The 66,936-nt window shown below is 47.1% G+C and overlaps 18 protein-coding genes across 18 annotated transcripts in view, besides 27 other annotated features; 7 read left to right on the forward strand and 11 right to left on the reverse strand.

Moving 5' to 3' along the window:
• Positions 1 to 1,470: 1,470 nt before the first annotated feature.
• Positions 1,471 to 2,679: a mobile genetic element.
• Positions 2,680 to 4,860: 2,181 nt separating this feature from the next.
• Positions 4,861 to 4,897: a microsatellite.
• Positions 4,898 to 5,093: 196 nt separating this feature from the next.
• Positions 5,094 to 6,314: a mobile genetic element.
• A 4,115-nt stretch (positions 6,315 to 10,429) lies between these two features.
• ACLA_057490 (putative Rho-associated protein kinase) lies at positions 10,430 to 11,467 on the forward strand (the record flags this gene model as incomplete). Its single annotated transcript, XM_001276518.1, has 1 exon — positions 10,430 to 11,467. The coding sequence occupies one exon, from the start codon at positions 10,430 to 10,432 to the stop codon at positions 11,465 to 11,467; it is 1,038 nt and encodes a 345-aa protein (XP_001276519.1).
• Positions 11,468 to 12,374: 907 nt separating this feature from the next.
• ACLA_057500 (uncharacterized protein) lies at positions 12,375 to 14,708 on the reverse strand (the record flags this gene model as incomplete). The annotated part of the gene is made up of 1 exon (XM_001276519.1): positions 12,375 to 14,708. The coding sequence occupies one exon, from the start codon at positions 14,706 to 14,708 to the stop codon at positions 12,375 to 12,377; it is 2,334 nt and encodes a 777-aa protein (XP_001276520.1).
• Positions 14,709 to 15,218: 510 nt separating this feature from the next.
• Positions 15,219 to 17,011, reverse strand: ACLA_057510 (MFS transporter; the record flags this gene model as incomplete). The annotated part of the gene is made up of 3 exons (XM_001276520.1): positions 15,219 to 16,438; positions 16,500 to 16,865; positions 16,939 to 17,011. 3 exons carry the CDS (start codon positions 17,009 to 17,011, stop codon positions 15,219 to 15,221), a joined length of 1,659 nt encoding a protein of 552 aa, XP_001276521.1.
• Positions 17,012 to 17,204: 193 nt separating this feature from the next.
• Positions 17,205 to 17,225: a microsatellite.
• A 95-nt stretch (positions 17,226 to 17,320) lies between these two features.
• Positions 17,321 to 17,350: a microsatellite.
• Positions 17,351 to 18,472: 1,122 nt separating this feature from the next.
• On the reverse strand, positions 18,473 to 21,273 carry ACLA_057520 (uncharacterized protein; the record flags this gene model as incomplete). The annotated part of the gene is made up of 4 exons (XM_001276521.1): positions 18,473 to 18,535; positions 18,784 to 18,890; positions 18,967 to 19,236; positions 19,689 to 21,273. The coding sequence occupies 4 exons, from the start codon at positions 21,271 to 21,273 to the stop codon at positions 18,473 to 18,475; spliced, it is 2,025 nt and encodes a 674-aa protein (XP_001276522.1).
• Positions 21,274 to 21,714: 441 nt separating this feature from the next.
• Positions 21,715 to 21,738: a microsatellite.
• Positions 21,715 to 21,739: a microsatellite.
• Positions 21,740 to 22,312: 573 nt separating this feature from the next.
• Positions 22,313 to 22,353: a microsatellite.
• Positions 22,354 to 22,693: 340 nt separating this feature from the next.
• Positions 22,694 to 22,736: a microsatellite.
• Positions 22,697 to 22,735: a microsatellite.
• A 176-nt stretch (positions 22,737 to 22,912) lies between the features above and the next one.
• On the forward strand, positions 22,913 to 25,420 carry sip5 (Sip5p; the record flags this gene model as incomplete). Its single annotated transcript, XM_001276522.1, has 2 exons — positions 22,913 to 23,299; positions 23,360 to 25,420. The coding sequence occupies 2 exons, from the start codon at positions 22,913 to 22,915 to the stop codon at positions 25,418 to 25,420; spliced, it is 2,448 nt and encodes an 815-aa protein (XP_001276523.1).
• Positions 25,421 to 25,461: 41 nt separating this feature from the next.
• Positions 25,462 to 25,502: a microsatellite.
• Positions 25,470 to 25,501: a microsatellite.
• Positions 25,503 to 26,335: 833 nt separating the features above from the next.
• Positions 26,336 to 26,364: a microsatellite.
• Positions 26,336 to 26,369: a microsatellite.
• A 452-nt stretch (positions 26,370 to 26,821) lies between these two features.
• Positions 26,822 to 26,846: a microsatellite.
• Positions 26,847 to 26,913: 67 nt separating this feature from the next.
• Positions 26,914 to 26,936: a microsatellite.
• A 73-nt stretch (positions 26,937 to 27,009) lies between these two features.
• ACLA_057540 (uncharacterized protein) lies at positions 27,010 to 27,816 on the forward strand (the record flags this gene model as incomplete). Its single annotated transcript, XM_001276523.1, has 1 exon — positions 27,010 to 27,816. The coding sequence occupies one exon, from the start codon at positions 27,010 to 27,012 to the stop codon at positions 27,814 to 27,816; it is 807 nt and encodes a 268-aa protein (XP_001276524.1).
• Positions 27,817 to 28,176: 360 nt separating this feature from the next.
• ACLA_057550 (putative G-patch domain protein) lies at positions 28,177 to 29,313 on the reverse strand (the record flags this gene model as incomplete). The annotated part of the gene is made up of 2 exons (XM_001276524.1): positions 28,177 to 29,103; positions 29,194 to 29,313. 2 exons carry the CDS (start codon positions 29,311 to 29,313, stop codon positions 28,177 to 28,179), a joined length of 1,047 nt encoding a protein of 348 aa, XP_001276525.1.
• Positions 29,162 to 29,190: a microsatellite.
• Positions 29,314 to 30,026: 713 nt separating the features above from the next.
• ACLA_057560 (putative triacylglycerol lipase) lies at positions 30,027 to 31,756 on the forward strand (the record flags this gene model as incomplete). The annotated part of the gene is made up of 3 exons (XM_001276525.1): positions 30,027 to 30,251; positions 30,309 to 30,650; positions 30,719 to 31,756. 3 exons carry the CDS (start codon positions 30,027 to 30,029, stop codon positions 31,754 to 31,756), a joined length of 1,605 nt encoding a protein of 534 aa, XP_001276526.1.
• A 273-nt stretch (positions 31,757 to 32,029) lies between these two features.
• Positions 32,030 to 34,830, reverse strand: ACLA_057570 (snoRNA-binding rRNA-processing protein NOP14; the record flags this gene model as incomplete). Its single annotated transcript, XM_001276526.1, has 2 exons — positions 32,030 to 34,483; positions 34,543 to 34,830. 2 exons carry the CDS (start codon positions 34,828 to 34,830, stop codon positions 32,030 to 32,032), a joined length of 2,742 nt encoding a protein of 913 aa, XP_001276527.1.
• Positions 34,831 to 35,027: 197 nt separating this feature from the next.
• Positions 35,028 to 36,244, forward strand: ACLA_057580 (uncharacterized protein; the record flags this gene model as incomplete). The annotated part of the gene is made up of 5 exons (XM_001276527.1): positions 35,028 to 35,070; positions 35,127 to 35,246; positions 35,299 to 35,359; positions 35,421 to 35,557; positions 35,616 to 36,244. 5 exons carry the CDS (start codon positions 35,028 to 35,030, stop codon positions 36,242 to 36,244), a joined length of 990 nt encoding a protein of 329 aa, XP_001276528.1.
• Positions 36,245 to 36,445: 201 nt separating this feature from the next.
• Positions 36,446 to 37,590, reverse strand: ACLA_057590 (putative origin recognition complex subunit 3; the record flags this gene model as incomplete). Its single annotated transcript, XM_001276528.1, has 2 exons — positions 36,446 to 37,424; positions 37,478 to 37,590. 2 exons carry the CDS (start codon positions 37,588 to 37,590, stop codon positions 36,446 to 36,448), a joined length of 1,092 nt encoding a protein of 363 aa, XP_001276529.1.
• Positions 36,967 to 36,995: a microsatellite.
• A 1,575-nt stretch (positions 37,591 to 39,165) lies between the features above and the next one.
• On the forward strand, positions 39,166 to 41,754 carry ACLA_057600 (pentatricopeptide repeat protein; the record flags this gene model as incomplete). The annotated part of the gene is made up of 1 exon (XM_001276529.1): positions 39,166 to 41,754. One exon carries the CDS (start codon positions 39,166 to 39,168, stop codon positions 41,752 to 41,754), a length of 2,589 nt encoding a protein of 862 aa, XP_001276530.1.
• A 488-nt stretch (positions 41,755 to 42,242) lies between these two features.
• Positions 42,243 to 43,224, reverse strand: ACLA_057610 (Sec63 complex subunit SEC66; the record flags this gene model as incomplete). Its single annotated transcript, XM_001276530.1, has 3 exons — positions 42,243 to 42,626; positions 42,740 to 43,053; positions 43,125 to 43,224. 3 exons carry the CDS (start codon positions 43,222 to 43,224, stop codon positions 42,243 to 42,245), a joined length of 798 nt encoding a protein of 265 aa, XP_001276531.1.
• Positions 42,692 to 42,723: a microsatellite.
• An 807-nt stretch (positions 43,225 to 44,031) lies between the features above and the next one.
• On the reverse strand, positions 44,032 to 49,145 carry ACLA_057620 (chromatin segregase YTA7; the record flags this gene model as incomplete). The annotated part of the gene is made up of 2 exons (XM_001276531.1): positions 44,032 to 46,940; positions 47,009 to 49,145. The coding sequence occupies 2 exons, from the start codon at positions 49,143 to 49,145 to the stop codon at positions 44,032 to 44,034; spliced, it is 5,046 nt and encodes a 1,681-aa protein (XP_001276532.1).
• A 1,301-nt stretch (positions 49,146 to 50,446) lies between these two features.
• On the forward strand, positions 50,447 to 50,968 carry ACLA_057630 (uncharacterized protein; the record flags this gene model as incomplete). Its single annotated transcript, XM_001276532.1, has 3 exons — positions 50,447 to 50,578; positions 50,650 to 50,854; positions 50,913 to 50,968. 3 exons carry the CDS (start codon positions 50,447 to 50,449, stop codon positions 50,966 to 50,968), a joined length of 393 nt encoding a protein of 130 aa, XP_001276533.1.
• A 201-nt stretch (positions 50,969 to 51,169) lies between these two features.
• On the reverse strand, positions 51,170 to 53,942 carry ACLA_057640 (putative C2H2 finger domain protein; the record flags this gene model as incomplete). The annotated part of the gene is made up of 4 exons (XM_001276533.1): positions 51,170 to 52,112; positions 52,160 to 52,849; positions 52,911 to 53,174; positions 53,251 to 53,942. 4 exons carry the CDS (start codon positions 53,940 to 53,942, stop codon positions 51,170 to 51,172), a joined length of 2,589 nt encoding a protein of 862 aa, XP_001276534.1.
• A 1,074-nt stretch (positions 53,943 to 55,016) lies between these two features.
• Positions 55,017 to 55,036: a microsatellite.
• A 1,212-nt stretch (positions 55,037 to 56,248) lies between these two features.
• Positions 56,249 to 56,280: a microsatellite.
• Positions 56,249 to 56,281: a microsatellite.
• Positions 56,282 to 56,576: 295 nt separating this feature from the next.
• Positions 56,577 to 56,620: a microsatellite.
• Positions 56,621 to 56,757: 137 nt separating this feature from the next.
• On the reverse strand, positions 56,758 to 60,420 carry ACLA_057650 (putative C2H2 finger domain protein; the record flags this gene model as incomplete). The annotated part of the gene is made up of 1 exon (XM_001276534.1): positions 56,758 to 60,420. The coding sequence occupies one exon, from the start codon at positions 60,418 to 60,420 to the stop codon at positions 56,758 to 56,760; it is 3,663 nt and encodes a 1,220-aa protein (XP_001276535.1).
• A 497-nt stretch (positions 60,421 to 60,917) lies between these two features.
• Positions 60,918 to 60,951: a microsatellite.
• Positions 60,952 to 63,147: 2,196 nt separating this feature from the next.
• Positions 63,148 to 63,188: a microsatellite.
• Positions 63,189 to 63,478: 290 nt separating this feature from the next.
• The window catches only part of ACLA_057660 (uncharacterized protein), a gene marked incomplete at both ends in the record, with an annotated part of 4,096 nt that continues 638 nt past the window's right edge, over positions 63,479 to 66,936 (reverse strand). Inside the window, 2 exons of the mRNA XM_001276535.1 lie at positions 63,479 to 64,418; positions 64,777 to 66,936. The exon at positions 64,777 to 66,936 is cut by the window's right edge and continues 638 nt beyond it. Coding sequence (XP_001276536.1) covers positions 63,479 to 64,418; positions 64,777 to 66,936 — 3,100 coding nt within the window. The remainder of the gene's footprint in view (positions 64,419 to 64,776) is intronic.
• Positions 66,790 to 66,824: a microsatellite.
• Positions 66,831 to 66,880: a microsatellite.

Consider the following 66,936-nt stretch of genomic DNA (forward strand, 5'->3'; position numbering starts at 1 on the left):
CTTTTATATTTTAATTAGATTAAAGATTAATAAGCCTACTTTTTATAGCCTAATATTAAGGCTTACTAATATCTATAGATATTATAGATTATCTTCTATCTCTACTTCTACTAGTCTCTACCTATTAATAAGATTCTTTAGGTTATATCTATCTAATTCCTATAATATATATATTCTAAGAGACCTTAATTATCTTATATAGCTTAAATTACTTACTCTTAAACTTCTAGAGGCTTTTATTTTATATAAGGACCTACTAGCCCTCCTTAAAATAACTTTTTTTTATTTATAAATCTTAGATTATCTCTCTCTTAATTATATATTCTAATAGCTTCTTATTTATTAATACTTATATATATATTACTCTTATAAGCTTATTATAATTATTTTCCTTTATAGGTTCTCTTATATCTCCTAGTAATCTTAGTTTAATCCTATATAGTAGGTAGAAGGGGCTTTTACTAGTATTTATATAGGTATATATCTATACTATAAATATTACTAGATAAAGATATTTATTTTATAGCTATATTAATTTTCTTATTAAATATTTTATAAGTATTTATCCCAGAAGTTTATTAAGGTTTTTATTCTTTCTATTTATATAGGGATAGTTTAGTATTATTATATAATATTTTACTTTTAAGATTTTTATAAAGATCTCTATTATATATAACAGAAGATTTATATTATTATTAGATACTATCTTATTAAAGATACTATACTAAGTAAATATCTCCTTATATAAGAACTTTACTATTATTTTATCTATAATATATAGAATAGCTTTCATAATAACCTATCCTATTATATAGTTAATAATAGTAATAATCTATCTATTACTATTTAGTATTACTAGCAGATATTTAATAAGATTAATATCCTAGTATTTAAAAGGCTAGATACCTTTCTTTACTATATAATATTACTATTCCTATTTAAGATGTTTCTTTAATCCTTATAATATTTAATAATTTAGGCATTCCTTAACTATAGCTTAGATATTATATTATAGAGAAGACTACTAGGCTTAAGTTCTAATAACTCCTAGTAATACTAGATAGCCTATATAATTATATTCTCTATATATTCCTTATAGGAAGTCCCTTTAGAATAGAATCTCTAGGTATAGGGTATCTCTTATATCTATAATATAGATTAATTTCTAGTAATATATAAATCATCCTCCTAGGTATTATCTACCTATAATTTAATTTAGTAAGAGGTATAGTACCTCTTTTTTTAGTTTAAAAAATAGGGCTATTATTAGTATAAGCTCCTACTTTCTTTTATCTTATAGTAAGATCTATAGCTTTAGGTATTTTATTATAGTATTATACTATTTATACTCTATAGGATTATTTAGCTTTTAAAATATCTTATCTCTATTATCTCCTATACTTCTAGTATATTAAGTAAAGTTCTTTTAGTAATATTACCTAGTCCTTCTTCTATAAAGTTAGGGTATTAGCTAATTATATCTAATATTATTACTTTACTATCTTTTTAATAGTAGATCTCTAAGTTATAACTTTAGAATTCTTTTACCTACTAGGCAAGCTACTTTAAATACTTAGTTATATTTATAAGATATTAAAGACTCTTATAATTAGTTACTATTATTATTATCTTTCTATTATTAATATAGTAGTCCTATCTCTAAAGGGCTTCTTTTATTATAAGTAGCTTCTTCTTTTATATTAAATAGTTTCTTTTTATATTACTAAGCTTCCTTCTATTAAATATAATTAGGTAAAGTTTATAGTTCTTATCTTCCTATATTAAAATTATTCCTACTACCTATTCTAAGGTATTAGTCTTAATTTAATAAGATTAATTAGGGTCTATAATTATTAGTACTAGTATAGTAATTATTAGTTCTTTTAAGTTAGTAAAGATATCTTAATATCTTACTATCTAGGTAATTAAGTAGAATTTCCTTTTCTAAAGATCTTTATTTAACTTCTTTAGTAGATTATAGAGGGTAGCTATAACCTATATAAATCTTAGTATAAATTAGTAATAATATATTATAAGTCTAAGAAATTATTATACTTTATAGATATTTTTTAGTTTTAGCTATTAGATAATAACTTCTATCTTAGCTAGTATTAGCTTTATAGTTCCTCCTCTAATAATATACTTATAGAATTTAATTTCTTATTAACTAAATTTATACTTTAAGGCTTTTATAAATAGCTAGTTCCTCTATAATTAGGTAAGAACTTCTTATATATATTATTTATATTTCTCTTTACTTACTAAGAATATTAAGATATTATTAAGATATACTACTATATATAGGAGATCTTATAGTTAACTATTTATATATATCTAGAATATTATAGGTATATTATAAAGTCTAAATAATATTATAAGAAACTTATATTTCCTAAAGAAGGTATTAAATACTATCTTAATAATTAAGTTATCTACTATCTATAATTATTAATACCCTAAGAGAAGATTAATTTTTAATAGGATCTTTATCTAACTAACTTAGTTAATTAACTCCTAAATTCTTAGAAGTAGATAAGTATTCTTAATAATAACTTTATTAAGTACTTAATAATTTATATATATTTATTATTTTCCTCCTAGCTTTAGGATTAATACTACTAGTAAACCCTACTAGCTTACTAAGACCTAGATTACTCTTTTTTATAATAGTTCTTCTACTTAGTAGTAGGTTTTCTTAAACTTCTCTAGTAATTAGAAGTAAGTATTTATATTAATTAATTTAGTATTATTAGTATTAATAATATAATCTACCCCTTAGATAGGTAGTATTCCTAGGTTAAGTTCTTCTTAGAATATATTTTTAAAGTCTTTTATTTATTTATTATAATTTATAATTATTAATTTCTTTTTACTAGTTTAGAGGAGATATAATTATATTATTAACTTCTCTTTTTATAAGATCTACTTTAGTTATTTTATAGTTATCTACTATATTAAGGTGTCTTTATAATATTTAATCTTATATTAAGGATTAATAAGATAGATAAAATATATTCTTCTCTTATTTTAAAGGATTATCTAGCCTAATTATTAGTTAATCTATAGGTTAGTAACTTTTAGCTAGTTATAACCTAAGATTATTTTATATTTATTAATATCTAGAATCTATAACTTAATAAGACTAGTCTATTACCTAATTTATATTAGTATCTTTACTTATTAGTAGGTATTTATTATAGCTCTATTTAGTAATTATATAACTAAGGATATTTTTCTTTTACTATAGGGAGGCTCTATTATATTAAAGTAATTAGTAGTTATTTATAATATAAATAAATAACTAGCTCTATAGTTAATAAGAGCCTTAATCTAAATTATCTATCCCTTACTTTATACTTCTATTATATAATATATAGAGTTAATACTTATTATATTTAGATATATCTTAGTAATTCTTTATAGTAATTAAAGATTTCTTCTCTTAGGTAGTTCTTCCTTCCTATCTTTAAAGAGATTATATTATATATTTTAGTAGTTAGAGACTTTCTTTATTTAATTAATAAGTATCTCTAGATTTATTAATCTTTCTTATTTTTTATTATCTTTAAGGGGCATAATTAGAGATATCTAGTTTTATTATATATAAAATATACTTTATTTTAGCAATATTATAGTTTCTACTTTAATAAATCTTTATTTAGTTATAGGAAGTTTCTTCTTAGCTAGAGAGAGCTAGTAATTATACTTAGATTTATTAGATCTTTATTATATTAATTAAATTATAGTTTTAATTATAGGTTACCTCTAAGTTATTAAGTAGTAGCTAAGTTATTCTTATAAAGGGAGAAGTATTTAACTATTTTATTATATATTTATAATTATATTTAGTCCTCTATCTATCTTTTCCTAAGCTCTAGTTAACTCCTAATAATAAATTTTTAAATAAGAGAAGCTTTATATATTAGAAAAGAGATATATATTATAGCTTTACCTAAGATAGTAATATATAATTATATAAATTATAGACCTTAGATAAGGCTTTTATATTTCTTCTATCTTTTATTATTTATATTATATTCCTTAAAGTTCTTTAGTAGCTATATATAAAAGATTTCTATATTAGTAATTACTAATATAAGATTAATCTATAATTAGGTTTTATCTACTTTATATCTCTTATAAGTATATCCTATAAGTTTCTACTTAATAATAATAAGATATTCTAGATTAGAGGAAACTCTTCTTATTACTAATAAAATATCCCTAAAATATTCTTTAACTCTCTTTTATTATTCTTAGGTAGTATCTCTTATATATATATTTTTATACTTTAAGATAGGAGTAAGATTTAAGACCTTAAAAATAAGTAATAATTTATAATAATAATTTATCTCTTATAATTCTAGAGATAGTACTTATTTACTATATTACTTCTAATAAATACTCTAAAAAAATATATTAATATTAATAAGTAGTGCTCCTTAGACTACTATCTTAAATAGCTTAGTAAAAGCTTATCTTATATCCTCTAATAGATTCTTAGTAGGATTATTTACTATAGGTAGCTAGTTATTACTAGTAGTTCTAGTAGGAAGGTTTAAGGATATTATCTTATAGGGATTATTTTTTATTAAGACCTATTTTAGTAACTAAGTAATACTTCTTTAGCCTAGAGTTACTATATCTTATTTTATTTCTATCTCTTTTAATAAGGCTTAGTAGAGAGTTCTCCTATAGTAAAAACTCTTTATTAAGTATAACCACCCTACTATCTTTTAGCTTAAATTTAGTAGTTACTTATAGGGAAGAGTAGTAGGTATTTACTAAGATAAATATAGGTCTAGTAGAGTAAGAGTATTTAATTTCTTACTATCTATAACTTTTAGATATACTACTAGATAGTTTTACTAAGGGTAAGGTAGTATTACTAGGGGTAAAGAGAGATAGGCTAGGCTAATACCTCTTTATTTATCTAGGGTAAGATCTTCTATTTATATCTAGCTACTAGCTATCTATCTAAAAGATAAGTTATAGATATTATAGAGATTTCTTAGGTCAACCTTAGTAACCCAGGGTTAACCTTAATAATCATTGATCTACTCATGATATTTGTTCACTGATATCATAATATATAGGAATTCTATCTACCTTATATAGTATTTATTAAGGGTTTTTATTATTAAGAAAGTCTATAGATTAGTATAATTAGTAAGAATTTCTACTATATTACTATTACTCTTAATATAGTGATTCTAGTATTTAATATATTCTATTATTATTAGTATTTCTGTATTATATATATTATAGTAGGTTTCTATATCTTATAGTTTCTATAACTAGTATACTACTAGATGCTATTATCTATCTTCTTATTACTATATTAGGATTCTAATAATTATAAATCCTAAAGCATCTAGCTTAATTTAGATTTTTAAGCCTAGATTAAAGTAGTATAGCACTGGGGCTTCTATAAAGTAGTGTTTTATATCTTTAAAAATATATCTTATTTCTAGGGTAAGGAATTCTCTCTTACCTTCTTAGATCTTATAGCTTCTTCCTTTTATATTCTTATACTCTTTTATTATGTTTAATAAGAGTATAGTAATTTTAGAGTAATAAGAGATAAATCTTTAGTAGAAGTTAGTAAAGCTTAGGAACTACTAGATTTTATAGATATTCTTAGGTTCTGGCTACTCTATAATTATAGTAATATAGCCTTACTCTATTTTTATGCCTTCTGTGCTTATTATAAAGCCTAGGAAATTTATTTCTATAGTATAGAATTTATACTTACTTCTCTTAGTATAAAGTCTATATTTTTAGAGTCTAGCTAGTACTTTATAGATATATTATATATATTCTTCTGTATTATTAGAATAAATCATAATATTATCTAGATATACTATATAGCAGGTGTCTAGTAGATTACTTAGGGCTTAATTAATATATAATTAGAATATTACTAATATATTAGCTAGGCTAAATAGTAGTATAGTATATTTAAAATATTTATATCTTATATAAAATATAGTTTTCTATTTATCTCCTTTCTAAATATAGATTCTATAATAAATATTATAGAGATCTAGCTTAGTCTAAATCTATATACTAGCTAGCTAATCTATTAACTTACTTATTAGTAGTAGTAGGTAATAGTTTTTTATAGTAATTTTATTTAATCTATAGTAATTAACATATATTCATAATCTGCTATTCTTCTTAGATATAAATAAAATTAAAGTATCTATAAGGCTTTTAGATAGCCTAATCTATTCTCTCTGTAGATATTCTTTAATATATTTCTAAAGGACTCGGGGTTCTTCCTAGGGTTCTCCTTAAGCTCTATTATATAATTATATATAGTATTTAGTAATAGAATTTCTACTTATTCTATACTAAATATATCTTAATATTCTTTACATTCTAAGAATAATACCTCCTTAGATCCTAAGCCCTCCTAGATTACTAATAACCTTAAGGGGTTTTCTATTCCTTTAGGAATAATAACTAAGGTATATAGGAATATACCTTTTTTAATTTATTTATAGCCTCTACTACTAATATTATCTTGATATCAGGTTTTTCTTCCTTAGATTCTCTATTATAATAGTGCTAGGAGAGGTTTTTCTATTTAATATCTAGATTAGTAGTTTTTAGTTAGTCTATCCCTAAGATTAGGTTATACTTAATTATATTAATAGCTTTTATGACTAGTTCCTAGGGCCTAGTATTTCCTATAGAATTAGTAATTTTAATAGTAATACTTCTTCAACTATAGGAAGTTATAAAGTATCTATTAATTGTCTATACTAATTATAGGGATTCTTTAATCTCTAATAAAAATTTTTTAATCTATTATTAATTTATAAAGGTCCTCTCTACTCTATAATTAATTAGGGTTCTATATATATAGTAATTTTATCTAACTATAATAGAGGTTTAGTAGATAAGTATCTTACTATTATTAGAATTCTTTCTAACTTTTAATACTACTATAATATAAAATATAGGGTACCCTAGTTTTTTAACTAGTTATTTCTTTAGAGTTTAGTGGAATTACCATGGGTAAGGTAGTATCACCAGGGGTGAAGAGAGATAGGCTGGGCTGATACCTCTTCACTTACCTGGGGTAAGATCTTATATTTATATCTAGCTACTGGCTATCTATCCAAAAGATAAGTAATAGATTTCGCAGAGATTTCTTAGGTTGACCTTGGTAACCCAGGGTTGACCTTAATAATTATTGATCTACTCATGATATTCATTCACCAATATCACATTAGTATATTTATATATCTAGTAGCTAAGCTATCTATATTTTTAGTAAGCCTAATTTACTTTATCTCTCTTAGAAGAGTAGGAAAATTTCCTCTTTAAGAAGTTCCTTCTTTAGTAATTCTCTATTAGACTTATTTATTAAAATTCTTACTATCCTAATCTATAGTCTTCTAGTTTAGATAAATATTAATATTCTAGCTTTAGAGCTTACTTCAACTAATTAAATTAATCTTTCTATAATACCTCTTATCTTTCTAGAATATTATTCTTAATTATAGCTAGATAAAAAGTATAGACTTTTAGAGATTCTAATATATTAAAAAATCTTACTGCTTTAGCTTAAATAATTAGGGTGATATAGAAGTATAGGATATCTTTATAATAAAAGTCTGGTATTAGCTTAGCTAGTTAAGAGTAAATATTATCTAGATAGATTATAAATTCTTATATACTTTATTATAGTTTTTAAGTAGTATTATAAAATTAGATTATAGCCTTCTTATATAGGTATCCTAGGGCTATAAATAGATATATATAAAAGTCTATAAAATTAACTTACTAAAGGGGTCTAGATAATTTAGCCTTATATATATATTATTTATTATATTAATTATCTATATATTAGACTAAGGCTATCTATATCTAATTATTTTTAGATTTAAACTAGCTAGGATACTTCTTAAAGTATACTTATATTTAGTTTATAAAGGTAATATACTCTTATATTATTATAGCTAAGAATAGTTTTATATTTATAGATTTCTTTAGTTATTCTATATAGATTATTTTTTTTATTACTTTAGATATATCCTTATCTATTAAAATTATTCTCTCTAGTAATAGGGTTTCCCTAGTACTTTTTAGGGTATAATCTTATAGTTAAGCTTATTTCTTATTTAATTATTACTAGATTTCTATTCTCTAGATTTCTAGCTCTAGGTAATATTCTTCTTCTAGGAGAAGTTAGATATTTTCTTTCTTAATCTAACTACTTAAGTTCTATTTACTACTATCCTACCTTTATTAGGTTTAGGATTTAGGCTATCTCCTTCTATCTAGGATTATTTCTATTATCTTAGTAACCTCCTTAGTAATTTAAGGTATTTCTTTACTATATTAGGTTCTTTAGTCTAGTATTTACTAGAGGGAGGGTCCTAAAGTAGATTAGCTATAGGTATTTAGTATTCTTATAGTATCTTAGTAGGCTAATCAGATTTTAGGAAGTAATTAGAACTATAAAAGTAGTATAATATCTAATAGAAGATAGTAATTAATTATTATAAAGAGATTATAGGATTATATTACTATTACTAGGAGAACTAATTACTAGTTTATAGAATCTTCCTCTGCTAGTGAGGTTTTACACCAGACTATCACATGCTAAACCAGCCCTACTATTTGCTAGGGTGCGGCCTTAGTGCCTTGCCTGGCTTGTTTGGTGGAACTATTCTCCAGCACTGCAGCCCCCACCATGCTTAGGAGACAGTGTTGCATGCATAGCTCCGCTCATTATTGGTTCTTGCTCTTTACCATGTCAGCCTAGACATGCTGAGGTTTGAAAAAGTGGGGCAGTCAGTCAATTTCTTACCTGAACAAAAAGACCATGCAGCCTCACACTACCTTGGTCCACCAATCCCACAGATGGTACAAGTACCCCTCAAATTCATCTTTCAGCCATGTCAGAAAAGATGTGAATGGCGGGAGGAGCCGCAATTGGGTTTGCTCTTCCATTGATGTAGCCTGCTAGTCTAGATTGTGGGCAAGGCGCTAATATAGTGCTGGCTGTGAGCCACTCATTTACTAATGCATGGTAGTCACCTACACGCCGGGAGCCTCTTATTCCTGTCACAGATATGCCTGCCTTTAGTCAATCACAGGCCCCTGGAGCCTTGACAAACACCGGAACCCCCCTTTGGATGTGATTTTGGATGAAGTTGCATAGATCGAGCGGGGAACCCTGTCTACAAGATATGACTATGTGACTCGCATATTGCGGCTTGCCTGGATTCCCATTTAGAAAATATAAGTATTCCCGGATATGTCTCTCGTCCAATAACCATCCTTCTTACCATGAACATTCCTGTCTACAGGTGGCGCCTAGCAAGGCTCATTAACTCATAAAAGTAGCAGTCCTAACCCTTTCATATCGAGCGAGGCTCGTGATTATAAAAGGGACTCTTCTTCCTCAAATTTTCTGATCTGATACACTGCAAGCTTCTGACACGGATCAAACCTCTTCTCCTTACCTGATAGGCACAAAGATTCTAGCACGGACAAAGCCTCTGCCGTAAGGTATTTGTTCTTCCAGGTCTTTTAGAAAGAGAGTAACTAATAAGAACAGATCACATCAACATGTGCAAGAGAACCTACAATATAACTACGCGTGCTTGCCGTCATAAGGTTGAGACACCCGGCAGTCTGATCCCTAGTGATGGATGTAACAACTGTGGGGTAGAGAAAGGCAGGAATGATAACGTTGCCAGTACTACCTCGCATTTTCCTTGCGATGACTGCAAGGATAGAGGTCTTTGGGCCCAGACAGCCGATGGAAAATGGTACGATGTCGCAACAGGTGGGCCTCAGCAATTTACAGCTGATTTCAAGTTTCCGTGTCAGTTCTCCTGGAATACCTTGGAATACTCAAAATTCCTTGTAATCTGACGACCGTTCTAGAATTCCTTGCCAACTTTGCCTGTTCCTGGATATTGCGTGGCGAAAGTGTCAACAATTCATTAGTGGACCAAAGGGCGGTCCCGAAGAGCGACCAGCGAGAATTTTGGGACGCGCTAAATTAGTGCAACTAATTACGGAGTAACCCGCATGGTTGTATATATGATGCTTAATTATTATTTGTCTTTGGTATTGACTTCGTTTGTTGTGCACTTTTACTATAGAGAATTGATTCTCCTTCAATGAGGAATGTCCCTACAGTATTGTGTAATTAATGAGAGAAGGGCTCGCTCTGACGAAAAAGGCATAGCGTGGGTGGCATTAGTCGAGCCCCTATTTGTAAGACAATCAATCTCTTCCAAAATTCTTCCTTTTTCCCTTCTCCTCGCGTTTGTTGCCCTTACCTTCCTCCCCCCACCTCGTTCTCACACCCGTACCGCCACCCCGCCCTAATACTTCTGTATATCGTTGGCAAAACTCTACACGGCTACGACTACAATTACATGTGTTTTGATTCGCCATGAGCTTCCACTACGCTGAGGCTCTCGAGGAACATAACTGGATTGGCGGAGGACTCGACGCTTATATCTACCGCGTCACTCCAACTATTGTGGTGAAAACTGTTCGTCGCGACCGAACCCCTGAAGAAAAGGCAGCGGAGCATCCTTTCCTCAAGGAGATCTCGTTTTTCAAACGTCTTAACGAGTGCCGTGACCGATGTCCGAATATTGTTGAATGTTTTCTCATGCTCCCGGACTACCTTTTCCTATCATATTGCACGCATCAGGCAATCGCCCCTCGCTTCTATGAACGCCAGGAGCGAGAGACAGGAACAAATGGTTTTTATGGGCGTCTTATCAGGGTCAAGGAATACGAAGATCCTGCTCTCATCGCTCGGTGGATACAACAAATCACCTCTGCTCTTGAGTATGTGGAGAAAGTGGGCTTTTGTCACAATGATCTGCATGCGAGCAACTGTCTTCTTGACAGAAACTTCAACTTGAAGCTGACTGATTTTGGTCGTGCCACCACCATTGGACAGCCACTTGAGGGTACCTTACCTCCACGAGCCAGACCAATACTTGCTGGACCATTGAAAGGCACATACGGGCTCTGTTCCGCCAGAACTGAACAGTTTGCGGTTGGGACACTTCTATACTTTATGGTATATGGCCATGAACCCTATGACGACATTATCCTAAGCGCCGCAGAATGGGATCGCCGATTTTGGGAAATGGAGTTTCCAGAACTTAACCGCAATGACGTTTTCGATGGTCTTATTTCTGCTTGTTGGTACAATGTCTATCCTACAATGGCCTTGCTAGCGTACGACTTCAAGCGCAAGACAAAGGATATGATCTGGAATGCAGATTACATCTTCATTGATTCTGCAAAGGAGACAAAGACCTGTGAAGCATTGGTTCGCAAAGGCTTGCTGGGACCTGAGTTGGCTCTCCGCTTTCAGCCGGCCTGGCGAAGATACCTACATGCTATTGTGAAGAGAAGCATGTTTATTTGGCAATGCTTTCTACAGAGAAGATTCTGGATCTGGTCTTGATGATCGGTTGGGGCTTGTACCACTTGACAAACTGAGGTGCTTAGACTCACTGTCTTAACCTGAAAAAAGACATGTTATCATACAGTGGCTGTTCCATTCAACTTCACAATTTTCAAACAAGATGTGCTCTTGGCTTAATTCTATTTCCTACAGAATGGATTGAAATCATTTTCATCACTTGCACACAGAGATGCTTTCTTGAACCCCATTCCAAAACACGCTAAGCTATCCTTGGCTTGGCTCTATTTTGACAGGTCAAAACATATTGAAAGGCAAATCTACATGACAATGAGTTCTATATATCCTGGAAATACCCTGACACATTAATACATTGATAGCGCAAAGCAAGCTTGTTCGCCTAATTTGGACAAAGTCCTTGTATTATGAAATATTCCAGTATCCTATCATATTACATTATGATCATTGCTAGCACTGATTAGTAATTTTGAATTGAGGCTATATCATTGGTCAAAATTAGACAGCTCACAATTCGGCTGGTATTGCACAGTCTCCGGTAATCGTACCCAACGGTGCCTTCCGCGTAACATTATTGGTTGGCCCTTATACCTGTCTAAAGCCAAGTTAGACTAGGTTGACCATACTTCACAGGGGGTGGAGCCGCCAGGCATGATTTTCTTGGCCTTCGTAGTCCTGTTTTCAGTGCTGTAAGTACTAAACCAATAACCCTGCGGATTGTTTCATTCATTCATAATGCAGACAAGACTTCATAAATCCATACAATGCCCTCGAAGTATATATTCGAAGGGGCAGTTCAAACAAACTCATGGACGTGCAGAAAGGTACTCAAACTATACTCTACTCATGGGGAATCAAAGGAAGAGAAAACATCACAGAAAAGCAAAAAAAAAAAGAAAAAAAAAGCACCAAACTGGTACCATCTCAAACCTCAAACGCCTCCACGGCCCATCCGTTCAATCGAGCCGAGGATACCGCCGGTGGGACGGCCTGGGGTAAACACGGCAATGCCGGATTTTCCTCCGCTGTTGCCCCTGGCATGTCGGGTTGCCGGTGCTCCAATCTTGGAAATCTTCTTCTCGCCCCCATTCCCAGACCCGGTGCCGGGTGGGCGGATTCCACTGGAACCACTGCGATTCACGCTTCGTCTAAGTTCTTCATTCGTCTCTGTCGGAGCGGGCTGCGGCTCTGGAGTCTCATACTCCTCAGGTCTGGGAGGAGAATGGGAAGCGCTTGGTGACCGGGGTGGATTCTGCTGTATCGCCAGCCATTCATCTACCGCAGCCACAAGCTCCCCCTTCTCTGCTCTTTCCACCTTCAACTCTGCTCGCAGTTGCTCGCTGTCTTGCTTAAGTGCCGTCATCTCTTGCTGGAGACCTTGAATTTGTGCCTCTAGAACACGCTTCTCCGCCTCATGCTCGTCATTTTGGTGGGCCACCATACTGGTATCAGGGCGGTGGCTCTCCGACAAAGCAGCGTCGCGCTCGTTCTGCAGACGCTCGTTCTCTTCACTGGCAGCCTTCCATTTATTCTCGGCTTCCCGCACGCGCTTCTCCCAACGCGCTTCGTAACTCTTCTTTAGAGCAGCAACCTTGGTCTCGTGTTTGCTTTTGTACAAGGTGTGAAGTTCGCGTGCAACTTTTTCGACCGCATCCTGGACTTCTCGTGCGGTCTCTTCGGCTGTCGGCCCACGTTGACCCCCCGCAGGCTCGCCGGTCTCATTAGACGTCGAAGCCCGCGCGGCTGATAGCTGACTCTCCAGTTCCAAGACGCGCCTTTCCAGCTGTTCTCTGCCTTTCTCCGATTCCTCGACTTTCATGGCTAGTTGCTCTTTCTCTCGCTCACCCTCCACGATGTCGGCTCGGACGCTCCGCAAAACATTCTCCATTTCTTGACCCCGTCGCTCCCATTCGGCTTGCTCAATTTCCAGCGCCTCTTTTCGCGCCGCCTCGTTCCGAACTTCGTCCAGGGCTTCCCCAACCCGTCGCTCAGCATCGGCAACGGCTTGTTTTAGGCTGGCAACCTCTGCCTCTTTTCCACTCAGGGTTGCTTTCAACGAGGAGATCTCGGACAGAAACCCAGATTTCAATGACTCTAATTCCCGGGGTGTAACTGTGGGGATCGACCTGGGTGTGGGAATCGCAGGAATGTCAAAATCGAGTAACGAGGCCTTTGAAGGGCTTCGAATGGTTTCCCGTAGATTCCGCAAGGGTGAGCGTCTCGAGGGGGAGTATCGCTCCTTCTGAATGCTATAACGCTGACGTGGGAAGAAGGGGCCATGATCCGTGAGATCAAGCAGATTTGGTGTGCCACTGGGCTTTTCGCCATCCTGGGCTTCCGACCTCTTAGGAGAACGGGATGCGATTGGTGTACCGATCTCAATGAGCGCGTTCTGTGTTTCCCTGGCTGAATGAGGGGTGCCTGGACCAGGACTTTGGAACTGAAGCTCATCCGACTTTCCAGGGCTGCTGGACAGTGGCCGCATGGCCTTGAACGGGGAATCCCCTCGAAGTTGCGCAAATGATGTCATGTCGGCATTGGGAACAGCGGAGAAAGTGCTGAGGCATGTATCATCCATAAAGTCGTGAGAGTCATCATTCATAACATCATCTCCAGTGTTCGATTCAACGTTCTCCTTGTCTTCCAGAACGTCGTTGTAGTCATCACATTTGTCAAAAACAGTGCTCATGCCCTCGTCGTAATCGTCCTCTATCGTATTATCGACGGCATCCGGTACATGCTCTTCCGTCCGGTTCTCTTCACCAATATGATCTTCGTCGTCAGCGTAGACATGGATGTCACGAGTATCTTTCCTGCTCATTCCTTTCTTGCTTCGATCGTCCGAATAATCTGTAGCATCCAAATCTTCAGGACAATCGTCAAAGGAGCGCTTTTTCGGGGTTAGGGAATGCTCAGTCTGTCCCATCGAGGTCTGCCGATTCCGAAGCATTTGAAAGTCCACTGTATCATCCCTCCCATCATACTGGAAAGGCGAACTGGGCATGTATCGGACAGATTCTACTTCCTCAGTTTCTGGAGCGGGGCCTTGTGAATTTTGCACAGCTTCATAGCGCAGGCTACTCGGGGTATCGGTGTTGGCTGTCTCGATCGATCTCTTCGGACTTTGCACGAGGTTTTCTGGTTCGTATCGGGTTTCCTGGTCCTCGTTCATCTCAACCTTCTCTGTTCCCAGCTCATCAAGCCCCAGAGAAAGGGCTCGTGAATTCTGGCGCGAAGATGTTAACGGGGAGAGGGGTGTGGACATGACAATCGTATCGAATAGAGTACCGCAGAATGAGAGTGAAAGTTAAATTAAGTTGACACAATGACTTGATATTCTTGGGGTACTATTTCGAGCTCCCAAGATAGTTGATTCAATGAAAAGGCGAAGGGATAATGTGCACAGCAGAGACAATGGTTTGTCCTGCGCGATGACTGTGATGTGTTTGATTATTATTTTCGGCGGTTGCTGGGATAAGGCTGTAAACAAAACTATACCCGATAGAGCCTAGTATATTGGAGCCCAAAACGGTGAAGAGTGGCAAATTAGTGGGCTCACTTCCACCGCCTTTAAGAGGCATCCCGACTGCGTACGGAGATAGTAGATACGGGTTCTTATTAGATTTGTCCTGTGAAGAGATATGAATTTTACCTTGATTCTGCTATACGCCTTTATGTCCCAAAAACGCCATGCCCCTTAAATACAAAATATGAAAAAGAACTCGCTGAAGTAGGGCCCCCTGCGTGGTATCATTTGTACACGGTGCTTTGGTTTTCATCTCCAAAACGAATACTGCTGGTGACATAGACCGGCATCTTCTGCATCTGCATCAGTATCGGTCACAATAATGTGGATTGTCTCTTTCTGAGCTGGATATTCATCTGGTGTACAATGACATGGCACAGCAGAGCGAATCGTGGCAGAACGGTGCTTATTATGGTCAATGAAGAACAATTGGGCAGCACCAATTACCGCGACCAAGGCGCTTGCCCACCATGCCACGGCAGTGAAATTGAGCTCGGCACCTGCGCTGTACAGGAACCCGGCAACGGGTGGGGCGATAGTACGAGAAACTGCTCCTGCTGAGGCAGCAAGGCCGTTAATCTTCCCCGTTACTGAGTCTGATGGGCTGGCTTGCTTGATAAGAATGAGCAATACCGGGTAGTCAATGATCGACAGGATATTGCGCACGATGAGGCAAGAATAAATGCCAAAGAGTAAGAACTGCTGAGGCAGAAACATGAGGAACGGGACGATCAAGTACGCCAGTGGATGGAGGACAGTGACGATCACAAATAGTCTCCAGACCCCAAGGGATTGAGCCAGGACCGGAAAGATGCAACTCTGGATGATGAGAGCAATGATACCGTCGGAAGACATGATCAAGCCTACTGTTTGCGTAGATAGGCCTAGGCCACCAGGAAAGCTGAGACCAGAGTTACGGGTACTCAAAACGTTACTGCCATTCGGATCTTGCAGGAAGATGGGCAAAAGATGATCGTACGTCATGGAGTGATAGGTAAAGATGGCCAAGGCAATGACAAGCGAGACGACCCGCCAAGTAAAGACCGGTTGCTTTGGCGACTGGTATTTCGAACCGTCGGCGTTCACAAACCAGTCCTCATCCGCTTGCAATTGCACTTGATTGAAAGTGCCATACGATTCTGCTCGTAGATCAGCTCCTGCGTTGGCGGTGGCCCCTGAGGTGGCTAGAAGAGGGCTTTCGGCGGATGCATTGTTTGAATCTCCAGAAGTGCTCCGATGTTGCAAATCGGGATGAGTTTCTTGCAAGAATAACCAGCTGCCAAGGATGCTGAGGAGAAGCAAGAGAGAACAGACCAGATTGGGTAGCAGATAAGGAAATTTTCCGAAAAGACCACTGTGAGAGAAGAGAGAAGGATAGGTTTCGGCGGGCCTCGCAAGCAACCCTCCAATTGCAGGACCAATGATAGTCCCAATAGACCAGACAAAAGGCATCACAGCGTAAGCTCGAGCTGTATTATTTTAGTCAGACCCACTGTGATGACTGAACGAAACGACAATAATCCCACTTACGTTCATGCTCAGGACGCTTGACCAGTTCTCCAACCATTGTCTGTATGACTCCAATGTTCCCATTCAAGAGACCTCCAAGAGCACGACCTAGAAGGGCCACCCAGAAGTTGGGGGCCAATCCCACAAGCAGGAGCGACAGGATGGTGCCAAAGCAACCGGAGAGAAGCACTGGCTTGCGACCAATACGATCTGAGAGGCCTCCCCAGAACATGCCAGTGAGCGCTTCCGCAAGGGAAAAGGTGGCGACCAAGATTCCGGCATAGAAGGAGGCGTCTGTATCATTGGCGATCCGAAAGTCCTTGACCATAACCCATGAGTATGGGAAGATGGAGGTCAAGGCGATAGGCTCTGCGACACGGCATATTGCTGCAAAAGGTGCAAGTTAGCATGTGGCATCACAACCTAGAGTATGGAATACTAGGTCTAGAGCATCACATACCGAGAAGGAACAGCTGAGCGGTGGGAAATTCATCGTTCGAGGAGGTTTGTCTTCCCTGGAGTGTCAATACCATTTTCTCCAGTGTAATCTTAATTTCTTACGGCAAGCCCCCCAGCCTTCTGGCGAGTCTTCCAGGTGAGATCAAGCCGTTTTAATGGCAGATTCTTCCAAGCTCCCAGCTGCAGCGATCAAGATATTCCCTACCCGTCTCTGCGGCTGTTTTGTAGATATTCCTTGTTTTGCTCTTTCGTATCTATTTGAGGCACAAAAAAAAAAAAAAAAAAAAACAGATGAACCTAGCGCGGAAAGCAGATCCTCAATAGGAGTGGCAATGGGGAAGAACAATTTCTCAGTGGAATGAATGTAGGGGGAAAAGATGGTCGGAAGAGGAAGAGGAAGAGGAAGAGGAAGAGAAAAGATTGAAAGCGGGGAGTTTGACAATTTGACAGCCACCGGTTGATATGAAGGGGGGAACTTGGGAAACTCTTCCGATCGGAAAGCCAAAAAAAAAATGAGAACAAGCCCAGCAGGTTTTCTCTGGTTCCTCTGGCTATTACCTAAAAGGGAGACAGATCTTGTCTCCGAAATCCGAACAATCTCCATGCACCATCTGGAAGCATCATTGGGATCTACATTGTGAACTTTTTCATCCACTGTCTATACAATGAGGTACCACGGATTCTTACGTTGACTACCTCGTCCAATGGAATATGCATATATATCCCTGTAAAATGAATGTAGATATTAGAAGAACATAGCAAATAATTACATCTATAAAATTAGAATGTGTAACTCCGCGATCCAGTGACAATGGATTAGACTCGACTCTCTAGACTCCATAGTATGCTCAATTTCAACGGATCATTCACAAGATGACCTACTCGCAGCATCACTTTCGGGTCAGAGATGATAGAACCCTGACGGCGGCCAGTGTATTCCAGTCGATAATTACTACAAGCCCATGTACAAGGAAGATGTTACTATCTATCTACATGACGCCTACATGACTAGGTAGGCGGAACTAGTCCGTATTAAGGTAGGATAGATATGTCAGATGTCTACGCTAAATCCACTCTGGTTTAGCCCATGGATGGTGCATGACGGCGTTTCATTAGCGGCTGCTTTTCTAGATGTTTCCAGTTTCCCATGCGAGTTTGTCTTGACCATCAAGTTCAGCCATTGATATTGGATTTCAATGGACTGGTTCATTTTTTCCATCGTTCGAGCATAGATTTACTCAACATCCAGATTTCTTGTTGACATCGCACTTTGCAGCATATTAGAATAGCCAGGTATCTCGAAGTGGTCTATCATCTGGCTACCTCGCTAGGTTCAGCTCCATCCTGTCTGTTCACCTTCCTGTACCCTGGTTCATGCCATTGTTCCTGCCCAGTCGTACAATACCAGGAATATCTGCCGGGCTACCCAGAGCCGCATGAACGCAAGACTGGAGGCTTGTGTTGCACCCACACAATGTTTATTTGGCTCTGTGTCTCAGAGGTCAGAAAACGCTCCTGCATGATCGTAATCACTTCTACATTCTGATGTGAGCGGTCCTCATAACCGTCGACTTCCTATGGTTCAGAAGACTGTACACCTGTGCAGAGATATAGGAACCGAATTGCGGCGGGGTCTCGGCGAAAATGCAAGGGCACCACAAAGTAAGGTCTGACGTGCACGAAATTGTCGATGGAGAAAAACCGTTTGATTATCATCACATACACGTATGGAGTATCATCGGTCAACGTGCTCTGACATGGGAATATATGATCGCCTTTCTCTTGCTGCCTAGAACCACAGAGTTAGATGTCACGCCTGGTGGGATCTGTGTTGAGAATGTCGTACCTCTAGCCACTTTTCTACCCACGGCTTGCAAGCAGCCCACGCCAAAAGACCACTGGTCGCAATGATGAAGATGAACACAATGGCCTGGTCTTTCTTAGAATCTCTCTCTGAATATCGCAAAGTTAGCAGACCGTTCTTGTTCCCCCAAAAAACAGATACCTGGCAGGGTAACGGCGTACGTACGAAAACAAGTGGTAAAGACGTCATCCTCCTTTGCGCCTTTACACATGGGTAGATCGTAATCCAAGCAAAACTTGCGATTGCAATCGTTGCATGTCAGCGAGCGATAATTGCTGGCTCTTTTCTCGTTCTGCGAATCATTGTTTTCAAAAAGAATGTTGCGGATGCGGAGTTCGAAGGTGTTGGTCGCCGGAGTCGCTTCAGGGTTTGGGGAGTCCAGAGGTATAATTGTGCTATTGGTAAAGCATGTGCATTTGCAGAATGATGCTGGCGCTATACGAATGGGATAGACATTAGCCAATGGTCTCGAATACCAATAGCAGGATGCAGAGGCACGAGGCCAAACTCACTGGAAGCCAGAGTGAAGGATGCACAAGAAAGAAACAAGAAGAGAAGTAGGACCTGGAGGTTGCTGATCCGGAATAACATGATGGGATTCCGAGTCTGTGAAGTGGTAGAGACTTCGCTTCTTCTATCGAACAGCAATGTGTGTCATTCCTTGTGCTCTTATCTCTGGTGGATCATCATCAACCATTGGAATTAACTACGGAGTACCTTAACTCTCATCGGCCACCCCGGAGTCTTGGCATCATGTGATATGTGCTGCAATCTAGGAGGAATAGACACAATCCTGAGTTCATCTTCTAGAAGATTGTTTCAATTATTATCATTTAAGGTTAAATTGGAACCTATTCTCTTTCGATTTTAAGACTTTCCCTTCATACCTTTCCTCCGATTCTCCCTTTGTCTCTGTTCCTTGGCAGCATCGCGTCGCCTCTTCTTCCAAGCACGGTTGTTGTCTCCACGGTTCTCCCAGAACCATTTGGTAAAATCTGATTCCTCCTTTGAACCGGCTCCCGGCTTGGAGATAGGGCTGCTTTCAGCTACTTCGTCTATATCCATCATGTTGGGATCTGTACTCTTCCAGTTGATGGTTCGACCGACGTGAGCAGTGTCTGGAGTTGGAGCTGCGCTCCTCAACTCTCGATTGAGTAGATCTTTTTTCGTGAAAGGGGTCTGTGGCTCATGAGGCTGCTGTACCTCATCTTCCTCGGACTCGATGTCGTCCTGCCCGAAAAAGCTGAATTGTGCGTTTCCTTCCGGGGCGGGATTGCTCTCAGAGGATTCAGGAGCAGACCGCTTGAAAAGAGCCTCCAGGGGATGGACTTCTTTGGAAATTGCTTCTTGGTTTGTTTGCGCACGTGGGGCACCGCCATCCAATACCGCCGCCGGTAAATCAGGCTTACTGGGAGAAGACGCCTGTTCATCCGTGGATGATGACTGTGATTGCCGCTGTTCCTCTTCGCTGGAAGAAACCTCGGACTGGAAAGATGTGGAAGACGCACTGTCTTCGCTGTCAGAATCTGTGCTGTCGTCAGATGAGCTCGAGCCACTGGATGATGTCCAATCTTCGGATTCATCCGCGGAATCTTCCTGGTCTCCCTTGGACTTTTGAGCCTGCTCTTTCTGCACGGTTGCGGGAACCTTAAAAGGTTTTCGCTTCTCCTTAGCGCCTGCAACCTTTCCCGGCCTATCTGGATTTTTTCTCACACGATCACTGGCCGGTTCCTTCAGATTCCCTGCGGAGTCTACCCAGCCTTTCCCTTCCTCAAAGGTCGAGGTAGTTGCGGCCCCATCCTCTTTTGTCCGTAAGAAGCTAGGGTGTGTCACAGTTTTGGCAAACTCATGAACGACGGATTCCTCCGAAGACTTCTTCTTCTTCTTGGCTTGTTTTTCTTGCTTTTCATCGGGAGAGTCTGATCGGTTTTTCGGTATGTTGGTCCGGAACAAGCATTCTGATTTTTCGGTGTACTTGGACTTTGCTTGTGGCTTTGCCTTCTTTTCATCCTTTCCCTTCCTCTTCTTCTCATCCTTGCGTCGATCTTTCTTGGTAGTCGCCGATTCGGTCCACCCTCGTTTTACTTTGCGGTCCGCGGGAAGCTCGTATCCATCAAGGACATCATCGTTGGCCTTTCGCTTCTTTGACTTTTTCTCAGATGTAGGCTTCGGGGCAGATGCAGCAGTGGTCGCCGGTTCGTCATCCACCTCTACTTTCTTCGGTGACCGCGCAACCTCCACCTTGAACTTCTTGCCTTTCAGAATTGAGCCATTGAGCTTCTTTTTGATCTTGTCGGCCTCCATCGTCGGAAGTGTCACGTAACCGTAGTTGTTCTCGGGGAATGTTGGAATGCAATGAAAAGAGAGATCTACTGCTGACGGCCGGACGGATGCTGGTATGACAGCAGATACAAGATCTGGGGTAAAAGGGGTGATATGGAGGCGCGTGGTTTCCGATGTTGCGGTAGTCATTTGCTATATCTCAAGCCAATGAGCCGTACCTCAAAAAATAACTGCAATTTGGAGAGGTTCTGCGATTTGTACCATGCACGGGGTTGTAATGGGAGATATTAAAAGTGAGATACGCAGAAGCCAGTGTCAATGATACCAATCAGCTAATTATAAAAACCAGCAAACACCCATGCATGCTGCTGCAAGATCGTTTGGCAAACCAAGATATCGATATCTCTTCTCTATCAAACGAAAAATATTTTGGGGCTGGCACTTGGGATTTTCCGACCGCCCGACCCAGAACCAAGGTGTGGCGCAGCAAGCCTCTAATCTTCATCAGTCACGACTCACGAGCCACATGTGATATCCACTGCCAAGACATAGTAGCATGATAGCATCAACCGTCTGGCATCTACAAGGACGCCTATCTATCTGACACTGGTGAACGCAGATAAATGACCTTTGTTGTTGTTGTTGTTGTTGTTGTAGAAGAATGGTGTATAACTACCGGGAGGCTCCTCTGCCTCCATCTAACACAATGTGTAGAGCAATTTGGAATCATGCCGCTGTTTGAGGTACATACTGGTAAATTGATCTATCGAACATGGGCTATGACTTCGCTAGTCATAGAGCTCATTCACTGAGGAGATGTGTCCCTAACTCCTCTTACCTCTTAACTCCCAACTCCCCGGAAGTGAGTATACTACTAACTAGATTCTAAACAGATCGCTTAGGCCCCCCTACTGTGATCAAGCTGGAGGCCTGGCCAGTAGCCACAAGCTAGTCGAAGTAGTCGAAGAAGGACCTGATAGTTCCTGTCATAGTAAGTAAGGTATTGATATTACCGGAGTTACCGCTTTCTTTGGGGAGTTTGGGCCTTGAGCTGCCACACATGTCAGTGCTCGGTGTAAGCTAATGTGTAGGTACTGTATTGTACTGTAAAGCCTGGTCCTTGCCTGCCTGATTATTGAACTCAAATAGTCATCGATCTCACGATTCACACGGACTGGTTCATACAGTATGTACTAGTCTAACAGTAGTCTCATCCTTCTCTCGGACTTCTCTCTCTCTCTCCCTCTTTCTCTCTCTCGCTCGCTCTCTTCCAAGATTCCATCCCAACTCCTATCTTTTTTTTCCTCCCCCCAATCTTACATACTACTACTCTAAAGTAGTTCTTCAGCTGCTGTTAGAGCCTTTTTCTTCATCGTCTTTCTGACCAATTTTCTTGCCATAAGTCCTTGTTGTTTGAATGCTTCCCCCCTGATCCGGCGTAATCCACCCTCCCGCGGCTAATAATCAAGCCCGCATTCTGATCTCATCGCCGCTTCCAGCAGCCACTCTCGACTCTTGGAATCTCTTGGACTCTCTTGTCGCTCCCATGGCCACATCGGGTTTATTATTGTCACCACATCATTTTCATCCCCGCTCTGGCATTTGAAGCTTCTTTTTTTTTTTTTTTTTTTTTTTTTTTTTTTTTTTTTTTTCTCTCCCAATGCACTCCGCTTTACTGAGTGGGGGTTTTTGGTGTTCACACATCTCGCATCTTGTTGTCCTACATCCAGGTCATCCGACTGACACTACAGCTCTTGCCGTCGTCCATCCTCAACCCCGTCCCTGATAAGCTTGTTTCAGAACATTGTCCCCTTCAGCTCGGGCCAGGATGGGTAATTCACAAACAAAAGAATCCCGACCGTCGCTTTCATCTTCCAATCGCCGGGGCCACCAATGGGGCTCTTCCAGCAGTCATGGACGATCCCCATATGGCGACCGGCATCATGCGGAAGGCTCACGGTCGCGAGGTAGTAGACCGGATCTCTCGATGTTCGGAATTGGCGGAAGCTCCGACAGGGATGTGGCTACCTTGGAGCATCGGCGAGAAACAAAACAGGAACGAGAAGCTCGTCGGCTGGAAAAGGAACGGGTGGCTCGGCTTAAGGAAAGAGAGCGTAGCATGAGGGAAGAGCATGTCGATGGGGGGTATTTGGTGACCCAGGGCGTATATGTGGGCACTGAGGATTTCAACAAGGCTGTGACTCGACAATTGATGGTACATCTACCACCCTCCCTGTCTTACATGATCTTCTTATACTGATGGCCTGGCGAATAGATTGAAAGAAGACTAGCACCTTTCTGGAGAGGGTTGAATGACTTCTCCGATTCATGGACGGAACATCAACTCATGGCAGCCGCGCGCGGTCTACCCATTCCGCCCCCCGATGAGATTCCTCCAGAACTGGAATATAAGAATCCCCCAAGATCGACCGAAGAAGCAAAAGAGTCGACAATCCAACACCTGATGGTGCCGATCACGTCAAGGTCGCAATCGTATGGATCGGAAGCCTCACAATCGTCCACACCGACCCATTCCCTACCCTCTCCCACATCTCCGTTCGCTTCCGGTACTTCAAGTTCACCATTATTCCGAACGCGCGCCAAAACTCTGGCCTCTCTTACCTCATCTAGACACGGTTCGCAAGTCGATGCGGGCCCTAAGGAGATACAACTCCCCAAGGACCCCTTTGTCAATGGACAGCCCATCGAGGCTTACCTTTACAAGGATGCCACGGAGTGTCCGATTTGCTTTCTTTATTACCCGCCTTATCTCAACCGCACGAGATGTTGCGATCAACCTATTTGCTCTGAGTGCTTTGTTCAGATCAAACGCCCGGATCCCCATCCGCCAGAGCATGGAGAGACCGACTCAAATGCCGCTAACTCAACGTCGGATAGGGATCGCCAGGAGAGTCAAGACGGCCAACTAGTATCTGGGCCAGCCGCATGCCCGTTTTGTGTGCAGCCTGAATTCGGTGTCACATATGCGCCTCCGCCTTTCCGCCGTGGCCTGGTATACGCGACCGATTCCAGTCTTCGCCCAACCTTCGCTTCCCCCGTGTCGTCCTCGTCATCTCTGTCATCTGCAAACCCACCTGCCATCACTGGCCGTCGACGCGCTACTTCGTTGTCTGCGAACGACCCAACGGTCATTACAACAGATCGAATCCGCCCTGATTGGGCGCAAAAGCTAGCCAATGCCCGAGCCCATGCGGCACGAAGATCGGCTGCAGCGACCGCTCTGCATACCGCGGCATACCTGATGAATACAAACTCGTCTGGAAACGAAAGCCGTAATTTCAGTTTGGGCCGAAGAGGTGTGATGCGAAGGACGGGTACGTCAGAGAACCAGAGCGTCTCGAATCGATCAGGTTCTCCTGCGTTGCAGGCGCTTGCGTTCCTGACTGACCGACGTGCCGTGGGGCCTGAGACGGATTTCGCGGAAGAAGGCGGTGGCAATATGGCGCCCCCACGCAACAGTTCGCGACGCAATCGAATTGATGATTTGGAGGAGATGATGATGATGGAGGCGATCCGGTTGAGCTTGGCTAGTGAAGAGGAGCGGCGCAGGAAAGAGGAAAAAGAAGCCAAAAAAGAAGCGAAGCGGCGAGAAAAGGAGAGCAAGAAGGCTGAAAAGGCTGCGCGCAAGCTGGGGGTCTACAGTAACAATGCGAGTAGCTCCGCCTTGGACGTCCTTTCCGACCCCCGACACGGCAAGGGTAGTAGCAGCTCCTCCTCGATGACTGGCGAGGACACGGCTTGTGGTAAGGGAAAGGAAGTCGAGCGCATGCCTCCTTCTACCACCAATGCTACCGCGTCGCCAAGCAGCCTTGAGATTCCCTCTGACGCGGCCAATTCGTCGCCGGTCGCTCATGTCATCGAACCCGGCTCGAGCGCGCAAGCTGCTACCACCCAGTCCCTCGCCCGAGAGCTACCGAAACCATCTCATCTGCGGCACGTCTCCAGCGCATCATCATCCTTTTCGTCGCTCGTTGACTCAACACCGGACGACCCCACTGGGGCTTATGATGGGAGTGCCACAGCCACGGAGCCGATGTTCAACTTCCGCAGCTTAGCGGCCGTGATTGGCGATGAGGACAAAGGGGTTGAGTCCACCGAGCATGTCGAGGATACATCGTCCCGGGCCACTGTAGCGAGCTCTGCTTCGGGTGTTGCACCCTCGGCGACTGAGACATCCGGCGCACCCGCCACCGGGGTTGAGCCGGTGTCAGTAGAGACCATTACCGAGAATGGAGATTGTCTGATGCCCAAAGAGCTGGAGACGCGGTCGGTGGAAATCACTCACACTGCACCGAATACGGAGGCCACCTCTTGATTGTGTGGTCCGGTACCTGGACCGATCCGCGCGTACTCCGATTTGTTTCTTTTCTTTTTTTTTTTTTTTTTTTTTTTTTTTTCGAGAAGAATGGAAGGAGCCATAGCTTGTTGGCTTCTGATCAAGAAGCGATGATTTTCTAGGTTGGGATGAGGATATTGGGTGCTCACTTCCTTTCTGCTCCTCATGTTCGTCTCTTTAATATTCTATTGGCGGGGTGACCTCTTTTTTATATACATATACGGTGCAGTAGACCTGTCTCTTTTTTTTTTTTTTTTCTGGTCTTTTTCTTCATCCTCTTCTCTCTTCTCTTTGGTTGTGATTGTGTACTAGCGCGGGTGGACAGCGAGATTGCATCTTTGATTTTCTTATGGGTTGCGACGGCCTTTTTTTTTTTTTTTTTTTCTCTCCTTTTCCTTTGGGGGTTGAGCCAAAGAGGATGAATGAATGGGTGGAATAGACTTGATCAGGGGTTGGGAACCAAGCTATTTTATTTCTGACTGGGCGGATCAGCCACTTTCTTCCCTCTCTTGAGTCTTGAGTCTTGAGAGAATTGACCCCGACAGCCAGGGTCTCGTAATGAAATTCTCTAGTGTATATCTATCTCGTGATGGGGTGGGTATCTACATAATTGAGATGGTTCCTGGTTCATGGTTCCTGGATTTTGGTAGATTTACGTAGTTTTACTGACCCAATGCCAATTTGATTGATTGATCGTTCTTGTAGTTGTTTTGTACCTGCATTCGTTTGAGTCCCAGAGATCCACTGCCTGCCCCACTGTCTCTCGATGATACAGAACAGACAGACAGTAAGGAAAAGGGATGCTATTCTCTGCTATTCTGTTATTCTATTGAGACTTGAGAGAGACCAATTAATTACTCGAATATTCCCATGTTTCCTGACCCTGACCCTCAGTAACTAACTAACTAACTAACTAACTAACTACCTAGTCCCTGAGATCCCCTTGACATTTACATCCCCCCCCCTTAATGAGTAATGACTGCATCACTGCAACTCCATCGTATCTACCAACTAACTAACTAACTACATAGCATAGTTAGTCTCGGTCCCTGTGCCTGAATTTGACCCAATCTTTAGCTTCCACCCAAGAATTGGGCCAGCAGTGGAGACCTGAACTGGGATGCAGCCTGCCAGCCACTGCCTCTCTCTACTACGGAGTAATACCAATCTCTCTCGTGCTGATGCGACGAACGAACGATGCCCGGATTTCCTGCGCCCAAATCCTACTGGACGTTCTCGCTAGACAAGACTAGTTGAACTGGGTATCAAGACTATTCTATTATATTATTCGACCTTCCAAATAATACCATTCAAGTCCGAAGTCTAGTCTAGTCTACTCATCATAATCTCATTCATCCCCAAGTGTTGATGATTGGGACCTTTCCTTTTTTTTTTTTTTTTTTTTGCTTCTTCGCTCATCTTTCGTGTTTCATTAAACTCGGATCGCAGCCCAGAGGTCTTTCTTCGTCGTTTCTCTCTCTCTCTCTCTCTCTCTTGAATCTTTTGATCCTCTACTATCAATTCACTACTCTTGATTGAAGGAAGAGCGCAAAAAAAAAAAATAAGAAATGGCCATCCTCGACAAGGATAATCGTCCGCGAGGACTGCGAGTTCCGTCTCTCTCCGCGTTCAAATCAAGAAAAGCCGTCGATTCCGATTCATCTTCTCCTTCTCCTCCAGCTCCTCCAACTCCTGTGGTTCCTCCCCCTGCTGCTACCGCTGCTCCGGCGCCTGCCCCTGTTACCTCTCCTCACTACCCTGTCCGCACTGACTCGGCCCCGAGTCGCCCTCCCAGGCCGCAACATGACAGAGAACTGCCGCCGAGTCCGCTATCTTCTCTCCCCGCCGCGCCGGGCCCTCTAGGACCAGAAGAGATCCATCCGGCATTCCGAAACGAGATCGCAGCCGTGCGAAGCCATCAATACGGACCCATTCCCAACGGAAACACTCATAACAGGCCACTTCCGGCCTCGCTCTCCTCGCAACGGACCCCCTCCAGCGAGGAATCCGTCCAACCCGACGCAGGCGATCCCCTCGAGGACTTCATCCCGGATCCCGAGCCCGAACCGGAGCCGCTCGACTCCGAGTCCTGCGAGGAGAATAATGGCCCCTTCACCCCGCCGGAAATCGAGCCCGTCATCGTGCCGCTGAACAAGCTGCATTTCGCCTGCTACCAGGAGCACCAGAAAATGCTCCCCGCCAACAACGTCTGGTACTCGCTTCCGTGCATGACCTGTCAGAAGTTTGACCGCGAGATGCGCTACCGGTGTGTCTTCTGCTGTCTGCGCATCTGCGCCGCCTGCCACCAGGGTCTGCAGAAGTGTCCGAATCGCTCGCTGGCAGAGTTTATGAGTTCGATGCCGGGGAATCCTTGAGATCTGAGAGAGATGATGGATCGACGAGATCCCGATGGTTTGCGCTTCTGCCTGATTACGGGGGCCCTGTGGCCGTCGGAGTGGAATGCGAATTTACGACAACGAAAGAGTATATGTACCCTTGTTCCCGATGTGGGGACATCACTTGATTGCGATGCGACTGCTTAGATGTGCTATGATGGGAGTTTCTGCGTCTGTTTGTATATACGTCATCTGACATGATATCCGCTCGTTCATATTTATAGTTATATGCCTTGCTCTAGAGCTATTGTACAATTCTATTTGCTTTTCTCAAATGAACACTTTCGCCTCCCCGTTCGTCAACACCCAGCAACATTAAGGGGGAATCTGTCGTAATAATCAATCGTGGTCTTCCTCGGTGATCCCGGGGCATCCCTCCATCGCATCAGTCTCGTAACGATACTTGCACCAAAAACAATATCGGTACTTTTCGCGCAGATATTGCACCAGCCGGGCCAGCCGTTCACTGGGCTCAAGCGCATTGAACTCATCGAGCTCCGGATCTTCCTCCTCGAGCTCCTGCTCCAGGATGGTGGATGTATCGGGCCCGGCCCCGAGCGCTTGCTGGTCGTCCCGCTCCAGCGTAGAATCATCGTACCCCGGTAATTGGGGAGTGGGGAAGAATGACGACGGGAGAGAAGTCTGTAGTGCATGACGCGCCTGCAGCGACCGCTCCTTTTCTTCGCGCTCGCGCACCAGTCCCCGATACAGGATGTTGATCTGGGAGGTCGGTTTGACCTTCACCTTGGGGCGCGCGGGGCCTGGCGTGCCGACGGGGTCGGGGGACTCTGCTGGTGACCCTTCAGCGTTCGGTTGTACTTCCTCTGCTGCCTCCATTTCTGCCTCGGCGTCTAATCGCTCCGCGACCTTCTGCGCCGCGTGGACCTGCGCTTCCGTCCGTCGCGTCTCCCGCTCCTGCCGCACCCGGTCCCTATAGTCGCCTTCTTCCTGCTTGATCTTCTTCACGGCCTCCTCCGCCTCCTCTCGGAACTTGCGCTTCTTCTCGCTATCCAGCCCAATGCCCCCTCGCCCTTCCTTGAACACCAGATTGAGCGGTTCCGAGCGCACCCGCTCCGGCTGCGACTCATCCTCCGGCGCGGCCTGCGGTTTCCCTAGCGTCTGCCCGGGCTTGAAACCCAGTTTGGCCATCATCCGGAACCCCTTGTTGGCCGGGTTTAGTGTGCTGGTGGAGAGCGCGGCCTCCCGACGGGCGGCTTCTTCGGCGGCGCGTTCGGCTTTCGAGGGGACTTTGGCGCGGGCTTCGGCCTGGTCGCGTTCAACGTGAGCTTCGGGAGGGGTCGAGTCAAATTTGGGGGGATTTTGGAAACAAAAACAAAAGCAAAAAAAAAAACAGACCTCGCGTTGTTTGCGCAGTTTCTTCTGCGCGAATGTTTCCTTCTGCTGGGGCTCTTCGATCACCATCGACATATAGTCGTCCTCCTCGTCTTCCTGTGCGGGGGAGCCATGAGGGGGCATGGCGGCTATGGTTGCGGCAATTTGGTGAGAGTTCGATATCCTCTCGGAGGAATGAAAAAAAAAAATGGAAGAGAGATGATCTGCAGATAGAGCCTCCGTTGCAGACTTGCAGTTGAGGTAAAGGTTGGGGCGGGTAATTGCCCCGAAACTGCTGCAGATGATGAAGAGGGAAACATTTTCTCGTCTTGCGGGGAAATTCGACCTCCATCTTCAACCCGTCCCTCACCCAGTCACCCTACTAACTAACTATCTACCGGTGCACACCCTTTTTTAGCAGCAAATGCAGAATTCTTCCGGCCATCAACGTCGAATATTCCGCCTTCGGGGAATTCAAACTCCCTCAGCCCTGGAGCCAACAGGGTGGAAAGCGAAACATGCCGATCCCCCTACTCGGCCCTATCGCGGCCATGCTTCCAACCGTCTTTGCTCCATCCACACCACTGATCTATCCTCGGGCTTACCAGCAACTGCCTTGGCTGGTGGCTTAGGTTCAACTAGTTTGTCCCATCTCCAACTTCACTCGCCTGAACAGGCACTCGATCAGCCCTATGTTGGCTCACGTCAGGGATGAGCCCCAAAATTCAGCCATGGGAGGCCTGAGTTCTCGAGCTGGTTAAATAGGCGTTGGTCGCTCCGAGTTTGGAGCATGAGCCCAATCTTCTTATGCTGTCTATGTCCTTTCTTTACTGCCGATCAAAAATAAAACGAAAAAAATGCGGCTGAACATACTCTATGGATCGGCGCTTTTGCTCGTACCCGTCGCATCTGCATTGGAGACCACTGTAGACCTTGGATATACGCACTATAGAGGTCGTGAGCTCTCAAATGGCATCGTGCAATGGCTAGGGATGCGCTACGCTGCTCCTCCACTCGGTAAGTTGCGCTTCGCTGCACCAGAGGATCCAGTGGCCGCAAAGGGGGTTCAAGAAGCCAACAAGGTACAGTCATTGGCCCCAGTTCCCTGCTCTCTCTCATATTGACCAACTGTGGCTTAGCATGGCTCGATATGTATTCCAACTGGAAAATACTCCGTGACCTCCAAAAAGATATCTGAAGATTGCCTCTTCATTGATGTTTTCGCGCCCAAGGGCGCGTCTCGGCTGCCCGTGTTCTTCTGGATACAGGGGGGTGGTTTCAATGTGAATTCCAATGCCAATTATAATGGCACCGGTCTGATCAAGGCGTCCGACATGGGCATTGTTGTGGTCACTTTCAACTATCGAGTCGGCCCTTACGGCTTTCTTGCTGGCGAAGAGGTCGTGAAAGGCGGCAGCCTGAATAACGGTCTCAAGGATCAGGTTAAGGCATTGAAGTGGGTCCAGAAACATATCAGCAAGGTAGGTGGTATCTCTCCTCACATCTCCGGTGATCTCGTGGTCTCTATAGCTGATACCACTTCCGAAAGTTCGGCGGCGACCCCAAACATGTTGTCATCGGCGGTGACAGTGCGGGAGCAGCCTCGATTACCCTCCTGCTGTCAGCTCATGGTGGAAGGGACGATGGCTTATTCCACGCTGCGGCCGCGGAATCGCAAAGCTTCGGCGGTATGCTCACGGTGAAGGAGAGCCAGTTTGCATACGACAATCTAGTCAAGCGCACAGGCTGTGGCAAAGATGCCGATACCCTCGCATGTCTGCGGAAACTCGACATAGACACCCTGCAAAAGCAAAATTTCAACACTCCATTGCCAGGGGCGCAAAAGCCACCGCTCTACATGTACGGACCAACTATCGATGACGACCTCGTGCCGGATTATACATATCGTTTATTCCACCAGGGCAAATTCATCAAGGTCCCCGTGATCTTCGGCGATGACACGAACGAAGGCACCATCTTCGTCCCCAAACACGTCGCTGACGTCGCCGAAGCAGACACATTTCTCCAATCCCAGTTTCCCAAACTCACACCCGACCACCTCAAAAAGATCAACGAGCTGTATCTGAAAGAAAACCAGACACGGCCATTTCCAAACGCTACTTCCTGGTGGAGACCCGCAAGCAACGCCTACGGCGAATTGCGCTACATCTGCCCCGGCATCGACATGTCTGCCGTCTACGAGAAGGCCGGAGTCAAGAGCTGGAACTACCACTACGCCGTAGACGACAAGGAGGCCCGAACCTCCGGCGTCGGCGTGTTCCATACCGTGGAGTGCAACGCCATCTGGGGACCGCCGTATGTGAACGGGGGCGCGCCCAAGTCCTATAGCACCACGAACGCTCCGATCGTTCCGGTCATGCAGGGCTACTGGACGAGCTTCATCAAGACCTTCGACCCCAACACGCATCGCGCCCGAGACAGTCCGGAATGGAAGACCTGGGGTGATAAGGGCGGCTATAGCCGCATTTTCATCAAGACGCACCAGACGAAAATGGAGCAGGTTCCGGCCGACCAGAGGGAGAGATGTAAATATCTGACTGGTATTGGGGTTGCTCTGGGTCAATAAGCCGGGGAGATTCGATACTCTTAACTTGACTAGAAAGAGCCGCGGATGGTTGGTTGGGGGTGTGTGGTATATAGCCGCTTCCTACAGGAAACAAGTAAACAGGAAAGAAAGAAAAAAATGTTGTTTTGTAATCCTTTTCACAAATGTATATACACACGATTTTGAAGTATTCCACATACGCCGTCCAACTTGACAATGTCAACAGAAAAGCCCAAGACCCCACATTCACAAACAACCCGCGCATTAAGGATATCACACACCGCGGGCGAGCATCTACCACTTGCCCTGACGCTTCCGCTTCTCTTTCTCGTACGCATTGGCCTCGCGGCCCTCCTCGCTCTGAATCTCGGCCACGAGCCGCTTGTACTTCTTCTCGTACTCGGCATCGCGCTCCTTCTTCTCGCGCAGCTTCTCGCGCGCGACGAAGTTGGCATCCTTGCGCAGCTCGCGCATCGCGCCCTTGCGCTCGCGCTTGAACTCCGCCTTGAGCCGGTTGAGCTCCGCGCGCTCGCGGTTGGGGTCGTAGTGCTTGTCCGGGTTGAAGGTCTCCTCGAACTTGGGGATGGCGGTCTTGATCGCCAGCGGGCGGTGGTGGTGGAGCAGCAGCGGGCGCCGGGCGAGGCGCGCGCGCGCCAGGTGCGAGTCCAGCTGGTCGAGCGTGGCTTGCAGGTTATCCTGCACGGCGAGTGGGAGCTTGCCCTTGCAGGTCTTGCTGACGTGGCGGAGCACTCGCTGCGCCGGCGAGAAGATTTCCCAGAAAGCCGATTTGTTTGCCCACAGGTCGGATGCGGAGTAGAGAAGTGTGACGAATGTGTTGACGAGGGAGAGCTTCAGCTCTTCCTGTGCGTGCTGGTCGGAGGGCGCGTCGGCCATGTCCCAGAATTGAAGCTTGCGGAGAGACAGCTGTTTGGATGGGGTTAGCCGCAGGGCTTCTTGCGCGCCTCTTGCTGGGAAGAGTCCAAGGCTGCTCTTGGGCTCTTCCGGAGAAAGGTTGCAGAGCGCGTTGAGCACGTAGTTCATGAACTCGGGCATATATCTCTTCGAAACAGTCTGGTACTGCAGGAAAAGACTGGCAGCGTAGGCACCAGTGGCATACTCGACCAGTGAATCGACTGCGCCTTGACCCAAAAACCGAGCAAGACACAGGTGTGCTGGCGTAACAATGGCATGGAAGTGGTCCGAAGTTGGGAAGGTGGTCGCAATACCTGTCAGGATAACAAGGTCTCCCGAACGCAGACCGAGAGGACGCTCGGTTGACATCTCCCGGAGATGGCTTCTGTACGCCATGCATACATTTTCGGGGTGAGATTTGGCGAGAGAGTGGACGTGACGGAAGATGTTCTCGAGAATGCTGAAAGGAGGGTGCTCGGGCTGCTCAGCCAGATAGGCGACATGCTGTACCAGGATGGCAGCGAACCGCCCCAGCTTCATCTTGTTGTCAGCGTGAAGACGGGGGTGATGCAAGGCACGAATACGCTGAACGACAACCGGGAGATCATTCATCGGAACATCCCTGACAATCTCCAGGAAAGCTTCGTGGTCACTGGGGCATGGGTATGTGTACGCCAATTCTTCATTGGACTGGGGTGTACCCTCGGCTGCGGATGCTCCAGCTTTGTCTTGGGGTAGAGTGAAACCATTGATGAGCTCGTCCTCCTCCTCCTCATCTGATTCATCTGATTCTACTTCAGAAGACCCTTCCTCTCCTTCGCTTTCATCGAATGATAAACTCACATCGGACCTTGTCTCAACAAGGTCGTCATCGATAATGAAGTCGTCCTCATCCTCGACGCCAAGCTCTGGACGTCCGCTGGTCTCAGCAGTGGGCTGCTGCAATCCAAAGGCCATCGCATCATCGGGGATGGATTCGTCTTCGGAACCTTCTTCTGACTCGCTATCCTCCTCCTCGTCTTCCTCCTCATCGCTCAGCTGCTCACCCCGCATTCTCCGAAGGCGCTCTTCCTCGAGGGCCTTGAGTCGCAGCGCCTCCTCTTCGGCTTTCTCTTCCTCTGTCTTGGTACGATCCGTTGGCTGAGAGCGTTTATCGAAAGTCAACTGCTTCAGGCGCTGATCATATTCTCTCTCGGCATCCGGTTTCGACTCTCCTTTCAATAAGGCTGCGCGCTCCGGGTTCATCGCCTCCAGATCGTCCTTGGCTGGCTCGGGTTTCGCTGGAGCCTTCACCCCGCGAAGCATGTCGAAGAGATCGGAAAGTCCTTTGTCGAGTTCTTCGCGAAGATCATCGTCCTCCTCCTTGGCCTTTTGCCGTTCCAATTTGTAGAACTTAGATTTGGCGATGACCTCCTTCATGACCTCATTTTTTGATTTCTTCCTTTCCGGCTGATCCTCTCCCTCCTCGTCGTCATCATAGGTATAGTCTTCCAGTTCTTCGTCCTCGTCCATATCTCTTTTCCTTTTCCGTGGCGATTCCGAGTCGGATTGATCCTCCTCCTCTAGACCGCCCACATCGTCCTGAAAGTCGTCTTGGATAGCACCGTCGCCGAAAGATAACGATTGACCCATATGGGTTAGTTTGAAATCGTCTTCTTCATCCTCTTCCAGGTTGAACATCGATTCCTTGCGCAGCTTCTTCTGGCTTTCTCTGGCAAACCGCTCGGCGGCTCTCTCTTCGGGCGTCATGGTGGGATCGTCCTCACCAAACCGACGATCAACAATACCGCCAACCTTGTTTTTTCTCTCCATCTCTCGGAGGAGCGTTTGGCGTCTCTTTAAGACAGAATGTTCAGTCCATGATTGACCCGCACTAGAGCGTCTGATCAACTCACCTTCTCTTCGCCCATTGACTTGGTCACTCCAGGTCTTGAACGGGCAGCAGTCGTCTTCGAACCCACATCACGAGTGGTCACATCGAACTTGCTGCGCGATGCCACTTTGATCTCGAAAGGGTTGAATCGATCTCGGATCGCCTGCAGGGCAGCATTGCGCTGCAGGCGGTTCTGGGCGCCGGCGCCGGTCTTTGCATTCTGGCGTTTTTGTTTTTTGGATTGCTGCTGGCGAATGACTCCGCTGTCACGGAGAGACGCCTTCAGTTGCTTCAACTGCGAAGGCGGCATGATGATGCGTTGGTGTTAGAACGAAAATGTCCTGTTGCTTCACTGAAATTTTAGGGCGACACAATTTCAATGATTGCCCGCAAAAAAAAAGTATGCTCACCGCCCCCGTCGGAGAAATTCTGCCGCACCGCTACTGAGATCATCAGCTCTCCGCATTGTAGCAAGCTGATATGCCCTCTGAGTATTGCAATCCAAAAATGACTTCGCACTTCAATGACAAGTTTCTTTGGCTATGTCTAGGTATTTACCTTTTGCTCCAACGGCTTATACGTGTTTCTAACCTGCTGTCTTGATAGGCGTCTCTCTCTTCTTCGCCGTCCGCGGCATTGCGGCGGATCTCCGCCGAGTTAGTGAATTGACGGAGATCAAGCGAGTTGAGAAGGAGGACAAGATGATCAGCGAGGGTACAGAAGACGGTCTGTTCAACCTATGGAATCTAACAGTTGCCTGAGCTGACTGTCTTCGCAGCTCTCAAATTAGATACACTCTTGAAGCTGTCCGATAGCACAAGCTATGACCTTCGCGCTGCGTATGCTACCATGCCAGATACTGTTCGCAAAGGCCAGAGACGCAACTGACACCTTATCTAGTGCACTGCGCATCATTGCAGAGCGTTCGACAAAAGGCCAGACACGGGATTTACTTCTGAAAGACCTGGCCAGCAAAAACAAAGAGCGACGAGGGAAAGCCCTAGCAGCGATGTTCTTCCTAGTATCCAATAGAGCACGTATGGACTGCATTCACCTGCACTTTTTTCTGTTTGTAAACTAATCAAAGAACCCCAGTCTCACGAACTGCAGTCTGCTCCCGCCTGAGAGACCTCCCCACTTACGTTGCCTTGGTCGACTGTCTATGCAGCTTTCTTGAAGATCATGTTGAAGAAACCTCTACGACTGACTCGCCTATCCTCCCTAAGACAAGGCCATTGGGCGAAAACAAGGCGCTGAGTATTCTCAACCTGATCCTACAAGAGAACATACCCGCCGCCTTGGAAGCTGGCGTGATCAGCCGTTGGCTCTCCAAATACCCATTTCCATGTGCATTAACGGAGCCGTCCCGGCGTCAGGATGTGGTGATACTCATGAAGGCTTGGTGGTCTGATGACAGAACCATGAGTTCAATTTTCAGCACACTTTCGTCGGATCCTGGCGGAAAGAAACAACTACGAAAATATGGGTTAATGGGTAGCCTCATGGAAGAAAATGACCATGACGACGAAGAAGAAGACAGCGATGTGTGGATGGTCGATGGCGACGACACAGCTAGCTCAAGGCGACTCTCTGGGAGAAGGTTCCGCGGTGGAACCGGTGAAGAACAAGCTATCAGAAGGCGCAGGAGGGAGGCCATGGTCTTGAACGACGGTGGGCACCCATTGAACAATGATGATATCTTTCACAACCCCGTCACCCAATGAACGGAACACTCTGGCATTCAATGCTCTTTTACAACAAAGATTGCTCTATCTCATAGGCTGTGTCGGCGTCCTTTGTGAAACCTATTTCTGCGTGTTCCCTCAACAGTTATTTCGTTCTATATTCATGATACCCATAGAGTCTTACGATGTTATGACTATGTTACAAATTTGCCATATCATTACAATTGCTGCATATATAATTCATAATCCAACCCAAGCTGATTTTGCAACATGATCAATCTTCTTCCGGCTGCTCTTGACCATTCCGAATGCCTTTAGTTCCGATAGAGCCCGGTAGAAAAGTGCCATAACCATCCGTTCATTGCACTTATCGCCTTGCTCACTTTCAAAAATGGTATAGAATGCCTGCCAGATATCGTTGACATTCACCAAGGAACCAGACTCAAGGTACAACTGATAGAGGATTGCCGTAGCGGGTTGCTTCGCGGATAATTTAGTCTCGGCTGTGTCCGATGCTGATAATAGATAGTCGAACGGGGTTGAAAGTGCTCGTTCTATAGCAAAACGAGGCCTGGGTGTGAATGTTTCCTTCAGAGGGTTCTTCATATCGATGAAGAATACCTCATGCAGGAACAAATCCTGTGGCCGCAGTAGATCTCCTGCCAGATATTCCTCCAGGAGCACGTACAAACGATCCATGATCCTCGTATACTCAACGCTTTGCTTGGTAGCCTTGGCTTTCCCCTTATTGAGCTTGACCCGTTGTTGCACAACGGTTGTTGCCACAACGGATTGACGGCCATCATATTCGCTCCGCAGCGGTTCCACGCCTGGGTACTCTTGCAATAACACATCAAAGTCTCTCTTCAGCTCTTGGAAATCCTCCCTCCTAATAACGCCTTCGGGAAGATTGCCCATGAAGTCACTCAATCTTGCAGAATCCAGAGTCTTCAGGATCTTGAACATGTCTTCCACAGATGATGAGTTCTGTAATTCCCCTGATAGCGCGCGGATCGAGAGTTCCGATATATCCGTTCTTTTTGTAAGATCAAGAGCCCTGCGAGATGTCTGGATCCATTTAACTGCCTGAAAGATGTCACGCATCTTCTGCTGCCCATAGTCAAGATTTCGTAAAGATTCTTCGAAGAGAAATTCGTCGTCATTAAGCAACCTGCGCGTTTGATCGTAGAGACCTTCATCGAGGAGATGCTCAGAGTACCTTGGGAGACAAAAATTAGATGTGCAAATCACCATTGAGGACCGGATACTTACTTTCGAAACGACGGAAGGTTCCTAATCGCTTCGCACACTGGAGGAGTTCGAAGTTTGGCAGACCGATCGTCGGCTAGAAGTACAGACAAGGGATTTGCGAAGAAATGGGTCATATAGGAATACTGTCTAGCGGTCAGAGATCTGGGTTACCAAAGATATTAACCCGGAGTAGCGGAAATACCTTGATCAATCGACTGAAAGCCTCTGGGGTTTGGAAGTAGTCATGCGATCTTTCAAATAGAACGCCCGTGATATTGCGGCCAAGCCAGAATCGACCAGAGATATCCGCCTGTAACCGTTCGTATATGCGATCAACACAATTGCTCGCTTCATGAATTTCAAAATATTTGCCTCTCAGCAAGGCGACAGTGGACCGTGGGAGCCTCCCTTCGAACAACTCGACAGAAGTTGAAATGCCAAATAACAATGTAAAAGGTATTCTGTCAAGCCAGGAGCTAGAGTACAAGTTAGATTTGGATCGTGAGTACGGAAGGTGCTGGTTCACCTGAGCAACAAGAGGAGATCAGTTAGAATATTAGGATCGAAAGCCTCGCTGTCGCGAAATGCAAGCACCAGCTGCTTGACTTCCTTTCTTTTCACATAGTCACTCAATAGGTCGAGATCATACGCGAGGAGCCGGGGTCCCTACACCACGCTCAATCGGTTAGCTTGCCTGCAATATTTCGGCACGGGAATCCAGACCGCCGGACCTCTCTATCCGTCAGAAGCTTTTGGTAACCATCGTTTCCCTCGGTGTTCGCCACAGCAGATCGAATTATATTCTTGAGGGTTGTTTTGAGGTTCGGCGCATCACCAGATTCCAGAATGACTACTCCTCCTTCGCTTGCTTCGGTCAATTGGCCATTCAATCTAGCCAGCAGTCGGCCGAGAGAGGAGACGTTGGATCCAACAGTCACCAGGGCTGCTGGGATGCATCCGTTGTAGCTGTTTTAGGTCAGTTCCCGTGCACCTGGTTTACCTCGGGTTGGGTGCCTCCATACGTTTGAGGTGAAGCAGATCTAACAAATGATGAGACTCTTTCAAAGACGCCCGAATCGATATCATCCAGAACTTCCTATTCCAGGTTAGGGGATTCGAAGTGAAAGTAATGAATTGGTGGCCCTTACCTGAACATTTGCCTCTTGTTCGGACCATAGTTGAAGGTATGTCTTGTATCTCAACTCGATGGCGGACTCAGGCTCATCACCATTTAATAATGATACAAAAGGGTGTGTCACTCTTTTCCTTTGCATTCACCGGCTGCACCTTTCGTCGCTTCGAGGGTCTTTCCCCAGTCGTTCTTGTTTGGTGGACAGGTTTATAGATGTAAACTCCCTGGAATAGTAGAAGGAGTTAGTTGAGGTACTTCAACGAGTCTTGTTCGCAAATACCTGGCTGCTCAATCCATCTCTGGATATACCCGGCGCATCTGTCTCCAGCTGATCCTGCTCCATTATGCCTTCTTTTCCCCCGGGTGCCAGACAGCTCGCAAGGGCAATTGATTGATTGATGATGCTCGAAATCCGCGGCGGATCTCGCGCCTGCCGCTAAGCCAAATCAGGTAATAGTGGCTTTTTCGCCGCGGAGCTCCAGATCCTCTTCCATCAATTTTCCCTTCAACTTCATGACTCTGAGTGTTTCCATTCTCGACAGTTTCTTAAGTCCGATGTTATAGATCCATATACTTCATGCTCCGCCAGGTCGTCCGAGGAGCTCGGTGGTATCAGCATGTGGCCCACAGAAGCCCGTCGATTATGTCGCTTTCGCGATCGCGAGCCTTCTCCGTCGTAACGCCACGCTCATTACACTATGGTGGAAAAGATGACAAGATCCGCTTCTACGAACAGGATACCCGAGGGAGCAAGATTAGAAAGGAAATTGATCCGGAGGCCGAAGACAGTGCCGTCAAAAAAGATGTTGAGAATGAGCTCTCCAAGCTCGATAGGGAGTTGGAGATCTTGAAGGAAGGCCCCTTTGGTCCAAACAGCGCTTTTATAAAAGAGTTACCCGAAAAAGAGAGACAAATCGCTCTTGAAGCTCTTCGCAAACATGCAGAGGAGACGGGGGAAACCGAACTCGACATTGACTTGGATAAGGTATTTGATGGTGAGCTAGATGCCATGCTCAAGGAAGAGTTTGAGGGTCTGGCAATGGAGGAAGAGAATTGGCAGTTGGAACCGGAGGATGAGATCTCTCCCAAAGTTCCAGTCTCTCGGCAACCTTACGAAATAATTCTACACGAATCGCAGTCACATCCCTACGTGGACAAGCTCAACATTTGTCTGTCACGGTTTGCAAACGACCCTGCCAATGAACAGTCAGGGCAAGAATTGTGGAGATGGTACCGTCGTTCCAAACAGGTTATACCGAACTTTCTGCAATCTATACCCGAAGAGGCGATGACTATGATCTGGGACTCTCAAGCTAATGGCGAGTCGGGGCGGGCATTTCGAGCGACTCGCCTGCAGACCTTGGCTGAAGATGCCGTTACGGCTGGGCGACTACTTCCTACGCCTCGTATGCTTTCATACATCCAGTCACTCCAGGAAAGTGGCAATATTAATCTTGCGCTGGATCAGTGGGAGGCACATCAGGCAGACCTTTGCCAGAGCAAGGAAGATCTCGAGACTTATTGGAAGCTCGGCGTGCGACTATTCGCTGCTGCAGGCGATCCTCAAAGAGCACAGGATATTGCTTTGGCATTTCTATCCAACGACAAGTCGCGCGAACCTCGTATCCTTCTCCCAGTTATCACAGCCTGGGGCAGACAACCTGGAAAGGAGGCTGAAGTTAAGGCGTGGGCGTTATATTTACAGCTGAAGACGCTTCTGGGCGCCAACATGACCATGAAGGAATACGACTATGTCAGCATCGGGCTTCTTAAAGCGGGCCGGCTCAATCTTGCTATTGCGGTGTTTAAGGATATGATGGTAACTGGCCAGGATCCAACAAACGATTCGACTTCCCTGTACAAGGCAGCTTTGGGACTTGTAGGAAACCTTCAGGCGTCCAGTATTCGAGAACAGGACGTCAACAAAATTTCACTCTCCACCCTGACTGTTCTACCCCGGCGGTTCCAGAATCGCTTCTTCTACGCTAGCTGGATGAAAAAGCTCATAGGAATGGGTGAGGTCGACTCTGCTGCGATGGTAATTGAGTTGATGTATGAACGAGGAGTCAGGCCTGATCCCAAGCACCTCAATGGGGTAATGGCTGCGTGGCTTCGTGAAGGAAATTCTATTTCGAGAGCCAAAGCTGAGAAACTGGGATGGTCCATGGTTCAACAACGAATCGACCTGGTGTGGGCTCGGACTGCATCACCAGAAAAATCTCCTCAACTTCTTGTTAGCCAGAAGTCTGATGGTGTTCCGATACCGAAGTTCATGCAGAGGCAAATGCCTCCAGCAAACATCGAGACTTTCTCGATTCTTCTCCTCCATTACAGCCGAAGGACTGATGACGACATGGTCAAATACTTGGTCAAATGCCTGGGAGATGCACGAATCCAGCCAAATTCGTATTTCATGAATCATCTCCTGTATGCCGAGCTTAGGAAACAAGATGTGCACTCTGTCTGGAGCAAATACCAGACCATGTCTGCTTCTATCAAACCAGACCTGGAAACGTTCGCCTGCCTGTGGGACTGCGGCAAGCTTCAGTACGACCGGGGCCGCACAGCCTTCGACGCTGGGTTTCCATCGGCACGCGAGCTGTACGCAGAGATGATCAAGTGGTATACTCACCTCAGCCCGCGCGGCAAGTCGACGGCCCGGGATGAATTCTCCAAGGAACTTTATGACCAGATCATCCGTTGTTTCTGCCTCTCCAAGGACCTGCCTGGTACTCTTGTCGCACTCTATTCCATGGGGGCGATTTTCGGATCATCTCCCGACGAGGTGACTGCTCGTCTGATCGCCCTGCAGGTCGCGCGCATGGCTGCCGTCCCGACAGACACGCCCAAGCGCCGTCTACGCCGTCTGTCTACGACCCCCAGGAGCAAGGAGAACATTGCCCAAGTCAACCGACTCGTCGAGATTTTGAGTGAGCGCAAGGCAGCCGGTCTGCAGGCGCAAGGGCTGCATCCCGACCATCTCGAGCCGCACGAGAAGCAACAGTACCAGCTCGAGATCATGGCCGACCTGCTCCGCGTTGTAATGCGCCGAACAGCCGCCGACCCGAGCCAGATCGAAGACGAGATAACGACTGTCGCCGCGGAAATGGGCGTCTCGCCAGCTGATATCGGATCGTCGATGGAGGATGACAATCTACCCTTGTAGATTCTGAGTTTTGATCAAGCACTCCTGTGACGGTGGTATCCACCAGGACTGTATTATTTTAATGGCGGGGGAGCTCTCACCGGCATATAGAAAGGCGTTTCCGGGTGACTGGGAAAATCTACTTGGTTTCATTGTACAATTAGTCTTGCTGTATATATGCATTTGTCCACTTCTCTTGAATCCATTCCTCCATTTCTCCATTTCCCTAAATGTCCAGGAACGAAATAAAAGCCCGAATCTCGTCTCAGACAGGTCGTGAAATTCTAATCTCGTCAAATCCTTACAATAACAGGCAAGTACTAATACATCCAGGGAAATGACCAAGTAGTTGAACCGGTACGTGTCAAGTTCATCGGTGGCTCCACGACGATGGAGAATAACTGGCGCAATCCGGGAGGCGCAAATGCTTTTCCTCATTTAAACTGTTTCTTCAAAATGGAGTCTCGTAAGAAAGTGAAAGATGAACATCCCGTCTCTGGATCGGCTCTTCATTTCTTCCCCTTCTTTTTCTTCTTACTGGCACTCCCTGACCCCCCTGCAGTGTCATCAGCGTTCACCAATACAGCTTCATCGTCGCTCTCAGCGACGGTGGAAGGCGCCGCAGATGACTCGGGGGTCATTGTGCCAGAGGTCGAGTTCGTCGTCGTTGTGACAGAGCTTGCCTGTTCAACCTTGGCGGGGCCCGAGCCCTCTGCATCCAGCTCCTTCATAAAACCCTCTTGGATGCTCGCCTTCTTCTTATCCCACCACTCGCGCTCCTCCTTCACCTTGCTCTGATAGGTCTCCATCCGCTCGCGGAAGATGACGTTGTTGAGCATCTCATTTGCTGACTGGAAGATCGTCTGGCCCCAACCGGGAACGTACGCATTGGCCTGTTCCAAAGCACCCAAGTTAGCAATCGCCATCGATTGCAACAGAGGAAGGGAAAAATATAACCAAAAAAAAAAAAGAAAAAAAGAAAAAAGAAAAGCGACGCAAAACGTACCTCCGCAACAACATCCCGTACTTCATCCTCCATTTCCTTCTCAGCTCTTTGGAAGCGCTGCCACAGATCGTCACCGACACTGCCCCGTTGGAGAAGCATGGCCAGCGCCTGCTTCTGGCTCCGGAGCGCCATGACCCGCTTGATATCCTCGGTTGCGCGTCTGAGGAGAGCAGCCTTCAGCACCGACTCTGGTACTGCAGGGGCCTTTTTCTCTTTGCCAGAAGACGATGCTGGAGGGTCAAGGTGGAGGAGGGAAAAGTAGATGTCTCGTTGGAGGTGAGGAGGGAACCATGGTTCTAGCGAGGTGGCCTTTGCTACAAAATCGCGTCGACTGACGTTAGTGATTCACTCGCCATGAGAATAGATGCGTAATCCGTGAACTCACTGGCTTTGCGTTTCCGGTATAGCGAGGAGAAAGTCGCGAGAGAGCCGAGCAGAACGCCGAGGTAGGCGAGCGGCACGGCGAGACTGAGCCAATCTACCATGTTGAGGGGAGTCTGATATGTTTCAGGGAGTTGTGAAGAGAGAGAATAGTTGTATCGAGAGGAGTAATTTGTGCGGATGTGGAAAGCTGTTCAAATCAGACGTGGGTCATAGTATCGTCAACAATTGTTTAGGCCAGCTTCTTGTCGCGATCGCCAGAAAAACGAAAGAGTAAGATAGAAGATCAAAGAAATAAACGCTACAGCCCTTAATAGCCGGCCCTGAGAAGCGTAGCAGAAATGAACATGGAATGTATGTATGGGCATTGGGGAGAGAGAGTGACAGAGAAGCGGAAGCTGATTCGAACAGTATGGGGGAATTGTGATGGACCCTTTAGGAAAGGCCAGCCTGGTGTTTTTAGGCGCGGATCACATGGCCACCGCTCTAGTCTGCACTGCAGTATATATACGTACCATGTCTACCAACACTTCATCGTGCTGGTCAAGATGGAAAGAAAAGAATTTATTTACGGCCATCATATCCACAGTAATTGGGAAGAAGAGAAGCGGGAAAGAAAATATGGCACGAGATCCATGCATGCAATTCCATGTAGAGACCCCTCGTGAGCCCTAAGAAATGACAACAGATAACCAACCAATCCACAAACAAGAACAACCATTCTGAACAATGATATCGACTGGAATAAAACACAGGGGTACTCTTTAGTAATGCTAGGTACTTGACAGACAGAAAAAGGTATAAGAGATGAGAACAGAAGGAGAAGAAGGAGAAGAGTAAGCAGATATGGTGGAAGACGAGAGGCGAAATCTTGCGACGCCTCTTCACATGCGAGTGCAACTCTAAGACGGCTAGATCTCAGCACTCAGCTGTTCCTTTGTACGCTGGCTAATGGGTCCAATTTCCTGCATCCCCTGCATGTCTTCCAACACCTCGTTGAAAGTATCACGGATGCCAGCGGCCACTTTGTTGCGGTTCCACTCGCCACGCATGCGCCAAATGTAGTCCATCAAATTGCTGTTGATCTGCTCGAGCTGCTCGACTGAGCATCCACTAGTCTTCTGGGTGAGTTGCTTGTGCAGATCCTCAATGAACTCATGCTCCAGGATGACTTTCGGGGACAGGTCCTCGTTGTTCAGCAACGACTGGAGGTTTGAGGGGGCATGGGAAGCTTGTTTGGTAGTTGCCTCGAACAGAGGCACAGGGGGTTGGTGCTTAGATTGGGATTGACTGCCTCCAGGCACTGCAATCTCCAGGTGCGTAAGCTCTGTGTGTCCTGGCAACGACTCACGAGGATGCGGAGAGAGCTGGCTGCTCTCAGGCTGCTGGGTGTCTGGGAGATGCTCTTCTTGCGACACACGGTCGGGATACTGGGTCAGGTCTGGAAACTCATGCCGCAATGCGTGCGCCGCCACGGGACTTTGTGTGAAATTCTGCGGCACCGAAGATTGCTCTGATGATTTCTTGTCCGAGGTTGTCTGCGTGGTCGATGCTTCGTTGGTATAGTCGTGTGGTTGCGACCCTGGCGCCATGGGGGTCATGGGTCCCTTCTGTGACAAACTCGAGAAGCCTGACTCCCGTCTCACTTGCTGTGAAGGGGCCGTGTGCGAATACGGCGGCCTGGGCTGAGCGGACGGCCCGAATGAGCTGCCTTGCGTCTCTCTTTCACCCGAGTGATCCTCGGAATTCGTCATGTAAATATCGCCATCGATATCTCCTCGAGACTCGTGGGATCCGTTGCTGATGGTGGCATGGTTGCTAAGATCGTTGAGATCTGAACCTCCGCCCTCGTGGTATCCGTTGGTGAGGAAGCTGACCGCCGAGCGTCGTGTCGGAGTGTGCGGCCGAGCTGGCCCACCCAGGAAAGATTCGCCAAGAACCACGGGTCCGCTGGAAGGGGCAGAATCAGTATTACCGTGGGGGACATTGCCTGTGGGTGCTATATTGGCGAAGCTTTCCTCGTCAGCGGCTTTCCTGGCTTGCTCAGCCGCGAGCTTTTCACGCTGCAGCTCCCGAAGATAGACGTTCTCGCATTCCGTAACAAGGGCCGGCTCTGCCTGCTCAATTGTGGCGACGTCAACCTCCACATTCGAGAGTAGTTCGTTGGCTCGCAACAAGCGTTCCTGGTCGCCAAGTTGCCGTGCATCCTTCGCTAAGCGCTTGATATCCGCTAGGAAGTCCTTTGGTCGCTTATAGTAACCATTGGATAGTCGCTTTTCGATGGTGACGATCTCCATATTGTAGAAGAACTTTCCAGACACAGCCTCACGAAGACCTGGGACGCCATGTTTATCAAAGTCCTTTTCGAAAGGTCGGAACATCGTTCTTTGCTCGATGGGCAGGTCGCTAGTGACGACGTTCGGATCTTCTTCCTCCCAGAGGTAGCGAATCTGCGATTCGTCGATCACACCGGTCCTAAACCTCTTGTACTTCTTGATCTGATCCATAATTGGTTGAATCCTGATCTTCAGTAGATTCAGAGTCTGATGATCCTTTCTCTTCTGTGCCTTGAGCTCCTCCTTAGTAGGAGGCGGCGCAGCCTTCGGTGCAGGTGGCGGCGCGACCTCCAGAGTCTCGAGCGTTCTTCGTTTGCGGTTTTCAGGATCTGGGAAGTCGGATGGCGATGTCTTAACGTAATCAATCACTCTGCTGAAGAATTCATGCCGGGCATTAGAATCGGGGGTTTCGAGGTCGTAGAAATTCTTCTTCGAGAACCCGAACATGTTGTTTAGCAGACCGTGATCCATCTCATCGCCGGTAGACTCCAGGACACCAAATAGTAAGACTGGGTCCGAAGGAGGGATCGACCGTAGAAGACCCAGAAATGTGGATATTACGGTCTGCCCAACTGTATTTAGCCAAGACTGGATATTCGGAATGTAGATCACGCTGGGCTTATGCCTCTTGACCTCTTGAAAGAGCTGTATGACAGCTGCTTCGGGAGATCTGGTTGAATCACTCAGGAGGGTTGGAAGGTCGAGCGCTTGAACGTGAAGCCCTTCAAAATGATGGAGAATTGCACCTGCTAGATACTGTTGACCCATGCCCAGAGGCCCACGAAGTAGCATTCTAGGCCGGAATACACGAGAGGTATCGAATTCGTGCTGCATCTGTTCGCGTCGGAAACCCTTCGGTCCTTCCGGCTCTTCGAATTGAGCCTCTTCGAGAGCCGTAAGCCTCTTTCTTTGTGGAAGAACCTCGGTCAACAGAGTCCTAATTTCAACCAGTGGCTGTCGCAGAAGAGGTTCAATTGTCTTTGGTAGAGGTGTAGCGCCAGAAGAGGCGGACCTCTCCGAAGAAGGAACCATCTTTTTGATCGCTATCATGAAATCCTTCGGAGTGACGTCGATTTTCTTGGGGTCAATCAGAAGCTTCTGGTTGGATTTGTAGATTTGGGGATATTTCCTTTGCACTGCATTGAGAGCAGCCTCGGTACAAAGCGCACGAAGATCGGCTCCGCCATAACCCTTGGTGATCTCAGCCAGCTCGTCTTTGATGGGGTCTGGGAGAGGCGGGTCCCAGCCCCGAGTATGGATGTCGAGAATGGCCCGCCGACCTTCCGTGTTGGGCAGCGGGAAGTAGAACTCGCGATCAAAGCGACCGGGACGCCGCAGAGCAGGATCGATGGAGTCGGGTCGATTTGTAGCTCCAATAACAATGACTTGTCCACGGCCGTCCATACCGTCCATTAGCGCCAGTAGAGTCGACACAATAGAGGCATGGATCTGCTCTTGTTTGCTTGACCTCACGGGAGCCAGACCTGTCAAGTACATAACAGTCAGTCAAATCACGGGAATCCCATTTGGACACCCAAAGAAAAATACATACCATCGATTTCATCAAAGAAGATAATACTGGGTTGGGTCTTCCGGGCCTCCTCAAAAAGCAGACGCAGCTGCCTTTCGGCCTCACCAACCCACTTGCTCAATGCATCCGCACCCTTTCTCATATAAAATGTGACCTTGCGACCCTCGGAGCTGACACTGTTGGCCAGAGCTCTCGCCAATAGCGTTTTACCTGTACCAGGAGGTCCATGGAAGAGAACACCTCTCGGTGGCACAATGTGGAAACGCTGGAAGATCTCCGGGTATAGCAACGGAAGGGACACCATCTCCTTCAATTGATCGATGTGTCCTTGCAAGCCGCCAACACTGTCGAAATTGACATTCATGTCCACACCTAACGGATCGGCATCCGCAAGCGTTTGCTTATCCTTGATCTTCCCCAGGTTGGCAGGCGTTCCTGACGGACCTTGCAGTCCATCGGCCCCATGAGTCTGCGTTGAAGCAAGGAGGCCTGGGGGACCGGAGATAGAACCCCCAGCTGCAGCGCCCTTGGGATGCTGCATTACTTCGTCATCACTGCTGTCACTGTCGACACCCCCTGTTGCAGCAGGTGCGCCGGGCGGTGCGAGAATCGCTGGCGGCCCGCCACCCCCGAATGGACCATACGTCGGGAACAAGGTACGCTGCCAGCTGCCACCGCCGCCACCCCCACCACGACCTCGGCGGGAAGGGGACTCGTTGACCTCCTGTTCCGCCTCATCGATGGGTAATATGAGATCGGGCCGAATGATCCGGTAATCAACGTCCTTGCGACTGCGCCTTGGCTTTTCGTACACGATATCTGTCTGCAGTCGCCGGCGTGGGCGATCTCCCCTCAGATCCTGCAGTTCTTCGGCAAGCTCCTCAGCGATGTCGCCTCGAATTTCCGATTGTCCACGGGACCGGGACGCTCTTTTACGCAGACCAGGACGCCGACCAGCGGTGCTGTCCTGCTCTTCGTCATCGCGCGCCCGACTTCCTTTCCGTGGCGAGCCCTGTGACTTGCCAGACTGAGACAGGTCGTCATCTTCATCGTTGGACTCCTCCTCCTCCGGCTCAAAGTCGCTTTCGTCTTCTTGTCGCTTGCGTTGAGAGCCTCTCGGTTTCTTTCGGCTTGAGCGGCGCGGTTGCGTTGCCTCTTCTTCATCTGGCTGGGGATCTTCGATTGTCTGATTCCGAGTGGGCCGAGACCTTCTCCGTGTTATTGGACCCTCATCTTCGTCATCCTCCTCGTCATCATGCTTCGCGTCGCCATTCTCAGATTCGGGGACAAATCGGTGTTCATCGGCTTCAGCCGTGACTTCGGCACTGTTCTGACCCGAAGGAACCCCTTCCTCGAAATCACCCTGATGATCGCTCTCCATGATCTCAGGTTGCGAGGCATTGACTTCCAGGGTGGTCTCTTCTATGACCTCGAAGCTTTCCTGCTTCTCCTCTGTCTCCTCCACCTCCTCTTCCTCTTCCTCCTCTCTTGCGACAGTGAGACGCTTCGAGGCGCGAGATTCCCGGCGGCCATTATTCGCCTTTGTCTCCGGACTCATTGTACCCCTTTCGACAAGTTGAGCGTGGCGACCCGAATTCGTCAGCGCGTAAATCTCCTCGGACGGGTCACGAGTATGGCGCGTCACCCGTCGGTTGCCCTCCGGGAACGGTTGGCGTTTCAAAGAATTCAATTTCAACCTGACAACGGTGCTCCTGGGTTTCTTTGGCGACGGGGCGACCTCGGGTTCCCCATCGTCGTTGGAATCATCTTCATTACTACTAGAGTCGCCCGCGTTGTATGTTGGCCGATTGGCCGCAGCTCTGCGAGCCGTCAGCCCTCGCGCATTCTTCGGAGCGTCGGGATCCTCCTCCTCTTCCTCCGACTCTTGGGCGGAAAAATCGTCGATCTCATCGAATAATCCATCGTCATCAGAAAGGTCATCGTCGTCAGAATCTCGACGCGCCTTTTTCTTCGCAGGCTTGGACTTCTTTTGCGATTTCGATCGGGCGGCCGGTCGCGAGGAGCGCACCGGATGGTCGCTGTAGTTCTCGTCGTCCGAGTCCGACTTATTCGCCAGCTCCTCAATTGAGCGCTTTGGACGGGGCATGATGAAGTGCGATAGATGAAGTAAAGGACGGGTTCTTTCCACGGCCGCCATGTCAGCGTCAGCACATCCAGTCTGAGAATACATGATAGAAAAAATAAAAGTAACAACAAAAAAAAAAGCAAAAAGTGATCGGGAACACGTTCCTGCCAGTGACATATTTATAAGGATCGTGGACGGAACTTACCGATAACAGTGTACTTAGAAGAGCAGTGTAAAGAGATACAGAGACAACGGGTTTCAAACAGCCACCGTCCGCTGAACCAGGATCAAGGAGATAATTTCATGAAAATCAATAGCTGTCTAAATCTCCATCATACACACTGGGCCATCAATGCCGTCGTTGGGGCGGGAGAACACAAGGTCTGAACAACAGAGGTGGTTCTGTTCTCGCACGGGGGAGGTGGGAGGAGGATGGACGGCGAAGCGCCGATGCGCAAAGGTGAGACCGTCGAGGTGAGGTTTGAGGTAAATCTCCCAGCCGACTCGGGGGGGACGCGTCACGGCAAGCACTCCGAGCACGAAGCACAGCAATAAAACAATGGTTTTTCTAAACACACAATGAGAAACGGGCACAAGAGCGATGAAGAACAGCAAGGACGCTGTGAGAAACCATGTCCGCTCGAACGAAACGACGGGACCTGTGGGAACAGCAACAGCAACAGGGCGGAAAGACTTCGCGACGCCTTTTCTTTTTGCGTTGCCGGCACCAGCCACAGCAGGCTTAGCTCCCCCGACAGCCGCGCTGCTGCGCCCCCACTAGCCCCGATTGGGCAGAGCACGTGCAGTTCCGCATCCTGACTGGCTCCACGCACCACCTCACTTTGCGGTGGGAAAAGAGTCGCTGTTTGACGGCTTTTGGGGACTCGCCAGCACCTGGCTTTCCCACGCCCAAAACCCATAGTAAACGGCCGTAAAAAGTAGGGATTGTGTGATTTTCAACCGAATCACGTATCTTCGCCCTTTTTGGCACCCGTTTTCCCCCCGGTTTAGGGTCGCGGACTGCTCACACAAACCGGTCCAAGAGGCGCACCAGAGCAATGCCAGGAACATGGATCTTTCTCCCCAGAACATCGAAGCTTATCGTCCCCTTGATCGTCCTCCCCGCCCGTTCGTCATCGCTTAACACCCATCATGATTCGACCCAGAGCCGCTCGGGACGGACCAGCGCTTGATATCACGTGAGTGGCTGAGTCAGCACCATCCTCCTCATTGGCAGTTTGGCATGTCCACGATCAACTCGCACTGGATGAAGCTGAGAACGTGTTGAACGTCAAATATCCTCTCCTCTTTCGTATCTCAAGAAAAAAGAAAGAAAAAAAAAACACTGGGGTCATCCCTGGTTTTCACTCAACATGTTCGCTCGAGCAACCATCCAGCGTCTTCTGGGAGCGCCCATGCTCCGTCCGCGAGCTGTCCCTTCCAGCCGGAGAACCTTGACATCCACTCGCCCCAGGCTCAGTGCTTCTACTGCCTACAAGGACGGGGTGAGTTTACGTGCTGATTCCTAGCTCCTTGCCAGATGGGATGTACCAGTTTAGTTGGCCTGTGTATATAGTGGCTGCCGCGGGCAGTCCATGCAAATGAGCTACACAGCATGTTTTTGCATCCGAAATTGCTAATTGGAATCCCGCAGCTCGCTCAATACAAGACCTTTGCAGGTCCCTTCGCCAAGGTCTTTTTAGGAGCCATCTTCACTTACCAGGTGATCTACTGGACTTGGTTGAAGCTCGAAATGGACGAGACGAAAGCCGAGAAGAACCGTAAGTGTGACTCGGGTCATTGTGTCTATGCAGGAATGTTCTGATCATGGCCGTATAGAAGAGGTCGCCGCTTTAGAAAAGAAGGCGAAGGAATTAACGAATGCCCAAAAGTGATGGTCTCTTTTACTCTTTTTTTCTTCTTTTTTCCTCTGCACTTACTGCTCACTGTAACTGTACTATATACCTTACATGCCTCTGATGGATATACTTGCAATGCCTCCTTTGATTCGTTCTTGGGGTAAACACCATCTTGATGCCTTGCTTCTCTCATGCAGCACAAGTTGAACATAATCTGAGACCTTGTGTACGTTGCCATCAATGCATGCGACGAATATGATAAGGAGACTCGCGATAGGGGGGCAGTGCATGAGAGTCCACTAAAGCGCGATCGCTTGGTTGCGTATCTTCTACGGGGCAGCCATACGTGACAAGATGGGCCATGCGTGGATCTCGCGCTTGTAAAATAGAGTCATCAACGCTGAATCTTCTTTTTGCAAGGGGCACATCCGCCGAATAGGGCCAGCAGTGGGCTACTGTCGGATCTGGTGTGTCAACTTTTCGTTTCCGCGAACCTTGCAGCTCGGGCGATTGTGGGAGGAGCGAGGCCTCGTTTAGACTTTGGTCTAATGTCTGTCGGATGTCCTCGTCCTGATTAAGGACCATACTCTCATCACGGTAATCGATGTCGGAGGAACTGTCACTACAGTCATCATTGTCATTCTCAGTGTTGTCACAGGCGAATGACGGGCTCTGGTCTCCGCGACTGCAAGCTGTACTTCCTTTCCTCGCCTCTTCCCACTCTCGCTCTTTGGTCAAATGCCCCGATGGTAATAGCCAGTCTCCGATACGCTCTCCGCGGCGGAAATGCTGGACATCGATATGATTGAAGCGTTCATTCCAGGCGGCCAGACCCTGGCTGCGAAGAGGGATAATCTCCTTGCAGAACCCGCACCAGAACCGAGACTGGCCGTTCAGGTCGATCCGATTCTTATACATGGCATTCTGCACCTCTTCGTCGTCCACGTGGTGATACTTTTGCAGGTGCTGCATGTAGATCTCCGAGCGATAGAACAGCCGGGCGCACGGTAAGTCTCCTTGCATAGGGTCTTGTAGGGTACAGCGCCAGCTCTGAAGGTGATAGTGCTGTGAATTCTCGTGTCTCTTCCAGTCTGCTTTGCTGCCGAAGGTCTTGTCGCAACGTTTGAATGTACAGCCGTACGGCCGCTCATGACGTTTCTGATGTTTCCTAGCAGGCCATCTGGTCAGATACAGCTACATAACGGAGAATATCATTCAAATACATACTTCATCTCGCATCGCAAACGCGTCCTTTTTGAGCAAAATTCGCATTTGATCCAGCCTCTCTTGTCGGGTTCCGGTTCAGGCACTTTCAAGCCGCTGTCCGCAGGAGACTCTGTGTTCCCCGATAGTCGGTCTAACGCTGCTCTTAGAATCCTTTGGAGAATTTCCTTCTTTGGCCCACACAGCTCGGCTGTCGGATTTGACAGGTTGTTTCCGTCATACGGGGGCTGGATATTCCGTCGTTGGTTGGAGTTCATCATCCTCGTCAATGCACTGAGCATGTTCGTCGCCGCCTCTGTTATGAATTCTTCAACATGATCCTTCCTGAGACTGTCTAGTTGGGAAGTTGGCGGTGTTTGATCGAGCGTTGGGGTCAGGTTGAGCGCGTTCAGAGTGGGGAATTTAACTGAATGCGAAGCGACGACTGCAGGGCCTGTAGGTTCGTTGCCTGTGCTCTGCTCTTCGACAATTCCCTCGAAGTTCGAATCAATGCTCTCATTCGCTGGTAATCGAAATACCGATCCATTCGATAAGGCCAAGCTGCAAGGATTTTGCTCGAGATCTCCCAACATACAATCGGATTCGGATGACAGCTGCGTCTGTGGGGTCGAGACTTCTTGGGGAATTTGGTCGTCGACAGGAACTGGCAGGTCATGCAGTTTCAAAGCAGTAGCCTCGTACCACTCCTGCGATCTAATAGACTCTCAATGTCACGACGCTCGAACAACCAGCCGAAGAAGTGGTCTCGACTTACCTCCGCAGCAATCCATCCGCATCTTCATCCTTGTGCATCCGGGAGAGATGTTGACGGAAATTATCCAATCGAGGCCACCGCTTTTGTCTGCGGGGACAATTGTGCCCAAAACACATGTAGAGAATCTTCGGCCCGCGCTCGGGTTCTTGTTTGTGGACGCATTTCTTGTGCCGAGCGAGATCATTGATGGTTCCGAAGCCCTCCTTGCGACTGCAATTCGGCTCGTCGCATCTGAACATCTTCCTATGTCTTGCCTCATGTTTTCTATGTCCGTCAGTCCTTGTAGCATTCGACAGGGGCGACAGATGCCCCAGAAAGATTGAAACAAGTGATGACAAACCTTTTGTCGGAGGGACATTTCCCCTTCCAGTTGCAATTAGGATAATGGCACTTCATGTCGTCGGGGCCAGGCAAAGAGAGGTATTCTGTCTTCGGCGCAAGTGTGCCATAGCCGGAGGGGCCCAGCTCAAAGATCGATCCCTTCTCATCTGGTTCCCGTTCATGCGACGTCAGATGGGGACTGCACGCCGAGTCTACAGCGAAGGATGATGCTGCTATGGAGCGCGTGGTACAGCTTCGGCTACCATAGCCTGAATCTCCTGATGGGAGACCATTGTATTGACTGTCACTTTCTGAAGGGTCGCTGTATTGGCCGGTGGAACATCTGCGGTCGATGTATTCATTGATCGGATAAGGTTTCTCCCCGGGCTGAAGATTCAAAGACGCCCGGCTCATAGGTACTCCAGTGACCTGCAGCGGATTCCAAGCATCCTGGTCATTCGATACCCGCGGTGGGTGATACTGATAATACTCCAGCGGTTGGGGAGCCGGAGACGACGAGGCATGGTTGCTGCTGTATGGTAACCAAGGGTTTAGGATGGATGAGGGTTCGTGGGGGAGGACCGCCGGATCAGAGCCGAACTGGACCCCCAGGAAAGAGGCCGGGTCGCCTAATGCGAAATGAGAAGGAGCTGTCAAGTGGTCTGCGGGATGATCGCCGTGCGAAGGATTCGGCATCATCCGAGATCCCATGATGCCTTGGAGGACATCACTTGTCGGATTCGAAGCCTATATTGAGTTTTGACACGCCGTCAGTCAGCCTGTATTGTCCCCAAATCCTTCACACTCCTCACTCATCGAGAGAAGGATACTAGTTAACTGAGCATGGGTATCCAGTTAAGTCTACATACACTCATGGCTTCGATTTGCGGACCGGATCACTCGATCGGGATGATGCACCGAGAGATCACTGATTCCGGCAAGTCAAAGTGACAGGTAAGAGACCGTGCAACGTTGGGTTCATATATAACCTGAGGCGTGACGGTGGATTGAAAGATGCAGGGATGCAGCGCACCAGAACGCGCTAATTTTCCTCTTTTCTGAAAGACAGAAGATTTGAGTTCGACGGCAGGGTAGGGGGGGAAAAAAATTAGAGAAAAAGGAAAGAAAGAAAGGAAAGGTTATAAAAACAAGGTAGGGGGGGGGGGGGGAAATGAAGCAAAGACTGCGAGGACAGTCGTATAGGTGGAATTCACAATGGGTATATAGTTTGGAACACACACGCCAAAAGAGTCTCGATCGCAACAGACGGAAGAAAGAAAAGAGAAAGTAGAGACACCCAAAAAAGAAAAAAGGAAAAGAAACGAAAAAGAAATCCCAGCAGGAACACTAATCTAAGTCCAGAGAGGCGATTTCGGTCAACGATCGCAATTAACCACGCTCAGATAGATGCGTTGGGCTGGACGACAGGAAAAAGCAACGTGACGGACAAGAGAGTGCCGTCGAAATGTCACTGCGCAACACGGATTGGAAGACACAGGCAGAGGCAGAAGCAAACCCCACGCGATATGAGCACAGGAGAGGAGAAGGACGAAGGATTCAGACTGGGGAGTGAAACGTCGGCATCCTTTTATGTCAATAGATTGGCCGTCGAGAGTACGTATACTTACTGTCCAGTGCACAGTGCTATGTGCAAAGTACTCCGTTACTGACTGAGGATTGACTGACCAGGCTGCTGGTGTCCCACTCTCCTGCACGGCATCGGCCAGTGTCTCGTCAAGCCAGCGCAGATTCCGCGGCGAAAACCCCAATCGCTTGTAGAAGTGATGCTGCTGCTGCTGCTGCTGATGATGATGATATTACAGAGAGCTTATTGCCTGCAGGTCAGGGTCAGGGTCAGCAGCAGGATAGATGACGATTCTCGCTCATCAAGGACAAGAAGCAAGTACAATGGGATAGGTGAACAATGAACTGTGGATTGTGAACTGTGAATATGAAGGAGTATAGAGAAGCCCCCCCGTCTGCGTACGGGATGAATATAGCTTCTTTCAAGACGAATAGGAAATTGATATATCAAGAAATGATAGAAAACGGATCGTCCCTTTGTATGAAAAATGATTTTGATCAATAGCAGATGGAGGACTGTCATTCCCACATGGTCGACTTGAATGCAGCGACAAAGACAAAAGACAGGAGAAGCGACTCGACAAGAACGCGTTCTCTGCAATCTGCTGTGTCGGGGAGGGGAGGATGGATCTGCACTAAAAAAAGCGATACATACATACATACCACAGTCTAGATAGATAGACTAGACCGATAATCCAGACTTCCCTCCTTGGCTGCCGTCAATAAATTGCAGTAATGAATAATCATCACCAATTTCCCCATCTAAGCGAGTTGCAACCGACCGTGCAGATTACAGACGAAGGATCGCATACAAGCTTCGTCATCTGCATTCTCCTCCTCTCTGTCTGTGTCATGTCTGAGAGTCAGCGTAAGCAAGGTGAGACAAAGGATGATCAACGAGAAAGACGAAGCCACCTGCAATTGGAAGAATCTCCAGCGGAGTCAGTAGACGAAACGAATTGAAATGAATTTGAACGATGCAGGCTGCAAAAAGAAACTCAGAAAAAAAAAATAAAAAAATAAAAAGGCAGAGCTGGAGGAGGAATAAGATCACCACAGGGGACAGAAAAAGGAAAAAAGAACGAGTTCAGTCCAGTTGATTCGAGGGATTGCATGGTGGCTGTGCCTGTAAGGAATGAACCGATCCATCAGTCGAAACAGAGCAGAATGCATTCATCTCACGCGGATCATGAGAATCCCTCCTTGACTATCTATCTATGTACCTGTACATCTATCTATTGTTTCACTGCTTCATCAAAGCTTTTCAGGTTCGTAAGTCCTCATCTCCACGGATTCATTCATACAGTTCAAGTCCAAGTCCAAGTCCAGTCTCTCACGCCAGCTGAATCCCCCCTCCCATGTTGTGCTTAGTTCGACTCATCATATCACGTCACTTAACCCTGGCTGATGTTCGACCCACAGTCAGGCTGTCTAGAGAGAGAGAGAGAGAGAGAGAGAGAGAGAGATCCTCAGAGGATCGATCTTTCGACCAGACAATGAGGAAGAGACATTGTTCTTGGGGATGGATAATGCTAGCGAGACTCACTTCGGCTGAAAAGTGAACCCCATGACTTCGAATTCATTTCATGTTACACAGCCCATATTTTCCACATATCGTCCACAACACAAGCAAAGCAAATAAGACAGTCAGTCAGAGCAGGAACAAGAACATACATTTATAGTGGAAACAAGAGACGGAACTCCAAGGCAGTACAAAGTACGAACTCCATAAATCAGATAAACAGGAATGACAGAGGGGAGAAAAGAAAGAGACAGAAAAAAAAAAAAAAAAAAACAAAAAAAAATAGCAGGTGATGGACCGACATGGTGCGGTCGGGTATCATGCAAATGGGACCATCAATCATGTCCACAGAATAAAAACCAATCTCGAGCGGATGATCATCGCCGGCGGCTGAAAAGTGACAACTCGAATCACTCGACCTTAGAACTGGTGGGAGTAGCGCACGGAAGGATCGTACGAATACGATGTGGCTTGGCCAATACGCCCCTGATAGGTATGGTCAGGCTCCACAGAGGAGGGTGACATGTGAACGATGCCCTGAGGATCATATGTCGCGTGCATCTCCGTGGGTGATGCGGAAAAGTGATACGGATTCTGTAACACGCTTAGATCCTGGGCGGACAGCCTAGATCGGGGTCCAGCGTTGAAAGGGGGCGGGTAGGTTACTGAGTTCTGATGCACAGGCATGAATTGCGGTGGGTTCACCCCTAACTGCCCCGGGATATCGCCCCGGGATCCATATGGGGAGCTCATAGTGCTGTCAATCATCGACTCGGGTTCCGCCGACAGGTACTCTCCCTGTAAGGTGGTGGATGTGGATGCGGGTGGGTATGTTGGGTGCAACGGCGCTCCAAAGCTTTCGGGCCTTTCGACCTCGCTGCTGGTGTATGGTGCCTGCGTGAAGCCTATTGACATGTCCGATTCAGTCCTGACCCCTTCCAGCGCAGGTGCAAAAGCAGCGACTCCTTTGGCGACTGAGCCACCAGGGTATGAGACGGCTTTGGGAGCGAGCCCGGCATCGGTGCTGGAAGAAAGCTCTCTCTCCTGTACAAGCGCTAGGATAGGCATGGCAATCTGCTCCATGTGCTTGGCCAAGTGGACTGTCAGTTTCTTCCAGCTGCTGCAGACGTTGCCACAGAACCGGCAGGGTTCCTCCATGGGCCCTTTGGTAGTGTCGTGATGGCACTTGTCCACGAGATCCCACAAACTTTCCTCCCCTGTGCCAGATACGAGCGCATTTTGTTGACTCCTGGCCCCTCCAGATTTGGATTTGGCCTTCTTGGTCTTGGGCTCAGGCATCTTATGCTCTCGGACAAGATGCTGCACAAAATTATCCTTACGGTAACACGTATGGTGGCAATCAGGAACATTGCAGGTCCACCATTCCAGCTTCCTATGCCGTTCGTTCTCATGTCTGACCCAATCTGCCTTTCTCTTGAAGGACTTGGGTTCGTTGCAGTGGGGAAACGTGCAAGTGAACGGCTGCACATCTTCATGGACGTGCTTGGTCCAATCGGATGGCTTCTGGAATTTCTTGACTTTGAAACAGATTGAGCACTCGAATTCGGCTGGAAGCCGCTTGACTGGCGGTAATGGGACCCCTTGGGGGAATTGAGCCGCGGTCACGGCATTTTCCCCCAGCGCAGGGGGTTCTTCATCTTCTCCGTCGTGACCCGTAATCTGGAATTGGGTGTACGCGCCATCGGGGTCATTGGCAACAGTACGCGGAGGCAACATGGCAGCCTCGCCGCCTTGTGAGAAGCAAAATTTACCAGCGGAGCATTTGTTTTTGCCCACGGCACGAGCATGGTTGGCCTTGCTCTCGACCAACTTCTTATAGCGTCGAACCTGCTCATTGGCGAGACGATCGATCAATGCCGGCTGCAGACGAGGATTCAATTGCGAGATTTGAGTCTTGAACCCTTCCATTGTAGGCACGGGCAGACGGGTGAGGACCGGAAAGTCCATCATCAATCCTTTTTCATCGGCCATGTCATCATCGTCATCTTCATCATCCCTTGTGTCGTTCTGCGGTCGGGATGCCACCGGCTGGATCCCACGGTTGTTAGAGGTAATGGCTCGGGAGTATGCAATATTTGGAACAGGCGGACCCCCGTGACTCGTCATCAAGTCTATCAGACCGGGCGCAGGGGCCCGTGTGATTTCGCTACGGCTTCGCCCTCGATTGAGTCTGGTCCACGGACTGGATGTCGAGCGCGGTGATACTGCATTCAATGGATCACGACCTCCAATGGCAGCCATCTGGCCGGCAATTGCAATGACAGCCCCGCCTGTGCTGAGACTGGGGGACTTGGGGCTTCTTCCCAGGCTGAGTTTTCGGGGGGGAAAGCTGTCCTTTCTCTGGGGTGGGTTCTTAATGCCTTCCTCGTGTGTGGGGCTTTGATTGTTTGGTTGACTGATGGTCAGTTCTGACAACGGCCTCTTGAGACCACTGATCGATGGTTTTCGCTCGAAAAACTTTCTGAGGCTACTTCGCCTTGTGTGCCGTTGGCTCGAGTCTTTGCTGATAGACATCTTGGCAAAAGATCCGCCTGCCCCGATGATACTGTTCACATCCACCTCACTGATAGGTCTTGTGCCCCAGGTGGCATACCGCGACAACTCATCCAGTTCTCGAGCGCGTCGTTGATATTCTGCGATGGCCGCATTCGAGCTCGGAGGCTGCGTTTGAGCGGAGCTTGGAGTGGGATCATGCACTGGATCCTGCCATGGGCGAGTAGCGAGGAATTGATGAGCTGCAGGCTCTTTATCCTCAAGCTTGTGCTGGCCATTTGACGGTAAACTTGCGAGATCCCCATCAGCCCATTTGGCTTCGTTTACACTCGCTGCGGGTGACTCCGATCGGCTGGCATCGGTGTCGGATTCGTTATCGCTGAGCCCGTCGTCGCTGCTTACGTGAAGCAATGCGCCAGGTCCCGGGAGCTCAGGCTGCTGGGTTGCGAACTGCAAGTTGAAGAAATCCTGCTGCGGGGCAGGGTCTCCGGCGCTCCTCGCCCGGCGACGGTTACCTACCGGGATCTTGCGACCTCGAGGGTGAGGGGCATCATCACCAGCTTCGCTATTAGCCACACTGACCGAAGCAGACCAGGCACGAATATCTGCCTTCTTCTCTTCCAGCCGTCGCTGTGACTCCACCTCATTTGGACTGAGGATGTACGTATCATCTCGGGCAGCAGGGTCAACACCGGCGTGACCTGTAGTTCCGTTGCGAAGCCAAGAACCATCATCTGCCCGTGGAACCGAATAGGTAGATGTGTGCCACGTGCCCTCGACGTCTCCATCTTCCGAGCCGCCGCCCGGCGAAAGATGTGTAGAGGACTGGCTTGGCCGTCGCGCTGTTGCGAATGTTTCTCTCACGGGAGAATCGCCGCGTGAGTAGCTCTCCACCATGACAATTGGACTCCTAATCCTCGTCATTCCGGACACGGGAGATACACCCAGGGTGTCTTTCAGAGAAGTCGTCACCACAGTAAGCATCTGTGCAGGATGTCGCGTCGCGTTTGGGCCGCTCTGCTCTCCACCATTGTCTTGAACCGAATCCGGGCTCGGATTGTTCGATCGATCCGGAGTCAGGAGATGAGGCTGTGCAAGATTTGGGACATCCATTGCCACGGACTGCTCGTCAAGGGGAGCGTGCAACAGATGTGATGCGACGATATCTTGCCGCCATCCACTGAACTCGGGATGCAGCTCCATGCTCACACCTCCTGTGGTGGTGGTGATTTCGCCTTTGGGCGATGCATGAGCACTCAGATCGCTCGACAGATCGTCCACCGGGCTCAGGAAATCCGAATAGGAAGTGGTGTAACCTGTCGTATGGAAGGAGGCGGTATCCGCGCCCCGTGCGGAATCGTTGTTCCCGCCGTGGTTGAGAGGAGACGTTGACAGCTCGCGCAGGTCCTGTTGGGTCGGCTCCGGGGTCAATCTGATACCCGACGACTTGAAGGCAGCCTGCTCAGGGTCTATCGGTGCGGATAGATAAGGATCGGAAAAATTGGAGTGAGGGAAAGCCATGTTGGTCGGGGAATCACTGCCAACCAGCTGGGGAGATAATGTCGACATGGTTGCAGAGAAGATATCACAAGCGTCCACTCCTGGATCGTGGTCGAAGAGCCACAGGAATAAAACTTGAGATGGGAGAGGAGGGGGGGGACTCTGGAAGTAGCAACTTGTCTTAGCTTATTATGAGGAGTGCATGGCGGAAGCTATTGGGACGGATGTCGATTGAAACCAGCGTAGGTGAATCGTATCGGGATACTTTAGAATGATGATAGCCAGCGGAGTGGTTATCCTTCTGTAATCCGGCTGTTCTGTGTGAGTTAAGCCATCGGTAAATTGGATCAACTTCAGTGAGAAGAACGAAGAGGAGGAGTTACACCAGAGAGGGAAGAGAAATACGATTGTAAGTGGAATGGCTTGCTGCGACAGGCGGGGAAATGGAAGGCGTGCTCTGTGAGACTGTGCCTGGCAGGGGAAAAGACGGAGGATGAAGAAGAGGAAGAAGAGGGAGGAAGGGAAAAGGAGAAAGAAAGCAGAAGAGTGGTTGACAGACGATATTGTAATAATAATAATAAGAAGAAGAAGAATAATAATGTCTCTAGTCCATCTAGTTTCTAGTGTCTTGTCCAGTTATCACAAGACAGACGACAATGAATAGTTAGATAGACAGCTTGGAGTATTAATAAAAGTAAGAGTTGGTCAAGACTCGAGAAAGCCTTGCGGCTGAGGGAGAAGCGTATTTAGTCGATAGAGAGATACCTATCTACCTAGTTACTCCGTAGTAGTAGGCGTGTTGTTTGATTGTTAGGTTGGTATTATTATTAGCAGCAGCAGCACAAGGACATTATGATGAGAGTCAATGAAGTCCGGATGGCATGGATGGTTCTTCTTCCTTGGAAATAACAGAGTAGCAGTGGTTATTATCCTCCTGTAACTATCAAGGATGGGTGATTCTTTCTACTGTAGTCTGATTCCTGGACTCACCCTAAATTCTTTAGACGACTGCAAAAAGGACGCCGGCGTCAGACTTTGGGCGCATCGTCGGCCAGTGAGCGTAGAGCGGGGTTGAGATGGTGGTGACTCTGTATGTACTATGTACTCCGTATGTACTCGGTACAGAGTAGAGACGAGAGAGACGGCAGAAATAATTATTGATAACTACCAAGGGAGAAACAGTTTCATTTCAGTATCTATCATAGCCAGTTCACAACATCCGCATCATCACGATATCTATGTACTCTTGTTCTCTCTCAATACTCTCTCAATAACCACACATGGAGGGGTGGTGGGCTGAAGATTGTTGAAGATGTTAACTTGGATGATCTTCATCAATCTCGGCTGAGTAATCCGGTTCGGCTGTTCTTGGCAGCCCGGTGATTTGTAGCCTGGATTCTCAGGCTGTCTGCAGTTAACCGACTTGCGATCTATTATTCCCAGACTCGAAGGAAGATACCTTAGGATTCCTTTGATGCTCTAGATACTGATCATATACCCAATGGATCAGGAACGGTAAAAGTGTAATCTGTAACTAATGTGGACATCGCCATGTTCCCATCCATGGATCAGCGACTGTTGTTTATTTATTCTTAAATCCTCTCTCCACTACGAGCTCCACTGATTTTACCTGTGCACAACACAGAGAGTCAGAGATGTTTAGACACTTTAGAGAGATTGGAGGTTCATACCCGTAGAATCAAATCATAAGAAACAACATTCCTTCTTTACAAGAGCTACTGCATAAGAGCTATAGAGAGATGATAGAACATCTTCGGCTCTCATACCAGGCATATCCACCAATCACCTCCCCATAGTAAACCCAACAATCCCTACCACCATGGATGCCTCAGGTGTCCACTCATCACATCAAGCCCAGTCCGCCCTGTCTGCGGCTGTGCATCGTCACCATCACCCCATTCTACGGAGTACAACATTCTCTCTGCAGTCGGTACAGTGTACTGCCTCACCTCCCTCCAAGTCTGGACCCTCCTTTCTAAGCCACGTTTCACTAAGCTCAAAGCAAGCCTGTTACCACGGCATATCCGAACCCCCCCCCCCCCCCCCAAAACCAACAACCAACAACCACACTCCCAACCTTTTCCCTCGAATCTGAATATCCACCATGAGAAACTGTCGCTGGCGACACTGAACTTCGTAGCCAGATCCCAACCACACAACGAGTTCAATGCAGACCTAGAAGCCATCAGATTGCACCGGCTGCAGGTCAGCATCGCTGGTTGAAGTCAAAACAAGCTTTTTTTTTTTGTTCTTGCGCACCAGAGACGAACATGGGAAAAATCAGGTCCCGGAGGCCGCCAGTGTCCACTCGGCCGCCAGCTTCTTGACATCACAGAAAAGGTGGCGGTGCTGGCTGCTGACTGCTGAGCCCTACATATGTCTCAGTTTGTCGCCTCCAACGGTACTTTGGTTGAGACTGCGCAGCTCACGGCAGGGAGTAAGTACTCTGTGTAGTTCCCTTCCCTCCCCCGATCTATGATCCTGTGCTGTGGAGAAAGGGACGGCCCTCTTAATGGCTAAGTTCTCTATCTATCGCTGGCGAAGGGAGCACATGGTATGCTTGGATTGATCTGGGTAAAAAAGTTCTCATTTTCACTTGAGTATACATGTCTGATCCGCGCTAACCATGGAAATAATATATCCTGAACTGGCCTTGAAAACAATAGATGTCCGCTGCTTCCGTATAAACCATGCATCAAAAACCCATCAAAACAGAATATTCGAGTAATTACAATATGAGATAAGACGGGAGGTTGCCTCTACCCGAAAAGATTTAAAAAAAAAATAAAAAAAAAAAAAACCAGAAAGAAGAAAAACAGTAGGAGAAGATACAAATCGAAGCGGACACATAAGATATATTATATAAATGCACAGCAACCTCCATGAACACAAAGTAAATGGGAGTCAGAATCGAAGAATCAACGGGTTTCGTTCGAAGACAAAGGGAAGGAATTCAATAAAGAGTGAATCGGCTTTATCAAGCTCGAGAATGTGTAATGCAAAGACAGATTAACGCCAAGGAAAATGAGAATACTCAACCCGATAAACACCTCTATGTCAGTATGCGGACAGATACCTTAAAAAACCAAGTACACCTTAGCGCTCATTAGACATGCACAAAGTCGTCAGCATCGACAGCCTTGTCCGGAGATCCATTCCCCTCAAAGGAAGACTTATCCTTGCGAGAACGGAGTGAACCTCTCGAGCCAGTCTGGGGCGACTCCTCGCCGCCGGAGAGTGTCTCAGTGGACTTCTTAGCGAGTTCTTGGAGGCGTGCCATCACAATCGGTGAGTCGGAGTACAGCACCATCCCTCGGGAGTATGTGCAAGGGCTGGCCTTTTCTGCATCCTCAGCGAAGTCCTCGTGCGCGGCCTCCCGAGTGATCTGGGGAAACGTTCGCAGGATGACATGGCGACTGGGACCAGCCCGAGGACTACTTCCGCCTTCTTTGGCGGTGCCGTACTCGCCCCAACCGTCGTTGGAGACTTCTTCAGCGTCCGGGGCCGGGAGGGTGGCCAGAATCAATTCTCTTTCCACACGGGCAAGTCTCCAGGTCTCGGCCGCCAATTTGACGATCTTGCGCACGCTGACGAGCAGAGAGTCCAAATGGCGAGGGTCGGCGAAATGCTTGATTTGATTGATGATCTCGTCCACAATCACGCCTGCCACAACGTTGATTGACTGCTTGGCGTCAGATGTGGTGTATGCTGCCTTGAGGGTCTGCTGTCGCCAGAAAGCTTCGCGCCTCACGGATTTACGCCGGATATCCATAGAGAGCATCTGGAAGAAGGTATCCGCTTTGTCGTATCGTCTGCCCAAGGTGAACAGGAACGGCTGGAAAATCCGGTAGGTCAAGGTCTTCGAAACGACATGTTGTACATATGCTGACCGCAGTTCGCGCGACGCTGGCGTATTATCAAGGAACGATGGCAGCTCCGGGGGAATCTTAGACAAGATGTCTTTCGGAGGATCAATTGGAAGGTACGTAAAGTGTTCCTTGGACAAGGAGACAATAAGACGAGAAAGCTGGTCGAAACAGTCCAAACTAGATTGGAGATAATTATCAGAACAGGTACATTTATAACGTTATCGACATATCATCGTGATCATTCTATAGGCGAAGCAACAAAAACAGAGAAAAGCAGAAAGAAGAACAGAAATTATAGAAGCCGAAGAATATGTATATCAGTTGAAAAGAAAAAAACAAAGGAGAAGTGCAAAAGAGCGTATTTGGTTCAGTCTGGTCATAAGAAAAAGGAAAAGAAAATGAATGTATGAAGGGTAAAACAAGAAGAAAAAAGCCGAGAAAAGAATATGAAATGTGAATGATCATAGAATTCAATCAATGAAAGAAAATGTGGCGCCCGAGATGAGATACTCTCTCAACACAATAGGTCACTTACAAGAATGTGTCTCCTTTCGTGCTCTTCAGGTCAGTTGCTTCTCCCAGGCTGTGGAGGGTTTTCCTCAGTCTATCACAGTCCTGGCCCAGGTTGTCAATGGTGGTGCGCATTCCACCCACTGCATGCTGAAGCTGCTGTTCCTTGAGCACGTTATCCTCCTCCAGTTTCTTGTTCTCACGTAAGCTGTCGTCCAGTTCAGCGCACTTCTCAGATATCCGAGTTTCCAATTCGGTGCGTTCTTCACCCCAAATCTGTTCCTTCTGGTTGAATTGATTCTCCATCTCAGTAACTTTCTCCTCATGGCTGTTCTTGAGCTGTTCGATCTCCTGAGCACTCTGTTCCAGGGTCTCCTCCAGCTCTTTCTGCTTGTCCTCGAGGGCAGTCTTCGTGGAGTTCAGTTCATTGTGCGTTGCCTCCAACTCCGTAACCTTCGCATCAAGCTCGACTACCTTGGCGTCAAACTCGGATTGGAGTGCATTGCGTGATTCCTGCATCTGTTGTTTTTCGTTTTCATATTCTGTCTTCATTGCGTCTTGCTGATCAAGTAGTTCTTTTTCGCGAGCTTCCAGAGCTTCTGCTGCAGCCCTCTCATCCTCAGCCTTGATTTCTTCGAAAAGTTCAGTCAATTCTTGCTTCTGATTCGCAAGCGCTTCAGTCTTCTCCACCTCTCGACGTTCCAATTCTTTCTCGTGTGCTTCTTGTGCCTCTTGCATATTCGTGTTGAGAGTGGCGACTTGTCCTTCGAGGTCAGACTTGACTTCCAAAAGCTCCTGGTTGGACTTCTCGGATTCGGCGAGGTTTTCTTCCAGGTCCTTTCGTTTCTCCTCAAGGTTGCCCAGTTCCATTCGCAGTTCATTGATCGTGTTCTTGAGTTTCGTTGTCTCCTCCACACTCTCATTTGCCGCCTTCCTCATCTGATTCTGCAGCGCTTCGATGTAAAAGTCCTTGTGCATCAATGCTTGCTCGTGCTGACTCTCCATCTGCTTGAACTCTGCCTCGCGAGCGACGAGTTTGGTCTTCGTATTGCGATAGCCACTGAGCAAGCGGTTGATGTCGGGAATGGCATCCTGAATCCTCTGCAGAAGTTCAATAGGCTCGTCATGCTCATGGGGAGGAGATATGGTCCCTTTGTCGTTGACACCATGTCCATTTGGCAGCCCCATATCTCGAAGTGCTTGGAAGGTCGAGGCGTAATGGGGGTCGATCGAGCCTCGATGAGTCGGGAGCATATTTGGAGACGGCTGGTGATAGTGAGGAGCATATGGTGGCAGGTAGCCCGCAGAACTCAACACAGGTGAGTGATAAGCGGGGGCATAGCCAGGAGCGATCGAGGGAGGCACGCTGTGAGCTGGCGGTGGTGGTCCTAGTGGCATAGCATTTGGCGACATTGCCGGAGACATATAAGCCCGAGTAAGCGGGCTGCTATTCTTTACAGCCGGAGAAGCTGGCTTTGCAGAAGGTGACGCATACTTTTGCAGAGGAGAAACCGGATTGGCCATTGGAGACGCCATCCTTTGCACCGGCGAAGCAGAATATGGAGACCCCGCTCGATGTTGAGGTGGTATATCCTGGAAAACCGGCGATGAGGGATTGAAATCAGGCGAGGTTGAGTTGAATGCAGGGGAGGCGGGCTGATACACAGGGGAAGCAGCTTGCGGGGCGGGGGATGGTGATTTCGAGGCAGGCGCCGCTGTCTGCAAAACAGAGGAAAATGCGTCTTGTTCAGAGAAGTCTGCTGATGCAGCCCACGAAGAAAAGTCAGGCTGTGTACCGGGCGAGGCAAGGTCTGCTGTCACAGGCGCAGGGGATGCAGCACGTGGAGACAAGGCCGGCAGTACGACGGGCGAAGCAGGCTCCGCTGCGAAAGGTGCAGGAGATACTGCTCGTGAAGACAGAGCAGGTTGTGGAGCAGGCGACGCAGGGGCTGCTTCTGGTGGGTTGGTCTGCTCTGCGGATTCAATAGGCTCTTCCTGGAGTGGCGATGGATCGGCTTCGGCTTGGGCGACTTCGGTTGCTTCAGCTTCGGCAGCTTCAGCTTTGGCAGCTTCAACCAAAGCTTCGGCTTCAGCTTCAGCTTGGGCTCTAGCTTCAGCTTCAGCTTCAGCGGAAATGTCTAGCGTTGGAGAGGCGGTATTCGAGCGCGGGGCAGTTTCGACGTGC

The sequence above is a fragment of the Aspergillus clavatus genome, genomic scaffold, assembly GCF_000002715.2.
Source record: "Aspergillus clavatus NRRL 1 1099423829736 genomic scaffold, whole genome shotgun sequence".
NCBI lineage: Eukaryota > Fungi > Ascomycota > Eurotiomycetes > Eurotiales > Aspergillaceae > Aspergillus > Aspergillus clavatus.